Genomic DNA, 72,089 nt, shown 5'->3' with positions numbered 1-72,089 from the left:
TGAAAGAGAAAAGCAGAGAGATCTCCCAGACACACCCAGTTGCCTGGTGGTTAGAGCACACATTGCAATGCAAGAGCTTTGTTCTAGTCCCAAATGATCTTTTGACAAACTTGTGTTTGTCAAATGAGAGGTGACAGCCTCAGCTCTAGAGGATGTCACTGTTTTGGGATGTAGTGAGTTCTCCTATTGTTCTTTAGCATAAGGAGAAAATATATGAAGTCTTGAGGCCATTATAAAACCTCAAGAAATGCAGCTCCACTGAGTTGTATTTCTGAGATTGCAAATTTTGAAATACAGAAAGTAAATTGACTTACAGAAAGTACTTTTGAAAGAAAGAAAGAAAATGGCAACATTTTGAACATGTTATTTTCATGAAAACAGAGAAAACGTCAAAATCCCAGTGTGTTGCCATTAATGACAACAATCAAAGGCTGCAATTTCTATAAAGTTTAGGATGGTTTGGGACATTTTTAAAATGTCTTAAGATGAAGCAAAGGCCAATACCAGAGCAGGCTTCAGGATTCTGGAAGAGTATTTGACAGATGAATCTATCTTCATTACAGTGAGTACCATAAAGCATAAGCTTGAAATAGGAATTAAATACTGTGTTCTCATATTCTGGAAAGTTGTAAGAACAAACATGCCATGGACTTTCACTTTCTGAAGATATGCAAGTATAAACTAACTTCACAGAAAAATGTTTCTGAAGCAGTAGCCTCACACTATCCCCTAAGTAAAAGTACTAATTCAGTTAATGTCCTTACCCCAGCTATACTGTATAGCCCAGCTATATATATATGTAAGGGATGGAAATCCTGGACAGGTGAGTGGTATAATTACTGCCTTCCTTTCATAAGGAAGGCCTGGTTCTTGTCACTGGATGGGTACAGCATGTGGAAAAACCAGCATGTGAATGGGAGGGAGACCTGGATGCAAGGTATTGATGCTAAAATAGTGACTATTGCTCATAGTTTAAAACTGCCATGGTGGAAGGGATGCCAAGATGGTGGAAAGGACAGATTTTAAAGGGTTTCCAGTATTTTAGGGATGTGGTTTATGCGTCTTAGATATCCAACCTCAGCTATCCCTCTAGGCTTCTTCTGTGGCCTGTGGAAAGAAATTGCACAGCAACATGGTCATTGAATCATCTTAATATAGTTCTGATGGTGATGTAGGGTGAATCACTTCCCATGACAGCCTAACCCTCTCCATGCTCTAGAAATCTTGCACACATATCTGATTTCTTTGGATGTTTCACCTATAGATAAAGGAAGTTAGATGAAATGAAAGTCCTTTCCCCTTAGCACTGTGACTTGTAATTGTGTGACTTGTGAGCAAGGTCTCTCGGCCTTTGTGAAAAGCAATGATGCATGTGACACGATTTTCAAACTCCCCACATGAAGTTTCTTGTTCTGTTTTGAGGCAACTCAGGTGTTAAAAAGGAATGAATGCAAGAATGAGTAGAAATGGGTTTTTGCTGGGAGAGTTCCCCAGTCATATTCCGCACTCTTTGATGGCAGTCAGGTTTTTCTCAGTCCTTGTGAAATGGTGTCTCGTGTTTGATTCACAGAGAAGTATCTTTTTATTAATAGTTTACCTCTGCTTTAAATGAGATGGATTGGCTGTTAATAAGCAGCACATCACAACCTTAGAACGAATGAACTTTACTGAAGTTTGTGGATATTTCACCTTGGTTACTAAGTGACCATTACTAAAATTCTAAGCAATTTAAAAGCAAGTAAGAAGAGGAACTGAATTAAACCTCCTTGAATTTCTACATATGTCTTTAGTGAGTAAAATGATCCTAGATCTTGGATTGACAGCTGATCTTTTACAATACAATTATAATATTTGAATGAACTTTCAATTTCCCTTCCCTTCCCTTCCCTTCCCTTCCCTTCCCTTCCCTTCCCTTCCCTTCCCTTCCCTTCCCTTTCCTATTCATTTTAACAAGTATGTGGAAGCTCTGTGAACTTTGTCCAGCAGTTTTGGGCACATTCTGCCTTAAAACACTCACAGAGCATGGGAGTTAACAAATCAGAGCCCTGCATGCTCAGTGTTGCACTGCAAGCAATACAACTGTTGTGAGAGGAAATGCACCTTTTCATCTTGAAGGTCATAGGAGGTACTGTGTCAAATAAATCACCCAGTGTTCTGTATCTCTGGTTATTACATATATCCTCCTGGAGAGGTGAAATTCAAGTCCTCTGGTGGTTTGCTGTGTGCTTGGGGGATTCACAGTGCTGGGGCCCAACTGCATGCTAAAATTGGATGGTTTAAAGTCAATTCCTCCTTGACATACCTTTCAAGTCTGAACAGATTGGAAGCCCTCAGGGCTCTGAATGTGACCTTCTCTGGAAGCAGTTTATGAGATTAACTCTCAAAGCACAGCTGGTCTCTGTCTCCTGTTATGCTACACATTAGTGATGCCATCAAACTCTATTTGGAAAAGCACAAAAATCTGCAAGTCTAAACTCAAATATGACTGAGTAAAACTTGCCCCAAGTTCTTTATGTTTCCTTTCTCTTTGTTCAGAATCCTTCATAGAAACTGCTGCCAGAAAGAATTCCATGGGTTAATATCATTGTAAATGGTTTTGCAGAGCTCCTTATAGCTTTGGAGAGATTTTAGGTTTTCTCTTATGTACAGTGAGTCTCTCAATATCATGGTGAGGAAAAGAAGAGCATTTCCCCCAGATTTGCAGAGACATTTTTGTCAGAGATCTGCTTTATAGCACTGGCAGTAGTGAATTAACAGTTTTTAGGAAATAGGAGTCAGCAACTAAAGAAATGCGAAGTAGAAGCTTCCTTCTTGCTCACATCCTGTGATTAACTGCCAAGATCAATCCATGGGACTTTATTTTAAATTGAATTTATTCAAAAGTCCTCTATATAAACAGTGTGGAAAGAATGAAAACTCAGACTTTATTAGTTACATCATAGTTCCTGTTTGGCATTTACAGAGAGAGTCTGTGGCTGTCAGAACCACAAAAAGAAGAAAATTGAGTACTAACATTGGCCAGTGCCTGGACCAAAATGGAGAGAAGTAGAACCAAGTATTTGTCAAGACTCTTCCCTCTCAGTCATGGTTTTAAAAATGGAAGTTCGTGTATGTTTGCTCTCCCTTGTGCCCTTTCATCTTGTTACAGCTCTGGGGCAGAGCTGCCCTGAGTGTTGTGCAGCTGATCCAACCACTGCAGTAGGCCTAGTGAAACTACATGTTATTTATTCCCCTGTTACACCTTAAAAACATAACATTTCCTTCTTCCTTTGCTTATTTGAAAATTTGTATCTGAATGTGAGATTACATGACACCAAGGATCATCACTCAAAAGACCCACTTCATGAGAGTCTTCAGGCCAATAGCTTTAATCCTGAAAAGATCATGCCTTATTGAAGGGTGAGAGCTATCACAGAAATGACAGCAGAGGAATAAATAAGAACTAAAATTTGGACAGAGGATTGTAAAAGGTTTTATAGAACAACTGGGTCTTCCAAACGAAAAAAAATCAAGTTCTTTGGATTTTTATCCAGCTCATTCCTAGTATGAGAACAAAGCCCGTATGACTTTATTTTAAAAGTTGGGGGTTTTTTAAATAATTTTTAAAATTTAAAATATACTGACTGGTGGAAGCATCATGCATCTGTTACTCTGTTTTTAGAGCAAGCTGACTTCTGTCTCACCTGGGCTAAAGGGTATGGATTAAATTTCTTGGAACTTCTGAAACTAAAACAGGATACCTTCTGATCTGTAGTGGAAGCTTTACAGGAAAAAAAATTACTAATAAATCATACTTATAAAGTGGGTGGAGTAGAGGAACTGCCTGAGCCCTATCCCATTCAAAGCCTCAAATACAAGTTTGTGTTTTCCAAATCTGTGGAAAATCAGGTGGCTCCTATTTAGATTTACTAGCCAGTTAAAGTCACCCCTGACCAATAAAAAACCCCAAATATTCTAGGTTGTTCTGCATAAGCAGAAAAATGAAGCATGAGTGACACAGTAGTAATCTCTGCAATTAGAGGAATAACAGTTCAGTTCCTTTTTGAAAATAGATATAGGCAATGTGTTTTGGAATAGAGAAGATAAAAAATTATGGAAACTTCCAGAGAAGCCCAAATAGTCATTGACAGTCACAGGCCAGAAGTGTTCTGATAAATGTAATTTATACTGTTCTTACAATTTGGAACATGTGATGGAGCAAATTAATGACTGCACTGGGGAAAGAGGACAATCAGCAAGGATGTGAAATTACACTTGGCACAGTTTGCTGTGCCTCAGGGATTTCTAGAGAATCAGTCTTTCATTTTAGCATGAGCCCAAACCTAGGGGTTTTTTTGACTTTTTATAACTTTTGTGGCTGGTTGCTAGAAATATAGGTTAAAAAAGGAACTTGGACATACAGTACACATCTTCACTTCCAGAACTGCATCACAATCTGGATTGTTCACTTTCCTGAGGCAGAGGAAAGGAACAGAGAAAATTAATTAAAATGAATATTTTCTTCCTTGCATTTATTCTCTGCAGTAATAAAAGATTCTAGATCAAAGAGGTTCTTTGTTAGCAGAATCCAAGTCAAGCCCCAACTAAAGACAAATCCAAACGGTGTCCTTTTGATCTTTTGCAGTTTCATTCTTGAAACCACTCCCTTAATGCTCTTCATGCCTTTCATCATATGAGCTTGGATGGTGGAAGATTTTCCCCACTGGTAAACAGGGGCTAATCAACACCTCTCAGGACAAAAATCAGTGGGATTGTCTTGGAAGGAGGGTCTGCATTTTAAGTAACCTTCATCACTATCCCCTGTGTAAAACCAGCACTCTGGAGAAACAATAAGCACCAGCATTTATGATGTGAACTATAGACAGGTACTAGGCAGACAGGCTGATCAAGCATTTGTTTTCAGCGTTTTTGTGGATTACTGGTAGCCTTTCTTTATCTGCATCTGTAGTTCTGTGATTTGGCTGCTTAAAGGGAGTCAAATAGCATCAGTGATCAGGGTCTTTTTCTTCTTTGAACTTTATTTAAGGTATGTATAATTGGCTGTGGAATATTTGCTGTTTTCATATTTTGTTTTCGTTTTGTTTTTCAAAAACAAAATCAAACCAAAGTCAGTGCTATGTGAGAAATTTAACTGCAGAAGTCTTTAATGTTTACTGCAGTTGTAATTAGAGTTTCAGCAGACATTTTCAAATATCCAACAACAATCAAGGAAACCAGATAGAAGGCAGTGGAGGAACCCTACAAACAGGGGTTTTGATTCTTATGTAGGACCTCTGAAAAAAGCCACCACAGCAGTGTGGGAGCTTGATATTTCTGAAAAAAAACTCTCAGACTATAGCCCTGAAAAAGTTATGTGGTGAAAATTTTGGGGTTTTGATTTTATTTCTGGATTGCCATTTAACAGGAAATATTCAAGAATACTGTATATAGTACTGGAGTTGACTTTCTGAAAGTAGTAGAGGTGCCACATATTCTGTGAAATAAGAATATCAGGATTTGCTATTTTGCAGCAAGGTTTTCCTGGCACTTTTAGAAAGGAGATCACATCTGTTGTGCAAAGATGGCTGGGTATGTTGTCCTTGATATGGATGTCTGAATGAACTATAGAGCATAAGGGAATGAGGCCGCAGAATATATATATATGTGTGTGTGTGTGTGTGTGTGTGTGTGTGTATGTACAAACACACAAGCAGAACCACTGCTTGCAGATATCACTGTAAAATGTGACAAAGTACAACTGGCAAACAGGCTGCAACCAGCTGAAGAGCTGTTTTTAATTAACTTCAGTGCAATATGATAATGGAAGTGCGTTTCTCTTTTCCTGTTGAATGAAGATGCACTGATTCAGCAATAATTGAACCCTAAACACTTTGTAAACTTCTTCTGGGAGGAACTGCAGGAAATGCCAGCAAAGTCATCTGTGAATCATTAAGAAGAAGGGGAGAGGACTCTCTTGAAGCCAGTCTTCCCAGGCCCAGGTCACAAAGGGAAGGCAGTGATAGTGGCAGATCATCCTACAGTGTCCTATTGGCATAACCATTCCATGTTGTGAGTTTTCTGAAAGTAGTTGTTATGAGACAATGGGGTAGTCTGATGTGGTCTAGGACTTCTTAATCAAAGTGGCTCTCATCTAACAGCTCTTTTACCCATTACAGTAGAACTGTTTTTATAGTGCTTATGTTAGAAGAGCAGAACTGCATTTATGTTTCTGCTTTGTGACTGCCAGAGCCCTCAAGCGCTTTATTATAGTACATTGCCAGTTGTAACTGAGGTGGAGAACTCCTTACGTCTGCAAGTTGGTGTTTTTTTTAATGTGAAACCATAAACTCTTTCTTGTCTTGTCTAGAATTTCTCATGATGCAAGATCAGTTTTGTGGTCCAGACCTGGTTCAATAAGCAAAAGTTTATTAAGATACAACTTTCTGAATAAAACACCATGAAAACTGTTGCTGTGTTTTCATGTGAATCTCTATGTAACTGCCTCTAGAGAAAAGCCTGGCTCCTATCCCAGGATCTCTTATATGCTCACTGCAAAGATGCTGCTTCCATGAAAAACAAGACCAGGAAAGCCATTTTTTTTAAATTTGAAAAAGAAAAGAAAAAAAAAAGTGGAGGGAAAAAAAACCAAAAAAAAAGGGAAAGAGATTAGTCTTTGCAGAGAGTTATGCTTAGCTGTAAGGCACCAGATGAATCAAAGCGAGCACTGGCAGGCAGAATATCCCAGCAAGTATCTGCCCATGAGCCAGGGGTTATATGAACTTAATTGCTCAAGGGAACATACTTTGGTTGCTGATTCCATGTCACACCCAAGCAATGTAAATCTGAACCTTGCTCTTGACTGAAATTTGAGAAACCTCTGCAGGCATTTTACTTAAATGCAGCTCTGCTGGAGGGGGGTATATGTGCATGGAAGAAATGTAATCAGAGTATTCCAGCTAACTAGAAGCTGGTTGTGAAAAGAAAAAGTGCAAGATGTGCGTGCTGGATGGGAAGTGTTGGATGAATATCCAGCAGCAACTTTGGGAAAGAAGGAGGAACTGCACAGAGACAGAGAATAAGGAAAGGAATTAAAAGTCAGGGAGCAGCTAAAGGAGGGGGCTGGGAATTCAGGGCAGCAGAAGGAGGAAGGAAGCAAGTGAGGGAGGTAGGGGAATGTCAGATGGGGCTGGACCAGAGATCACTCTGCCCTTCCTTCCCAGATGTGTTCTGGGTTACAGAAACTGGTCAAGGGTCAACAGTGCCCTCCTCCTCCTGTCTCCAGTTTTGTCAGAAATTGGACTAGGTAAGAAACAAAGAAAGATCATATGGATTTAATCATTAGAAAAGGAGGTCATTTAAAGGTAAGGCATGGACAACTGGAAGAGTGCTGGTGGCCTAGATGATGTGTTGTGAGCAGAGAAAGTTCTTGGAGGTGCATGGATCAGATAAACCAAGCAAAAAAGAAAACTGACTGAAAAAGCTGCAGTGATGTCCCAGACGTGACCTGCTTGAATAATAGCTCCACAATCCAAGAAAACTTCAAAGCCTGTGTTATTTCTAGCATCTTCTGCAACAGAGGATGCTGAACACAACCATCTCCTGTTATGTGCTAGCTGGCTTTGGCAGAGTAATTGTTCAAGGAGAGATAGAGCAAAGGAAGCAGAGGGGGAAATGGAGGAAACAACTGAAAAAATATAGAAAAATTGCAGGTAACTTGTTGGGAGGGAAGGAAAGATGAAGAAGGAGAGAGACCATGTATTTGTATTTTCCCTACAATATGAATTTTTCAAAAATGAAATTTTTCTGCAAGTGTTTGTATGGGTTGTACAGATATTCTATCAGGTAAACAGCTGTTTGACAGTGCTAGCAGATGAGATGTGGTTGCTCTCAGTCAGAAACTCCATCCAGGCTGCCATACATCCAAATGTCTCGGATGTGTTTCTAAGCAACTGAGCAATACACATACATGGATCTGAAGAGCTGTGGGCCCTCTTTGTATCTGCTTCCTAGGTGAGCAGCTGTGCTCATTATCACTGTACTGAAATCACCAGATTTACTCTGCAAAAGCTAATATTGTAAAATGGGCACAGTAAGTGGATCCAGCACATCTTGAGTATATCACTTAGCACAGACACCTGTATATCAAGACTGAAGAGAAATGTGGCAGCCCCAAATTACTCTTCTCTCCCGAGTTTTTTAATTTGCTATAGCTACTATTTATTCTATACTTCTATCTACATATTTGTGATTTATCTCAAACACCTTGTTAGAAATTAAGAAATGTAGGCATTTCCCTATTACCTTAGCCCCTTGTCACAACGAAAGGTACACTGGAAGGAGTAGAAGTAATTAGGTCTCCCAAGAACAACCATGTTGCCTTAGAAAGAGAAACATTAGATTAGCACTCAGACCCCCGAAAAAGAACAAAATTAATGGTGGTGGGAGGTGCTGACAGCCTGGGAGAAGCTACTCCTGCCAAAATGGGCACACTCGCTGTTTGCTGCTCATGGTTCCTAGGCAAGATCAAGATCAAAAAATGGGTGAAAGGTGATCTCCAATGGGTAAAATTACACATCCTGCTTGAAACTATGACACAGTAAATGCTCTACAATGCCAGTACAACTAACTGCTGACAGTAGTTGCAGGATCAATGACAAACACCACCCTTGGTGAAGCAACAAGAGCAGTTGTGCCATAAAATGTGAAGTATCTCTTGTAAATGCTGAGCAAGAGACTTCCTGTAATATGTGAAAAATTGGTACAGATTGAGTAGGAACCTATGAGATCATGCATCTTTTCAGCTTTCAGACATAAGTTTCCCTTACTTCATGCAGTTGAAATTGTCTGGAGAGCTCTAGAGAGGGAAAGGAATCTGGGAGGAGAGATTATTTTTCACAATTGTAAACATGGTGGTTCCAAAGTTCCCTGGTATCTTCACCATTTACCAGTTTGAAACTATTCAGAGCACTAAATCCCTTTGCACATAGCTTTTTAGATACTATCAAGATATGAAATTCCCTTCTGAAATTTCTTTCACTTGTCTTGCAATGTTTTGTATTGCCTTGTTATTTCTAGCATGTAGATAATAGAAGCTTAGTCCTGCATTTCAAATTTAAGCCTCTAAGCTGGTCTGTGATCTTCTATTAAACAGACAGTCAGAAAATAAGACTTATGTGGAAAAGCTGAGATTTGTTTAGTCTGGAAATAGGAAGTTGAAAAAGCAAATGATAACAGGTATGCCAAGACAGCTACATGGAAAGCAGTGACTGATTGTGTTCCTGGATCACAGGGAATAGATGTGCAGAAACTGCCTTATTTTGAAACAAGACAGATTTAGATTAGTCATTGGTTGAGAACGTGTATGGTTACTTAGAGAAATTGCAGAATCCCTTTAAACAGCTAAGATATGTTCATTCAAACGCACAGATATCCCACAGTGCAGGTATGCTTGAAGCTGCCCCCAAACACAAGGATGAGCTGAACCTCTGCCCTCCTGAGGCACCTTCCAACCACCTGATTCTATGGTGTTGTCTCAAGAAAGTAGTGCAGGGCCAGCCCTGAACCCTGCCAGTGCTGGGAGATGTCATACTGCCTGACACAAGGAAGGGAAAGGGAGGAAGCCACGGAGGCCACGATACTCAGAGCACCCTGGATGGCAATCAGAGGGAGCACCAGCAGCACTCAGAAGCTCAGCTGTCCACGGTACATGGTGTGGGTGAAGCTTGCTGGGGCTGTGCCAAGAGCAGGGAGCAGCTCCCTGCAGTCCTGTGGTGCTCACACAGACCATTGCTTCCTCTGGACTGTCCACGCACCATAGGAGCTGGGTAAAGCCAACCAAATGGGAAGAAGCAAGCAAGAGGAGAATACCTCTCTCCCTCCTGTGCCTGTCTGAGAAGTCTGACCAAAGCTGCCAGCAGTAGCTCTGATGCCAGACAAAACACCTTTCATCTGTTCCTGCTCCATCACAGTAGCTGTCCCTTCTTTCTCACATGCTGTCCTCTGCTCCCCACACAGACCACAGACTCTACTTTGATCACTCCACCATCACTTCACTTTCTGAGGTCCTGTGGGACCTCTGTGGAACAGCCCCAGACACTTTCTTTTCATGAATGCTCCAGATCCTATGTGGATTGAAGTCCTCAGGTTTGTCCCGTTATGGATGGTGCTGTGCTCTTGTATTCACAATAACAAGTTAAGGAGTGCCATAGGAGACACACACGGTGTGAAAACAAAATAAAGTCTGAAACAAATTTGTGGTGCAAGAGTTTGGTAGAGGTTCCTTGATACTCCATTTTTTTTCCTCCTGTGCTAATGATGACTGCATTTCCCAATTTTTGTGCAGAAGTGGAAATTCCAAAATGTTCATGGAAAATTTTACTTGTGGTCTATGACCAAGACATAGGCATAAAATACTGGAAACTTTGTGAGAGCGTTCTACCCACCAGCTTGGAAAAGAGTAGCAATATTTATTTATTTACTGCCTAGACCAGCTCAAGCATTGAAGCAGTAAGCACCAGGGCTTCTCAGACATTTATTTATAGCATATTTTTCTATTTCATAAACAAGAGAGTTCATACTTGTGATTGCCAGCATATCCTTCTGTACTCTGTACTGGTTCAGCATGCTCTTAAAAACCACTAAATAACACACCTTCCAAATTTCTGAACTATTTCTGCATTCATCAGGGTGCTGTAAGCAGCCTCAGGACAGTGTTAGCTCAACCAGCTAGTCTACATCATGAGATGAAACTTAAAAGTTTGCCTTCTGTCCCTCAGGTTGCTTTTTTCTGCTTCCTCTGGACCTCACTGACAAGCTCCAGAACTGCCACAGTGGTGACATTGTCCTGTCTACTTCCCTGGTTTTAAGTGTCCCTGATTCTTTGCTTAATGGGAAGCTGTTAAAATACTGCTTTGGTCGATTCTGAATTTGATCTCAATTTGCTGAAACCATTAACTAATTTTTCTGGTTGTTATCTCTTGGTACTTGCCTTACCACTGCTACCCTATTTTTATCTTTTGATAGGTACTTTTATCAAACATAAGGGCAATATCTTTCTGTACTAAAAGTAGTTCAGAATTTTGCTCTTTGCTACAGAGGAACAAAGGTTTCATATTTACCTTGAAAGTTCATGAAATTAAACTGATTTTTGCAAAGAGCAGAGCCTGTATTTTGAATTTCTTTCTCCTTCTGACAAAGTAGGCAACTTCAATCCAAAAACCACCCAGTTCTGTACTCTCATCAGTTTGTGGAGATGATTTCCCCAATGTTGCTCAACCTCTGCACACATCTGGAGCTCTAGCTTTGAGGATGGCAGTCAGCTTTTTCTAGGAAGGAGCTCAAGGGTTTCTTCCATTTGGCCAGAATGAAGAACAATTCAAATATTCAAGGCTTATAAACTAGCTAGACTACCAGCACCTCTCAGAACATCTTTGTGATTGCTGAATGAAAGATGTAGACTGACGGGTATAAAGCCAACATTTAATTTAGCTCTGAGAGAGATGTTCATGGTGTTTTATTTCCCAATAAAAAACTTAATTTCAGTTCCTGAACTGTTGATGAATGAATACCACCTCTGACCCTTGAAAGCAAACACTCCTCCACAGGCAGTTGTTTTAAAAAAAACAGCAAAAACACACAAAGGGCTGCTTAGGGCCTGATTTTTGTTCAGATTTCATTGTGTGAATTAAAAAATTGCACACATATTTCACAGATGAAAAGAGAAAAAATCTGACAATTAGGCATTCTAGTTTGGCAAAGTTCGTAAAACCATGCTGACTGTCAACAATTACAGGTTCTGTTCAAATGATATTACAGCCTCTGTCCCAGTGGAAACAGCTCTCATTATAGGCATTGTATTGAATCATGCAAAGAAGAAAAGAGCTCAGGGGAAAAATTGATTGTCTCTCTGGAAAATCGCATACATTTCCTTTTGTCTCAAGAAATTACACTAGCACACCCACAGCTAGCTCAAAAGAACACCCTTTTGGAAGCAAATTTTGCATTTCATGTAACATCAGACTGACACCTCACCACGAGGTTTTCCAAGCAGAAAGAGAATGCACTTCCAAGCGAATTTTTATCTCCTTTCCACAACATGCAACATATGTTCTTGCCTTAAGAACATCAAACAAAACTGCTATAAAAACTTATTAAGAACATCAAACAAAACTGCTATACTGATGGGAAGCTCTTATGCAGGCCTCACATCCCAAACATTTTTATAGTTAGCCCATTTTTGAGGGTGAACATAAGATACATTATTCTTCTTTCCAACATTAAGTCTCTACATATGTAAAACATCACCAGTGGTTCCTTCTTTTCTTCGAGCAGACTTTCCCTGCCTCTCTACATTAGTTTGGCTCTTACAGCACTTTTAAGGCACTCCACATGTTGATGAGTAAACCATCATTTCCCACTTGTAATAAGATTACTCAGTCCTTGGGAGCAGATTTATTATCTACAGTTATTTCATGTCTAATCACAGCCTTACTCTCTGTCAAGAAAACGAGCAGGCATGGATTGCATTTGAGAGCTTGGGGTCCTAAATATTTGGGTTATATGTATGTAGACTTTGCTGTATGGAAGGATATCAAAAGGAAACAATAAAAGAGGGAGGGAGGGCTTTTTACAAACCTAGGCTAATAATGGACTTTCTGCACATGTTTTAGAGCTTTTACAAAGGCTGGAAACACCTTCAGCATACATTGGTCCTGCAACGATGTCATCTGTTATGAATAAATGGGTGGGAACAGAAAAATGCAAAGGAGGGAATATGCTCCAACAGTGGAATAAACAGGCCTTGTAGTGACTGTGTGGTGAGAGAGACTTTGTGTGAGGTATAAACCCCATTTCTACCAGATGGCATGGGCAGCTGTCCTGGAGGAGAAGGGATATGACAGGGCCCAGCTGTTAACTCTTGAATTCCCAAGTATCATTCTGACCCTGGAGCCATGCAAAAGGGAATTTTGGGAAATGTAAAACTCAGATAATCTTCTTTCTTTCCTAGGCATCTTCCAGGGTGAAATTCAGAGATAAGATCTAGCCAGAGACTTCAGCTACCAGGGCAGCTCCAGATGTAGCCCAAGGAGGGTCCTGTGAGGATTGGAGACATTCCAGCCTAGGGGATATGTGGACCTGTAACTACCATTAACTCACCTCCATCTAAGCCACAGCCGTCTCTCCTCTGGCACTGTTTCATTATCCCCTGCTCCTTTCAATGTCCCTTTTCTTCTTATCTTTGCTTTTACTTAGTGTTTTTCCCCCAACTATTGCCACTCTCTCTGACACTATCACCAGTCTGAGATCCGCTGCCACTCCAGGGGTAATGTTTGTGTTTCCAAACCATTCAGGAGTCTATCTTGTCTGTTTAGAGTAGATGCTTTTAGCAGCAAGCTGCAGCTGTGGTTCTTCCAGAGTTGCCTCCTAGGTCAGTGTTAATGTGTAGTCATTCTCCATTGTTAACACATAGGAATCAATAAACAAGAAATCCATCTTTTTTATTTTTATCAGTTCCAGAATCACCTTGGATGTTTTATTGGATGGCCAGTGCAGTTAGATGTGATGAAATAACAGAAAATACTATTTTCCAAGTATATTTCTTAATGTGGATGTTCACTTTCCACCATTTCTCTTCTCTTAATAGATGTGGTTTTGCAGTTTCTGGGAGTTAGTACAAAGAGTTATAAATTACTTCAGAATCTCTTACTGGTTGGGAAGAAGTTTACATATATATTTGAATATAGGCAAATGAACTGCAAATATTTTTTAACCATGGAAACCTAGGTTTAGTGATGACTTCACTCCTACAGAACACTCTAGTGATCTTCTCAGTTTTCAAGGGAGGGTTATATTCACCAGAAGATCCAGGAAATGCTGTTGGGATTTATAGGGCTCATTGGCTGGCACATCTGTCACACAGTGCCTGTGTTGCCAAGTTACATGGGAAAAGCAGTGCAGTGCTCCACTGCTGTAATGGCATATACAGTTGGGGTGCCTGCTATATTTGAGAGAATCATGCAGTCATAGATATCTGAGTTGGGACCCACCAGGGTCTTCCAGCTCCTGGCCCTGTGCAGGAACACCCCAAGATCAGTGGTGCTATCATATTGATTTAATACCATATTATTGAGATTAGAAGTAGGAATTGAAATGGCATTTTTTTCCTCTACTGTACTGCTTGCAAAGATAGTTTGCAGTACATTTTAAAATGTGATTGCTAGAATGTGATTTAATGATGTAAGCAGTGTGCTGTTACTTGTGTCTCTGTAGCCACACAGCTACACAAGTGGAAAAAATGATACCATGGTAAAAATGTACTCAGAAATAGTTCAAATGGGAATAATTAGTTTAGGATGCAAGAGCAGTGTAGAAATTATGCAGTTTATATCATTCAACTTTGCCCAAATCTCTTCAGATATGTGTGGCTACTATCCTTATGAGTGGCAAAATGCTTCAAAGAAACAAAATAAAAAAGGAAAAAAGAAAAAAAGAGAGAGGAATTCTGGTACTTTATTAGTTGTGTGTCCTTATATTTTCTTTACTCAATTCTTATGAAAAAGTTCATTTTTGGATACTTGGAAATATATTTCAAAATTCCCCATTTGGTCGAAAGACAGTACAAGTAGACTGGAAAGTTTTTTCAAACATTTGCATTTTAAAGTAATATTAGAACCTAAAACTGGTGATTTTAGAGAACTATTTTTGATAGAACATGTTAAGAAAGTAATCAAGTTGGTTAGTAAATGCAAGAAGGCTGGATACTGTAGAGCAAACTGATACCCCTCTCCTGCAATCCATGTAGCAAGAATGGCACTTCTAGCTGACAGGACAGGAAAATGGTATTTAGTAGTAAAAAAAGTTTTGATTTGTTAAAAATTCAAGAAGTCAAATAATATGTACTGGTGTCTGTTTGGGAATATTTTCCTCATTTTCTCTCCTCTGTTATTCCTCTACACTCTTCTGCACCATTGTTTGGAAATATTTTCATGGGGTTTTAAAGACAGAGTAAAGATCTCTGGCACTGAAATGCAAAATTATTTTTGTGGCAAATGTTCTTCAAGCACATCTCTTGTAATCATTTCCATACTGGTATGTGTGAAAGTAGACAGCATTTTTAGAGGGAATTTTAAATTTTATTTTTTTTTAAACATAACTGATTTTTTCTTAGTGTGGTGCAACTTCTCACTTAACCATCCACAAGCCTTGTGAAGTCAACTGGTAGCAGTAAGAGCTTAGCACCTTGGAAATTCTTGTCTTTTACCATCTGACTATCCACATTTAATACAATTTTTGCGTATGGGTCTGTGAGGCTTAGCATAATGCAGCAGAGGGCTTCTTGTGCCTTTAGAGGACCACTTCTCCACTAACACCTCTCATAATTTCTTCACACTCCTGGAGGGTGACACAGCTACTTCATCTTACCCCTTCTGCTCTTCTTCCTCCTCCACTTCATGTCACAGTAACAGGTTCCAACAGGATTGGTTGGAGGTTGGAGGTTAAACAATCTGTTTCTGTGTCAGTGATTTGATCCCTTCTACCACCATTGTCCCTTCTTTGAACAAGCTCTACAGTATAGTGAGCTCAAATTCAGGATTAAGGAGAATAAATTTTGCTAGCTTGAGACCAACTGAATAGAAATTCTTAATTTATCTTTTTTTTTTTTTTTTTTACCAAGTTTAGGTTGTTTTTTTGGTTTTTTTTGGTTTTTTTTTTTTTTTGTATTTTCACTTGATATATTAACCATGGCTTTCAATGGGTTTCTATCGAAAATCTCATTCCTTTGGAGAGCTTGCAGTTTAGCAACTATGCACAGGCAAACAGCAGAAAAGAGGGAGCTCCTAAAAACAAGCAGCAGATACTTCCCTCTTTATCTCCAGTGTAAAAAACCCTGCAAACCCAGCTGTTTGATGATAGTGCAGCATTTAAACCACAGTACTATTTTGCTTTTTTAAGAGTTGAAATGATGCATAAGTAGTGAGAGCAGTATACTTTTCCTTTGGCTTCGGATAATACTGGGTTTACAAAAAACTTGTCTATTCTGCTGTTTTTATTGGACTTTCTGCTGTCATATCTACTGATTCTCTTGAGATCTGACTACTACTAATATGCAGCAATTACCTGAAAGTTTCATTGTAAGCGACCTTTTTGCCTAAAGATATGATATTACTCCTTAGAGAAGGTTTTCACGTATGCTCTTCCAATTAAAGATGCTCAGACAATCCTCTGATATCTAAGTCATTCAAAACAATGTATATATTACTCATGGTTTTGAGGTACAGATGTCTTTATATTTCATCAAGAAGTATTTCAAACCAAAAAACAGGCAGAACATTCATAATTAAAGCTTCCATTTTGTCTTAAGTTCAGATAGTTGGGTTTTTTTTAAATACTGGGGTTTTTTTATGAAAATAAAAAAAGGAAGAGTTTTGAAATTAGATGTGAAATCTGAAACATCGGGGAAGGAAACCAAAGCTGTCTCTTCAAAATGATGCATTAGGGGGCTTGAAGAGTGGCTCTCACTGCTGCTGGCATTCCCTTTCTCCTACAGGCTCAAAATGCCCTTGGCCTTACTCTGAAAGAGGCACTTTGGCTGTGACAGAAGTATTTTTAATAAGGTTGATGGGTTGTTTTTTTCCCACAGGAATGCAGCTTCAGTTTCCTTTTGAGGCCCAAACTTAGCCTCTTGTGTTTGGATAGTGCTATCATCTTTACTCCTTTATTATCTTAACTCCTTTCTGGAAGGAAGGATTTGAACCTCTGATCACAATACTCATTTGGAACTCAGCACAACACCAAGAACTGTTTCACCACATTAACTACTATAAATGTTTCACCTTACCTGAAGCAAGGAAAAGTGTTGTTCTTAAAGAGGCAGTATTCATTTGTAGTCTTCTCAGCTTCCAGAAAGTGATTCAAGACAGCCAGCACAGCTTCACCAAGGGCAAGTCCTGTCTGACCAACCCAGTGATATTCTGTGATTGAGTGACTCCAACAGTGGACAAATAAAAGGATGAGGATGCCCTTTATCTGGATTTCTCTAAAGCCTTTGACATCATCCCCCTGAGCATCCCTCCCTCTAAACTGGTGGGCAATGGATTTTATAAGCAGCCTCTTAGATGGATAAGAAAGCAGATGGATAGTGGTATCCAGAGGGTGGTGATCAGTGGCTCAGAGAGATGGACATCAGTGACAAGTGCTGTCCCTCAGAGATCTGTACTGGGACCAGTGTAATTTAATATCTTCATTACTGACATAGCTGAAGAGGTCGAGTGCACCCTCAGCAGATTTGCTGCTGACACCAAGCTGAGTGGTGTGACTGACACACCTGAAGGATGGAATGCCATCCAGAGGGACCTGGACAGGCTCAAGAAATGGGTCCATGGAATCTCATAAGGTTTAATAAGACTGAGTGCAAGGTGCTGCACCTGGGGCAGCCCCCAGTATCAATCCAGGCTGAGGGATGGACAGATGGACAGCAGCCCTGCTGAGAAGGACTTGGGGGTGCAGGTGGATGAGAGGCTGGACATGACCCAGCAATGGCACTCACAGCCCAGAGAGCCAAAGATGTCCTGGGCTGCATCCAAAGCAGCGTGGGCAGCAGGGGAGGGAGGGGATTCTGCCCCTCTGCTCCTGTGGGACCCCACCTGCAGGGCTGCATCAGCTCTGGGCTCCCAGCACTGGGACATTGATGTGTGGGAACAAGTCCAGAGGAGGCCACCAAGATGATGAGAGGGATGGAGCACCTCTCCTATGAGGAGAAGATGAGAGAATTGTGATTTTTCAGCCAGGACAAGAGAAGGCTTAGGATGACCTAATTGTGGTCTCCCAGTACTTGAAGGGTGTACAAGAGATGTGGAGAGGGACTATTTACAAGAGTGTGTAGTGACACAGCAAGAAGGAATGGCTTCATACTGGAAAAGACTAGCTTCCCAGATACTAGGAAGAAATTCTTTGCTGTGAGGGTGATGAGACAATGAAACAGGTGAACAGAGGAGCTGTGCCTGCCCCATTCCTGGAAGTCTTCAAGGCCAGGTTAGATGAGACTTTGAGCAACCCAGTCAAGTGGAAGGTGTCCCTGCCCATGGCAGGGAGCTTGAAGTGAGATCCTGTTAAAGGTCTCTTCCAGCACAACCCCCTTGTGATTATATGAAACTGAAGTAACTTTCAGTCCTCTTCCTATTTTGATTTGAATTTTTTCATGTTTAATTTCTGTTTTCCTTTTGTCAATTGTAGTTGACAATTCAAGTTTTCCGATTTCCCATAGCAACACAAAACAATGGAAAGCTGTTTGAGTGCACATTGGAGGCAGAATCAGAAAATTTTTTATTAGTGACAGAGCTCAAAATCACTAATCAGTAGCAAAATTGTTTGTCATTAATGATGAAAAGCACACTTTCTTTGGCAACCTGCCTAAAACTGTCAAGTTGGGGCAGACTCCCACACCCATGGAGAGGCCAAGATTCCCTGCTGACATTCACATATGAAAAAACAGTCCCCCACTGGAAAAAAAGGACAATAGGACATCTCCATGCTTCTGGCTTCAATTTAAATTAATTTTTTCTAGTTATACAGCTTCCTGATTGCAGTTATATTTGTAGTCATATTCTCTTATGCATAATTTGCTTTATTCTACTAAATATTTAAGCAACTGTCATAGCACAAGTAGTATTTTATGACTCTCTGTAGCCAAGATGCATAAAACTGCATTTCATTTGGTTTCTGTTAATCATTCCCAATTTTTTGTCTTTACTCTTTGCTTTTCAGCTATCTGTTCATTAATTAATTTTAAGGAAGAATATAGAATGCTAATATGATTTTATTTATCAAGCCCTAACACTTTTTAGTAACTCAAACACTTTGCTTTTTTGTCTGTTTACAAATGATATTCATTGAGGTCCAGTAGAATTAGCAGCAAAACCCTTCCAAAGGATGTTTATAAAGGTAGCATATTTGCAGTGCTAAAGGTGTTAAAACAGGCATCTTACTGTCTCTAACATTTATCAGCAGAAAAACCATATATTTCATGAAATCATTAATAGTTTGCAGCCATCTATTTTTTTAAACTTACACTGATGTGGTCACAGCAATCAATGAAGAATGATTCAATGGCTTTTAAGTAAAATAAAGAGAAACCATCCATTCAACTGAATGCTCAGCTGCTAGGAAATCATTAGCAAGCCCCAGAAAAATGCTCTAATTTTCAGATATGGACAGATATGGTTCAGCAAGCTTGTTCAGTAATGAGCAAACCAGTACTGGGCTAAGATTTCAGACAATATATGTAATAATATGTGGGTTATGTTTTAGTGTTTAGAGGAAGAAAATTAGTCCCTGCTAATAATTTCAATTTCATTTTGTGTCCACACTTGGGCATATCTACAAGGTGAATCAAGAAATATAAATGTGCATGTCAAAACCAGTGTGTTACCTAATATTTACAGTGCGTGGATTGACTAATATTTATGACCATCTTATAAAGTATAATTTTAACTCAGACTAATGCAAGCAATAATTTATCTGTGGGATCCTAGGGGTTGCCTGTCTCCATGAATCATATCCAAAATCTCAAACAGCTGTAAGCATATTTATAAAATGTGAAGTTGTTCCTAAGATTCAGCACCTGTCTATAGAAATCTCTGTCTGAAAAAAAATGAGCTGGAAATTGCACACACCTATGGGAATTAAAAGGTATTTAACCAAGACTGAATTCTGAGTTATCACTACATTTAGGCGTATATAGGGGCAAAATATTTTCAAATATTCAAATATGTTGTAAATTATTTTCCTTTTTTTTCTGTGCTTGTTTTTACTGAACTTATATACTTGTGGAAGTTGGTTCAAATCAACATCTGAATGCTTCTTACCTTCTGCAGAAATTGCAACAACTGTCAATATATTTTAAAATCACTGAGAGAGAACAGTTCAAAGGCAGAAATTATCCATCTTTGAAAGGCAAATCATATGCCAAGAATGTTGCTCAAGTTTAGTGACTTTTGCTGTTTTCTGGTTGCTGCCCTTGTCAATATCCCTGTATTTCCATGGGTGCTGCTAAATGCAAAGTACATATTCTTAAAAGATCGCAAGGATGGAACACAAAAACCAGACTTCCTTAAGCCTCATTTAAATATATATCATTCTAATATTATTATTTGTACCATAGGTCCTAGAGTACTGATAAACTTTGTTTTCATGTAACTGGATAAATAGCTGAAAAAAAAAATGCTTCTAGTCAAAACCCAACAAAGTCTACAGCCCTAAATTTTCTATTGTTTCAATTTTTAGGTGGCAGAAATATGTTTTCTGGCATAAAAACTTTTCCTACTTGATATTTAGAAGTACTCCTAGTACACTGAAAAGCAATAAGCAAAAGAGTATGCTGCCAAGAAGCCTGTGCATTCTCTCTGGATAATTTACTAAACGTGTTTCCACCATAAGTGCCTGGTACTCTGCCCATGGTAATAACATAAAATTCAGCATCATGAACACACAGCAGTATATTCCATGCTATTTCAAAGATATTCCCTACATGAAGGATGTCAGGCCAAGGAAGACTAATCTGTTAGATACTGGAGCTGGGAGATGTGAAATGGCGGCTTAATTATTAGTGGAGAAAAATGCAATCTGGGCTAAATCCATTATTAGTGAAATTAATAGTCCTTCTAAACATGTCCTGCAGAAATAAAAATAAAAATCTTTATTAAAGTTTATGCAAGCCAACACTTTTTCAGTACATGAAATATCTGCTCGCTCCTCCGCTAACGTTTTATTCATGCATGATTTCATAGTAGCTTAAATTTTCTAATACAATTCCCAAAATATATGCTTATATCCAGATGTGTGGTCTCATTTCAGGACAGAATTTTCCCACATGTCCCACTAAACAATCACAACTGAGCTGATGTGCATAATTGACCTTTTTATTTATGATCTTATTCAAAACTAACTGAAATAAAGGAAGAAAATATCTTGTGCGCAATAAGATGAAGGAATTTGCTATATCCTTTAAATTTAAGCACTCACACAAAAGTTTGTCAAAATAATCTTTAAAATACAAGAACAAGAATGTGGTTAAGGAGTTTGGGTTTGGAGGGAAATTATTATTTCTGATCATTGACACCTATTTTGGGAAATGTGTTTCTAAGTCTTTCCTATTGTAATTTATCTTTAACAAAAAGAAGTTGCAAAAAAACCTCTATATTACTGTATTTCTTACTCAGAATATCACACTCACAAAAAAATTTTCCTTCCAAACTATTTGTGAGAAAAAAAGTGCTTCAGTGTTCTGCCATAGGGCAAAAGACATGTATCTGGAGAGTAATGAAAATAGCCTTGAGCAAATGCACTATAATAATATGAACAAATGGCCTATTATAATGCTATTCAAACTATTTTAATTTCTCAGCCTATTAATGCAGTGTGTTTTCTCCCAGCCTCTCCTATATCTGTTCTGTGTCTGTCTGAGCAGTACGTGACTGAGAATGGTATTTATTTTACTTTTACATCATACTGGGAAGCGTTCATTGCCCTCTTTTAAATAAGCATTTTGAACTTCCTGTGGCTTGTGGAAAAAAATGTTTTCTTTTAAATTATGTGCAAAACTGGATGAGTTTGGAGAAAAAAAAATCACTTAGTGACTAACTTACTCCAAAGAGCAGAATTGTTTGTTAAATAAACCAAATTAAAGTTGTTAAATATGTGAAATAAATATTTGAGGAGAAATCCTTATTAAAAAAATCCAAAAAACCATGCAATGTCTATCTAGTAAACAGATTTGCCTGCTAATTTATGAATGTCTCTGAGACTTCTGCTTCTGTTGGGGCCCATCCTACATAAGCTACAAAAGCTTTCCAACATGCTTCTGACAGCTTCTTCCTCTTCCATTCTTATTACTTATTACTCTGAGAAACCCAAAAACTACAACAAGGCAGCCCACTGAAATGTCCAGTCAAGGTCAGAGAGCTGACAGGCTGCTTTTAGTGCCCTCTGTACCACATGCAGGCTTGAAAGGAGTCTAGCACTTAATTATGTTATTCCAATGTTCATTCCACTCTGTCAGTTATCTGCCATTTAGAGATTTTTGGGAAGTCCACTTTTTAATTTAGAAACTTGGAACACAGAATTTGCCTTGTAACAATATGGGTTACTTTTTCTAGGAGTTACCCGAGAAATTTCTCAGTGTGAGAGAAAGTAGAAAGAAGTATTACCCTGTGGAAATGTTTAAGTTGTACATATTATTAAAGTCTCATTGGTGAATAATGGGAGAAGATATCAGAAAAATATATGTTTCAGGGGAGGAAAACTTTGGGTGATTCAGTCTGGTAAGCAATAGGTTTTTAATCTGTCTCCATCTAGTACTCTCCTTCCCCCTTTTCTGTCTTATCTTCTGATTTCCTCCTGTAATTTAGTTAATATTTTAATTTATTCCCATTCAATTATCTGCATGATATATTTTTTTCAAAAGATATGCTTATTCCTAGGTACCACTCATTATTTATAGCACTATGTGCTAAAGCATAAACTTTTCAAGGCATACATATTTTTGCTTACTGGACTGCCTTACATTTAGTGACATTTACTACAAAATATAATAAACACAACTACTTTGCCTTTTCCAAATCCACCCTCCAAGAAGGGCTTTCACAAGTAAATATCTGGATTTGCAAACAGTCCCCTCAATGGCAGAAAAAAACCTGTGATGTCTTTCTATGATTCTACAGTCCTGTTGAGTTGAAACCTTTAAGTTGCCTGCCTATTCTTTCATGCCTAAAAGTCACATAATTGTGTGTCTCAGCATTAATATGTTCCCTCAGTAACTGGTTCACGTAAAATGGATTGCTAAAAAATCCACATCCATGTTTTCATTGTACCAATGAAAAGGAAAACAATATTTACTCCTGAATTTTTAACTTCACATGCATTTACAGATAGGAATATATTTTCTTTACCAAATTAAACAAACTACAAGATTTATCTGAAATAATATGTGTTTCCCATTAAACATTTACAAATAACCTATGCAAAGCTAAAAAGAACTGAATCAGTCCAATTTAAATTACTGCTGTAAACCCTGTTATAGTAGGTTGGACATAGCCTTATATTAAATTTTATTCTGCAATATTTACACCAGAGAAACTGAAGAAATCCAAGCCTGCAATCCCTCAAGGAGAACAGCAGTCTTTGTGCACGTCTTAATTGTTGTGAAGTCTCAGAAAACTCTCTTACTCCAGACATTTGAAGTGGATGTCCAGTGTCATCCATTTGCTGTTAAATGCAGAAGTGCTCAGAAATAACCTCCCCACCATATGTATATTTTTGCTGCTGCCTCCAAGACACACACAATGGAGCTTGGCTCAAATCTGATCAGAACTGATTTGCTGGGTTCTGCTAGTGCTTACTGAAGAGAAGTGCCTGTGGAGTCTTTGGAACAGTCTTCCAGTACCCCACTTTAAGATTTAAATAAGAGAATCCATGGGAGAATCACAAATGGTTTAGATTGGACGAGACCTTAAAAATCATAAATAAAAGAATAATAGAAGAATCAGAACATTTGGATGAAAAGTGTAGCAAGCAAAATAGTTAGAGAATTAGCAGTTTGGAGAACAAGAAGGAAGTGATGACACTTCAAGTACACAAAATGTTGCTATGAAGAAGACTGTCATGAGATGTCTCACAGAAAGTAGAACAAAGTATAATTGGCTTAATTTGCAGCAGACACTCATGTTTGGGAAATATTGGGAAACCTTTGCTAACCATCTGTAGAGATGAGTAACTGAGTTAGACGGGAATAAAATAAATGTGCTTGTATAGGAGTTACTTAGAATCCAGGAGAACCAAGTATTGAATGAAATTCTTTCCATTGAATTTTTACATGGAACAGGATGTAGAAAAGTGGTCTGTAGTAAGAATGGAATTTTTCATTGATTTTACATTTGATTGTGTTGGTTGTTTTAAAATCTTATACAACATTAATTTTGATTCTATTAAATATTATTGTACTTTTTCAACACACAATTTGGAAAATCAGATTTCCTCTCTGTTGATTTTGTGTCTTTTTGCCTTCAAAGTGATAGATAACTATAAAGACAAAGAAAATTATATGCAGATAAAAAAGGTTAATTCTACAGTTTCTAAAGCAAAATACACGTTGATATAAAACCATTTTCATGGTGATAGAAAATATCCTTTTGCCCAGTTACTGCCTATATGGAATATGTTGTTCTCCAAGAGCTGAGAGATGGAAAGAAGAAAAGGATGCACAGAGTTCTGTATCTTATGTAATCAAGCATTTATGGGTCTTGGACTTCTGAAAAACTAACACAAAAATCCAAAATTTAGTAAGCAGTAGATCTAAACTAAAATCAAGCTTTTACACTTAAGATAAGCCTGGAAAGTCTGGGACAATAGCACACTGCAGGTCAGAGATTGGTAAAGCTGTTGCACTTCTGTTCACCAGCTTTATACAAAAAAAAAATGAAACCAGGGAAAAAAAGAGGGTAAGGTACTCCGAATGTCTAGAAATTCCATATTTAATTAAGTCACATTTTGTACTAATTTATTATTAAATTGCCAGCTGCCCTAAGTCAAAAGTTCATAGTCACAGGAGTCATAGGGTCAGCACAGTATTTTTTATGGTCCCCCTTAGCACCCAACACAAGGCTTATCTATCCTCACCACCAAAACACAATTCCTTCTCATTTAGTCTATGAACTGGCAAATCCCTAAATGCACATCACATCTTAACCAGACAAGATGAAAATATACCCTTGTGTCTTGGTTAAAAGCTAGAGTATGTAAAAGGTGAAATTCACATTTTTCAGAATAGGCCCAGGAATTCTCAGACTGGTAAATGTTGTACAAACTTCTGTAACAAAGCTGTAATTTGACTCTCTTTTTAATTCATGAAAGATATCTAGTATTATTTTTAAAAGGTTCTGACCTGAAATACAACAATATGAATTTTCATCATCTACATTTGCTGATCTTTTATTACAAAGAGAAGGTCATATTATGGCTTTGGTTTTTAGAAATAAAATATACTGAGATATACCTTTTAAGAAAAGCTATAAAAAAATTGTAATCTAAAACAGGCTGAAACTTCTTTCAAGATTCAGATACTTTTAAGAACTACAAAAGCCATTTTGCTGTCTCCAGTTTATTTGACAATTACATTTCATACTTTTTTGGCATCACTAATACTGTTCTCCTTTAATCTGAAACATACCATAATAAATTACAAGGTCACTATTTGAAAAAGAAACCATACAAATAATGCTTGATTTGGAAAGTAGCACCAAACTGTTTCAATGAACACAAGAATGGAGAGGCCGTGGGGAAACTTGCAGGAAAAAAGGGAGAATTTCAGTAGATGGTGCCAGCTCCATAACTCTATTAATTCATATAAAATGACTGACCAGCAACATTTGTGGATGGGAGTCAACATATTCAGAGATGAGGCTATGGGCCATGGGGACAAGGGGTGACATTGAGATCTACACACAGAGCAATGTTTTGTTGTCATTGCAGGTTGGTACCTGGGCCCAACAGATAAATCAGGTCTTTGAGCCTCTCGGGCTGGCAATGCTGCCTCCTGTGTGTCCTGGGAACAGTAATAACAAAGTGGAGAAGAGATCCCAGTCACCTCAGGTTTAGCACTTCAAAGTCACAAAACAAAATAAAGATGGATTAAAGTAATCCTAAACCTGAGTAACCCTAGCTGGTCCCTGCCAGCCTGCTGTAGTCCAAAATACAGATGTTGATTCTGTTAAAGCTGGGGGAGTGCAACATCTTTGGGACACAAGAAAAAAGAGAGGATTGCAAAATGGAGGCATTCTAAACCATATTTTCTTCTATCCTGGATATTCACCTAACAAATAGATGATGGTTCTTAGTTAGGCATCTCACAATAAATATCAGGTGCCCCTCAGGCTAAAATTGACCTGACCTATAGCCATAATGAGACTTCTGGAGAAAAACAAACAAACAAACAAAAAAAATAAAGCCACAAAAATAAGGGTTTTGTGAGGCCAAAAAGGTTCAACAGAGTTTATGAGCTACTAGCCTTGTCTTGGATGTATTTTTAAAACCTCCTTTTCTCACTCCTAATAATTTGTACAATAATTTTTTATTTTCTCTGACTTAATTCCATTGTTTCTTTTGTCAACTCTTTCTCATTTTAAATTGACACAAGAATGAATGACATTGCAGGCTAAAAGTAGGTTAGATACAGCCTGAACTCCTCAGAGAGAGGAATTTTCTAATTATGCCTGAAAGATAGGCATTTCCTCTTGTGAAGCTGATTCAAATTTTTTGAAGGAGATGCAGTGCGCAGGAGCACACTGAACAACATTTTCAGAAAAAACTGTTCTAACCTATCCAAGTCTCAAAATACAGTTTGGAGTGGGTTTTGTGTTATAAGTGAACAGTATCTGAATAGATTTTTCCTTGCAGGCACAAGTGGCTTCTTCAGAGGCAAGCTTTCCATCTTCCAATAAAAAGCTGATACACTCATTTTGAAACATCCTATGTAATTTTTACAATTAAAGCACAATATGTTGATCCTTTAATTTAGCATTTGATACAATACACTGATCTTTTCAAAAGCTGTTAGATAGCATGGATGCCTAGCTGTTTTCTGTGTCCATCCTCCAGGGCACTATGCAACACCTGATTTTCAGAAACTGCACTTTGAAAATCAAAATTTATCAGAGGTATTTTAAAAAGATGTTAGTCACTTTTACTTCAGCCTTTAAGGGTTTGTGTTCCTCATATATTTTGACAGATGAAGATGAGTCAAGACAATCAGTGGCTAGGTTCTGAAATGGCATAAAACACAGGATGTTGCAATTTCAATAAGAATAGTATGCTTTGTGTCTTCCCAGAATGCTCATAAATTCATCTATTACATATGCAGATCTAAAAAACAAACCAACCAAAAGACCAAAAGTGAGACAAATAAATGCAAAACAAGAATATTCATAATAAGAGTAGTTTAACTTTTATTCAACAGGAACACAGCGGATGTGTGCTACCCTCTAAATTAAAATTTTTGGAACATAATATTCCCAAAGGTAACTGAGAAACAAATTGTAAAGAAGGAAATAAAACAATGAGTAATGTAGAAAAGATCTAGAAAAAAGGATAACCTTCTTTTTTTTTCTGATTACCAATTAACATTCAGCTCTAATTCAGTAACTGGAGGAATTGCCATCACATTTAAAGTTTTTTCTTGTAGAATGAAACTCTGTTTCATGTAGTAAATCTCACTTTGTTTTATCCAGGTTGGCTATGGAAAATTTCTGTTGAGGAACATCAGTGCAATTTCTTAGTCAGCACAATGCTTTGAAGAGCTCATTTACAAGAATAAAAGTGAAATATATATATACACTTAAAATAGTAGTCAAAGAAAAGCTCATATGTGGTTAAGGCAAGTTAAAGTGAATGACTCTTTAATTGCTAAAGGTAGTACAATGGATAGTTTAAAGACTCTTCCCAAAATACCCAAGACTTTCATTTTTAAGTCTTTATGTTGTGAATATCAATTTGAAAACTTCTACTGCATTATTTTTAAACTTCCATTTCACCTATCTTTCCTCTTTAATGACAAATCACAGTCCATACTGGTAAGTTTTGTGATGACATTGCTTATATTTTCAAAGTCACCATTTTATATGTTTAGTTGAAGTTAGAATTTTCTTCCTCAACAGATTGTCAAAAATGAGCATTTTAACACTGAGAAAAAGCCTCAATGCCTTATGTAATGTTGGTTTTCTTCCTGTACCACTCCTTTTTCTGGACTTTCCTCAGTAAAGGAGTCACTAGCTCCCCTGAACAAGTTTACTCTGTGATGTAAAATCCAGGCTGACCCTTGTATTCACATGTTTTTCATAATCTGGGAATAGGCTGTTCAGAGCTGCACAGGATGTGCCTCATTTCGAATGCTGGTTCATAACCCATGACTAAAGGAGTACATGCAAGGAATACAGTTACCACATTTGCATGAATTACTGTCATCCTTTTCTAGGGCATTGTGTAATTCAGCTGGGATGACGAAGCTTATCCAGAGCATGATCTAAGGGCCGTCAAAATGAGAATTAAGGTTTGTATTTTTCATCTGAACCTTGGAAAAAGTTGGACTGCAACTCAAGATACTGCAAAATATAGAGAAAGGCCAAAATCTGATGAAAAAACTTCTAAAACTTCTCACTGGAAAGAAAATTAATCTCCTCTTACCTAAAGTAATCCTCTCTCCTCTTCAGTCATCACTTCCTTTTTCACAGCCCACACTCCCAAAATTATACTCTTTTCTGGGAAAGCATCTTTCTCAGGGACTTGTAGACTCCTGGAACCTTTGCTTATGTCAGCACACCCTTTCTTTCATACAAGAAATTTTATGGAGGACAGAAGGTTGCTGATGCTCTCCTAGAAATCAGGCAGGAACAAAATTTAATGCTGCCTGTCACTGAAGTACAGCAAATAGAGTACCTGAGTACTGATATCGTGTCTATCAGTGTGAGAGCAAATGTTTTTGCCTGCATTTTCAATTTCTTTAATTAAAGGTGAAGAAGCAAAGTGAAGTTCTGAGATCTTTGGTTGACAATCACTTTTATTTTTCCCCTCATTTTTTGCTTGTAGCATGGCTAGGAGCTGGTAGGACTCATACAAAGTCTAGTTTTACCTATTTCCTGCATTTTTGAAGGAGAGAGGTAAGATCAATCTGAAAATGTACATCTACACTACAAAAACATGAGGATTAGGCAGAAATGTTTCCTCCTCAGGGGTAGAAGTTAAGTTCAGAGTGTTTGAAATCATAGTGATCAGTAAGGCTATGTCAATATGTGGTTAACTTCGACAGTTGCTAGAAAGACCTGGACAACATTATTTGATTCAGGAGAGAATAGAAAAGCCAGTGAAAATGAAAGCCAGTGTCCAATTTAAGAGCAGAGAGGCCTTTCCAAAGAAAAGAGACCAAAGTGAAGGATATGATCACACTAGTCCTCCAAAGAGAGAGCTCTGTCTTTTGAAGTTTGACGGCATTTTGTTCCAACAGTTGTACAAGTACTGCTTTTCGTGGAAGCATAAATAAAATGCTACTGGTAGCGCACATCCAAAGTCTGATACATTAGCCCTTTTGATCTGTAGAAACGTGAAGGAGTCCAGGCTGATAATTTCTGAGGTCACGGAGCACTGAAGGAAACTTTCATACTCAGAATATCCAGAAATTATATTTCTTCTCTTTAACTACCTTGTTAGGCTGTGCCTGGGTCAATATTTACCTGGATCAGTGTTTACTAAGCTGGGGTGCATATTTACTCACATTTTTAGTAAAGGGGCTCCACTGCTAACTGTGAAGAACAGTTTATTACACTTAATGGGAAGAAATTATTATGCCTAGTGTAGGAAGAAGAGACAGTCTGTAGTACCTAGTGAATGTGGAAGATGAAATTCTAGGAAGCTGTTCATAAAAGGCCAGGTGTGGGATACCAAGGAGGTGGAAAGAGTTCCCATGAGGCAGCCAAGCAGGATTAGCTGTTTTCATCCCTTCCTGATGGGGATTGGCACTTACCTGATGGGGACTGGCACTTAACTCTCTGTTTTATGAGAGCTTTGAGGCAGACTTGCCTGCCCTTCTTTACCACACCAACCACAACAATGCTAACCAGTCTTTGATCATCAAAGCATGGATTTATTAGAAGGCAGCCCGAGAAAATGCCTTCTTCTCTAGTGACAACTTAGAATTAGTAAGAATCTGTATCTCTGGGACACAGGACACCATGTTCCTGCAGAAGAGATCCTGTCTTCCTGCTTTGGTTTCATTCCAGGAGCTTTCTGGATTGCAATAAATGTTACCCATTTTTTCCCAGACTCCCTTAAGAAAGCCTTTCTTTCCACACCCAGGGACAGATTATGCCAGCTCCTCTGAGGAGTCTTCAACCTGTTCTGGCAGCACTGAGTGCCTGCTGGACATGCCTCTCTTCCAGCTCAGCCACATGCTCCAGGAGCAATTTCCCCAGGAAATGCTTTCTCCTTACAGGGCAGTGTTCATCTCTTTCCTGCAGAGATTTCCACTGGTCCCAGGTAAAGCACTCACCAGCAGGCAGGCCTCCTGCCTTCTTTCCCACCACTGCCCTTTGAAAGGTCCACAAAATAAGCTAAGAGCAAGTGAAGCAGATGCTATCCATCAAAATTTAATAAAAATATTGTTATATAAATAACATTAACATGCAGTTGCCTGTAACTTTCTGGGAATCGGTATTTGGAGCAGCATGTAGCTCTAAAAGTTTGTTAAATTGGAGTAATAAAATCACATAGAAACCAAGACTGTTCTAATGATGATTTTTTATATTGACTAAGCAGTAGTCAAAGTAGGTCAGACTGGGAAGGATAGCTGAGTGACACTGGGCCCTGTGTATGACCAAGGGCCATAAAATTACATCATCACTTAATATCGTTCTTTGGTTGGCAGTTTTTTCTGTGGTTGTTTATTTTCTGTGTGACACAGCAGGGGGCAAAGAGTGGGATTCAAGGAATGCTTGTATCAGAAAGGATCCACATTCCCATGGAAGCATGAAAATATTGTGTGTGCAGAGAAGGGCAACAAAGCTGGTGAGGGGTCTAGAGAGTAAATCCTAAGAGGAGAGCTGAGGGAGCTGGGATTGTTTAACCTGGAGAAAAGGAGGCTCAGGGGTGACCCTTATCACTCTCTACAACAAACTGATGGGAGGACCTAGCCAGGTGGGGGTTGGTCCCTTCTCCCAGGCATCCTGCGGTGGGATAAGAGGAAATAGCCTCAAGCTGCAACAGGGTATGTTCAGATTCGACATCAGGAAGAATTTATTCATGGAAAGGGTGGTTTGGCACGGGAATGGGCTGCCCAGCAAGGTCATGGAGTCACTATCCCTGGAGATGTTCAACAAAAGACTGGAGTTGTCACTGAGGGCCATGGTCTAGTTGACAAGGCAGTGATCAGTCAAAGTTTAGTCTCAATGACCTTGGAGTTCTTCTCCAGCTTAAACAATTCTGCGATTTCTTGATTCAAAACAATTATTAGGATATTTCATCAATAGTCAATGTCAAAAATCCTCTCCCATTCAGTTGCTCTGTTCCACCTAACTCCACTTTGCATTTCAGTAAGGGCTGGCCACCTAACAAACTAACTCTTCTACTTCTGGGTATCAACAGGTAGAATAAATGTTTTCATTGTTCCTAAAGCTCATAGCATCTTTTCCCCTCTGAACTTCTTCGAATGGACTTCGTGAAAGAAAACAGAACCCTCAGTCCATCCAGCAGACACCCTGTGCTCCACCTGTTCCCACCTATATCTACATATTTTGGTTTGAATCCTAATAATGCCTAAGACAAGGAGAAGGAGAGATGGCTGTTCATCCCCACCCTGCCTCCAAAGAAATTACTGAGGCATTCAATTACAACACCCTTCAACCCCATGACAGATATCAGAACAAATGTATTAAGGCTGTGCTGTGAAAGGATATGAATGGGTTTTGTGAAGCAAACTGACAACAAGTTTACCCTGACCTGTTCCTCATCAAAATCTTGCTTTGAAATGTTTTTAAACACCAGATGCAGCTGGTGACCAAGGTTCAAATAACTGACATTACTAAGATGCAGCCAAGATTTCAGCAAGCCTCATGGCGACACTTCTGGACAAAGATAAGGCTTTGTTGTAAGCATGAAAGCTTGGAACACCACTAATCATATGTAGGAAAATGTCACAACAAAAACCATTAGCAGTCTTGAATCCAGTGGAGAGGCAGGGAAAAGAAGTTAGCTTCAGGACTAGGGGTGAATAACTGATCCTTAAGTTTTAGAGTGAGCTATATAAGGAATCTGTAATGTAAGATGCCTGATTACACCTTTGTTCTACAGAGACCAAAACTAACAGACAATTACTCTACCATGCTTTCTTCCACCAAAGGAGAACAATTTAAAGATCTGCTATAAGGGCTCTTCTTGAATTTAAATGAGAAGGACAGCTAAACTTTCAAGAGTCTATTATGTTTCTAAAAAATCCTGACTTCTTTTAAGCATCATTTTACAGGCTTTAATTTCAGATTTGCACCTGGTCTTTGCCTAGGGGCAGAAATAAAAAGGATGCAAGTCAAAACACAGAGACACAAGCCTTCAGTATCTAGATAGTACAGCTAACAGCACAGTGAAGTTACACATGTTCACAATGTGTTCAGTTTACTAAATAAATAGCGATTATTGTATTTTCTCTCATTTCAGTTCAGACTTTCAAAATTATGTAGGAATAAAGATATTGCATTTTGTCTTCCAGTTACATTTGCATAAAACCAGAAATTACTAAAATAAAATATAAATCTAAACAATAAGTCAGATGCCTCTTTCATCCCATATTTTTAAAAAAATCTCTTCTGTCTCTTAAAAAACCCTAACTAACCAAAAAAAACCCACTAAAAAATTAAAATATACAAAAAACCACCAACACAAAACCCAAACAGTTAAAGCTAATTTCCCCTCTGTTTTGCTGTCCTGGTGAGAAGGCAGCGAAGGAAAAAAAAAAAAAAAAGCAAAGTTTATATAAAGCAGCTCTAACCACAAATGTTAGAATCATTTTACTAATGAAAACATGATTTTCCTATATATCAAAATCATGCTGTCATTTGAAAAAATACATGCAAACTCTATTATTAGACAAGAGAATAATGTATTAAACTAAATACTACTTAGTTTGACAATGATTATAGCATAAGCAAAGGCAGGTTGATATCTGTTTAAATAGTTTTAGTCAAAGCTAACCCTTTTCTTCTGATACTAATCTCTAGATTGCCTAACTCAAAGATTAATTTTATATAATTTCCTTGATTTCCAAAATCTATAAACAAGAGGGAGAGTTAAAAATTTTTTTCATTAATGAATCGTAATCCCCCCTGTAGTTAAAACCAAGAAAACTTTCCTAAATATATGTTGTGGGGACATAAATAAAGTAAGTAAGATGAATTACAGCTAAGAATCTGTCTTATAATGTGCAAGTAGTTTGGGATTGTAAACAGATGAAAGAGAAATAAAGCAAATGAAAAGGAAAAAGGAGGAAAAGAAAGCAAAAGAGCTGATAAAGTTTCTGGCTGCAATACAGGAGACATATCATTACCATATGATCTAATGTGGGTGTCAGCCTGGATTGTGTTCATTGAGAGAAACATTTTTTAACTGTGCTATGGAATAGAAGCAGGAGGGTTTTCCACCAAGTGACAGTCACTGAGCTGAATTTACCCCCTCCTCCTTTCCACACCTGCAAAGCCTTCTGCCTGGGTTGAATATTTAGTTTAATTACATCTCAGCTTTGAGAGCTCCTGTTGCAAATCCCTGGATTAAAAGGTACGGTTTTTAGTAATTCTCTTGAACTATGCTGCACTAATAGAACTTCGGGCAAATCTATGGCAAGAACTATTTGAATTTTAAAAGAAGCAAGTTAAAAATCCTCCTAAATGTTTAGTAATGTTAAGTTTTCTATGCAGCACTTTTGTTTCTTGGAAACATGAGAATACATTCTCAAAGACTGTGCAGATTTCCTACTGTTTATTTGACTGTTCTGTCTCTTGTTTTGATTTGTATAAGCACTGCTGTAGTCCTTTCTTTTTCTTTGCTGTAAACTTTTACAGCAGTATATTCTCTGCAATCCAGTGTTTAGAATCGGTGATATAGAGAGTGTAAAAAATGTGTGTATGCTTACATTTCTGCTTTAAACTGCGCTCTGTGATTCCTTTCTCCTGTGTTTCTTCATATACTTTTCAGACACTGATGAATATAATTTCAATTTCAGAGAAAAAAAAAGCGTAGTAGTAAGTTAAACGGGCTCTGTGTATGCCTTTGTAATGTTAGAAAGTGCTGTGTTACAGGCTACAAACAAGGGAATCATGATTAAAGAAAGTTCTTATGAATGAAATAGTGGAAAAGAAAATTCATGCAGTTGAAACTCCTGTTAACAGAGTTTTATTCTCTAAAACTTTTAACTCCTGTGTTTGCATATATAGATTTTATTGCACAAAATGGGCAAAACATAAAATGGAGGGGAATTTTTTGAATCTGGAACGTATTGTTTAGCTTGTCTTTGTGGAATTTTGAGAGATTTCTGACAGTAGGTGAACTAATAATTTACCCTTAGTATTAAGGTAAACTGACAAGAAGACCACCAGTAGAGTGGTGACGTGAACTGATGGAGCATATTTTCAGGGGTATTTTAAAATGAAATGTGGCCAAGCTACATTTCAATCTATGGTATAGACTCCTATGCTTGTGGAAAGCTCTTCTTCATTGTAAACACATAATTAAAGGAATTTTAAACAGTTATATCCTGCAGACATAAATATTGTGTCACAGAATTCAGATTTTTTTTGTTCTCCCTACTCTTTTTTTTGTAAGTGAAGTGTAAACATTTCTTGGTCATACAGCTTTGTATATATCTTTCCTTTTTTTTATGTTCAATTACACATGCAAACAATAGGAACAGATACATGTGTCTGCAGAATGGATGCGTATATGCCTGAAGATATCTGCTCCTATATCCTGATTAATATGTGTCTGCTGTTTTCTCTGTTGTATCCTCAGATTATATACTTGATATCCTTTGTTGTCCTACAGTTTTCCTTTATAGCCAGCTCTTTCTGATTTCATTAAAGTTTTTACAAAACAGGGACCAAAGGAAAGGCCTGCTACAGGGTTTAACTGAGATAAATGAAGTCATCAATATTAATGTGAATAAGAAGCAAAGTGTGAAGACACTTCCAAAGTGCCTTTGCATTTGTTTTTCTTTTTTGGCTTTTTTGAATGGTAGCAATTAAACTGCAGGATAAGATCCTGATTGTGCATTCTTGGGATGGGTGGTACTTCAGCAGTGACCCTGAGAGGGAATAAAGAAGTTTTAAATATTTTTAAATGTTTTAAAAATGTATTAATACATAAAAAAAAGACTGAGGATGATCTTTAAAGGCCCTGACTGCCACTGCCATTCAAGGACTAGTGTGCAGCATTCCCAATTTTTATTGTTGTTAATATATATTCTGAAAATTAATTTGCACTGGGGAAATGTTTTATTGGTCATTTTCACAAAGCAGTTTTTGTGATGAATGGTGATGGTTTAGCAAATTTTTCTTCTCGTCTGAGATTATTAATAAATTGCATTGTTATTTTACAATAATTTGCACATGATGATTACTGTTTCAAAAATCATGTTTTAGATGAAACCCTGGTAACAGCTCACTGCCATGCATCAACAGCACTTTGCAGTGGCACCCTGACACGTCCCTGTGCACTCTGCCTGCCTGGCACGGGTGTTGGAGGGAAAGGGACACAGTCCCAGTGCCAGTGGGGAGCCAGGGCAGGAGGAAGCACAGGAGGATGATCCACGTGGGGACACAGCCTGCCCCTGCTACGTGTCATGAGTTTACACAGCTCTGGCTGACAGGACCTACTAAAAGTCTCCAGCTGATGTTGGGGTCTGTGATCCCCCTCTGCACATGCTGTCAGTAAGGTGTCTGTTCCAGGAACAGAAGTACTTTCCTGTCCAACTAAGAAAACAAATATGTCCCTGAAAGAGACAATATAAACAGTGTTTTACTCCATGTGGTTTCACTTTGAAGTCTTTGGGATGTCTGAAGATAGTAGGCACATGTCTTCCTGTCAGGTAGATCACAGCAATATAGGCTATGATTTTAAGACACCAGCATATTTTATTAGGCAACCTAATCATCTTCTCAAGAAACAGACCTAAAGGTTTCTGGAGAAATCTACTCTTGGCACCTGTAGGTAGAAATTCATAAAGGAAAATGAACTCAGACACAACATAAATTGTATCTAAATCCAGTCTCATGGCTTTTTTATATATTTAGCTTTTTTCTTAGCACTAACCATTCCTTTTAGAGTACCTGGTGGTAGTATGTTAGAAAGGCAGGCTTCAGTAAACTACTCTCACCTAATATCATCTGTCCATTCTTGTCATCTACCTGGTAGGGTCCATATGTCAAAGCAGAGAGGGAGACAGTCCTCCCCTTCTGCCTCTCCCAGTTTTTTATCCAACAATGAATATGGAGGTGAAAAATGCTCTACCACACCCCAAGCTGTTAGATAACTTCTTCTAGAAAAAGAAATAATCCCAGCTAGCACCCAGCCAAGGTGTTTCTAAGATATTGACCTGAAGATGCAAGTGGACATTTTTGCTTTCATTACAAAGAGCAGCATCTGTATTTAGGACTATACCACCCATTTTAAGAAAAAGCTTATATATAAATGCCAAGTTTCCCTTTGTGTCACTTGGCAATTTGAAGGCAGATTTGGTTTAGGTGTTTTTGGTTGCTTATTTTTTTGTTTATTTTGTTTTTTGGGTTTTTTTGGTGGGCTTTTCAAATCAATTAAAATCAGTAAAGTATGAACTTCATTTTATAAAATACGCAGTAAAAGAAAATAATATTCAGAAAATTAGCTATTCTTTACAGCTTTGGTACAAAACCTGCAAACAGCTGTGCAATTTCTCCTTAATGGACAACAAGACAGCTAGCACAAGCTAGAGTGTGTTGAAATGCATCTAGGCCTAAGTCCTGAGAACATGTATTTCAGCAGCTTTTCTTGTTAATATCTATGGCAATACTTACTTGTAAAAGTTGCTCCTGACCATGAAAGTCTGCAGAATGAAGCCCTAAAGTCCCATTAGAAAGTGTGCACACAACACTTCAAGTATCAATTCAAATGCTTATGCAGTGCAAAGCAGAGGATTCTCAGGGTGTATATCAAAATTTAGAAAGAAAGCCAAGAATATTCAATATTGTATTGAAACACAATACAAACAAACACAAACACAACATTGTATTCCATTTTATTGTGTTGTTTGAACTAGGAAATAAGTATAGTGCATTTAAAAAACTAAAGACCTTCCCCTCTCTTTCCACCCTGTCACTAAATCCTAATCTTTCTCAGTCAGTTTTACTAGGCTATAATTTAAAACACACAGCAAGTCGACACTTAAAAACATTTCTCAAGACATGAAATACTGAACTACAGTGAGTTTGGGAACCTCAGGTTTGTCCCCAGGGTCAAACCCATTGCTATGAAATAAATGCTAATGAAATCAAATAGACTGTTACCTTGGCAGAAAAGAGGCACATGGAAAATGTGGCTTATTGCTTTGACTCTTTTGCATAACAAAGTTGACAGCACTGCCTATTCCTAAAAAATATTACTCTAAATATGCAAACAGATGTGTTTACTGTTGCCTTCAAACTGCTCTGCAAAAAAAAAAAAAAGGCCTATTGACAAGCAGCTACCAGACTCCTATCACATAACTGTCCTATTTTTACAACTCAGTTTTCTTTTATTGAGAGGAACAGTTATGCAATTGGTGGATGTGCTGGACCTCCTTCAGGAGGAACTTTGGGAAGCTTTGGGAAACCGCTACTTTTGTTGTTAATCCGCTGCTTTGAATCCTAGGTCCTGCCGGGCGTCCATGAACTGAGCCATGAGGAGGCTGGCTCTGCTCCTTGTACTCCTGCTGCCAGCATGCTTGGCCAAGCCATTCCACCAGCAGGGCCTCTTTGACTTTATGCTGGAGGACGAGGGCTCGGCCGACATGGCTCCGACGGATGATCCCGTCATCTCCGGCTTCGGGCCCGTGTGCCCCTTCCGCTGCCAGTGCCACCTTCGCGTGGTGCAGTGCTCGGACCTAGGTAAGTCCAAGAGCACCTGCAGAGGCTCTGTGCTCACACTCCAGTCACGGGCCAGCAGCTGGGATGGTGGGGCTGCCATGGACTGACACTTCCTCACTGGCTTTTTGCTAAGAAATGTGCTACAACTACTCTTAACCAGAATTTACAAAGTAGGCCACAAAGCCCTGGCAAGATGGGTGGGCATTGTTGTGACCATGGAGGATGTTTGATTTTTTTAAATTTATATTTTGAATGTGTACATTTCATTTGTTCTTTGAAGTGCCACGGATTTCTCTTGAGGAGAAAATAACTTTTCAAAGTATTCCTTCAGATTAATATTAAATAAATGCAGTGAGGTCAGATGTGGGGATGGAAATATTTTAGAAGATTCTAAATTGTGTGCTCTAAGGTCCAACACCTTTACTCATACTGTCTAGTACCTCAACATAGAAGTCATCCAATTTCCATAGGAATATATAAGCATGAAATAAGCAACGGAATCATATATCCTGGAACCAGCTTTTTGGAGTAAAGAGCTTGGAAACCCACCAAAATAATGAACACAGCATGGAATTCCTTATTAAATATCTTCCTGAGCCACTATACGAGCTGAAACCATGAGAACATTTCTCACAAACTCTCCTTACTCCCTTATGTAAGGGAGGGACTTGTGTGCACAGTCAGAGTAGCAGGATATGAAGCCATGTCTGCCATCATTTGGCTTTTCCATGCAGAAAAGTCTCAAGTAATGAAGTTGACTTCACTGAGACTGTTCTTAGTTTAAACCAGTATAATTCAGTCTTAGTGTACAGTGCAGAAAATCAATTAGAGTTGGTTTTGCTAACAAGAAAACAGACAAATAGCTTCTCATGATTTTATAGAGCTTTTTTTTTTTTGTTTGTTTGTTTTAGTCATCCTAGCTCTTTAAATGTATAGCTGGGTGTTTCTTTTTTCTTGTTATGACGTTGGCTTTGATAATTACTGTAAATCATGGCACAACTCCACCAATTAGAACCTGTGTCTCATTGTGTTAGGGGTTGTATAATTACAGAGAGGAGGGGAAACTTTAGCTACACCCCTAGAAACTTCTGTGAATTTATTAAACTGAGCCACATAATTATGCAACGGATATGTTTGGCAAAGACCCAGTGAACAATGCAAGCTAAGCTGCACGAAACAGAGTGGGCTAACCTAGCCATAATTTCAGAAAGTTTCCACAGTACTGTCCCCCTTGAAAGATGGGGGTTTTTTTGCCATTTAGGTGCCAGAGACAGCAAACATGGAGTGGGGAGTGGGGAGGAGGTTGCCCCACATGCCATGAAAGCCTTAGGTTTTATTGTTGTTACACTTAGTAATGCTGATGGAATTTAAGTTATTTAGAGAACTTGTTCTCAGTCTGCTTCAGTTCTGCAGAATGTAATGAGCTTTCACTTGGTGAAAAAGTAGAGACATTCACACAGGGAACCTTTGCTCCTGTACTTGTTCCTGTGGTCATGCACTTCTTCACACACACATTGCATAAGATACTTCTGGGTTAGTAGAGTCCCATACTGACAAGGAGACTCAGAAATACAGCAATTAGTGCCCCAGGTCAGTGTTTCCCAGATAATTTCAAGTAGGGTGAAAAGAAAGAGATATATTTTGAGCTTTCTTTATACCCACATGCTGCACATCATGCAATGAAAAGATTGTGCTTTTGGATCAACTAGGCTGATAACATCCAGCCATCGGGTACAAAGGAAAAGAGATCTCCCTGGGCTCAAAATATGCAGCCCTGAAAAATAATAAATAATATTTCCCTGGCAGAGCTCAAGGAAGTATTTATCAAGCAGTGCCAGCCTTGGCATTAAGTTTCAGCCATCTTCATCCCAGCCCCTGATGGGACACGGTCCAGCTGGGAGTCTCATGGAGACACAGTTGTTCTGGCTGCCCTGCAAGCAGGGACAGGAGAGCTGTGTGCCACCTGCTTACAGGCAAACCTGCCCTCTACTCTTCTGAATTCACTTCTGTGTGACACACCCAGGCAAAGCCATATTTACCTACTGACCTGAGACAAGGCAGTTATTGGCCTTTTGCTGCAAACTGTGGAGGTGACCTCCCGCGCTCCTGAGCTGTGGGATGAAGGACGCTCGTGTTTCAGGGATCAGGAGCACAATTTGCACACAGAGGCATGAAACTAGCAGTGACAGTTCTACCTCTCTGTTAACCTGGCCTGCTTCTCCCTTCAGCTCTGGGCTTTTCCAACCCAACCAAATTAGCTACATCCGTCCTCCAAAATTGTCAAATTTAGTCATCTAGTCCCATGGGTACTAGTTGAAGAAAAATTTCAGGCACAGTAACAAGGGTCCTCACAAGGACATATTAAGACTTCCTAAATAAATTCTCACAAAGGAAAGTTGAAACCTGAATCAGGATCCTTTCCCCTACATACTCTCTGGCATGGAAGGAGTGTTTACAGCCATGAGGACATGGGTGCAGGGGACATGCCAAGCAAGGCAAATGGAGGACCCTAACATGGGCAACATATGGAGACATTTCCTATTCCTCAGCCTGTTTCTTTTGTGCCTAAATGGGCATTTGCTATTTGTAGATTCTTACTTCATAAGGAAAAAACCAACCATCTGACACAGGATTATGTGACTAAACCACAGGAGAACTATGGAATCCAGAGTCCAGAGATCAGGTTTGTCCCTTTGATCATGAGCACTGGATGGGAATAGCAAAAAAAATAATAAAATCCAAGTTCAATAAAAATAGTGAACAAAAATGCTCAGTAGTCCAATTACACTCTTGTCAGCTGAATTTTTGCATTCCTATAGTCTTAAACTTCAGTCACATCTTCCTAAACACATACCTACAAATTAATTTGTTTTGCTTCCCAGCCAAGAGCTGAGTTGACAAGGAGGATAATGCTGCCTTCCTTCTCACATTCTGAAAAAGAATTCTTTCTAAGTTTTGGTTACTGATGGATCAAAAGCAGAACCCCATTGCCTACATTTCATGAGATGTATTACCTTTGCGAACAGGCTCAAGGATCCTATCAAGGAAGGCCACTGTGCTATCTTTATAAGAGTGCTACCTTTTATTAATCTACCTCCTGTTGTTAAAAGGGAGCCACAGGTACACTTTTTGATCATGCTTCAGTATGAGGCATTGCTATGCTGTACCCAGGCTTTCCATAGGAATCACAGGCATCCTCCTTATTAGAGCACAGTACAGGTGGGGAGTAACTGATGTAGCTGCTCAGAGGCCACTTTTCTTGCTCTAAAGTAATATATACAGGGAAGATGTACAGTCAGCTGGGCAGGCAAACACGCCTCAGAAACCCCAGGAAGGATTAACAGTTCCGTTTAAAGTCTCATCCTCCCAAAGGGAGTCTCAAGCAAAGTTCATCCCAGAGTGTCCTGGTTGGCAGGAGGATGCATGTGTGATTACTCATCCCTGCAGCAGATGCAGGATGCTTCATAAGCACACTCAGAGGTGGTGGTCAGAGCTTTCTTTCATCTTCAGATAAGTCTGGCAGCCCCTTCTAAAGGAGCTGTGTCTCTATACAGGATGCAAGGAGATTGCCCTCCTTGGAGAGTTACAGGGCATAGTTGGGGTCTCTCCATCTGTGTCATTTGGAGTATCCGTGAAGGTTTTGGGGTTTCCTAAGGGTATGTGAGAGAGACATGCCAGCAAACAAAGATCAATTGGTATTACTTCTAAAATTCAAGTCTTAACCACAGCTCAGAAATGCAGGGTTTCTCCAGCTTATATAAAGAAGAGTACATTAGAGCTCAGCATGGATGCTGGAGGGTGTGTTTGAAAAGCACTTTGAGATCAGGAGATGAAAGGTTCACAGATATGTAAAATATTATCAGTAATTATTATTTGGTAACATTAGGCAGTTTATCTGAACAAATAGAGTGTCTCAATATATCAACTGATGGCTCTTCTACACTTGAACCATCGTAACATGGCAATTTATTTGTTGGCAAAAGATAATTTATCTCATTGTAAGAAATCTTCCAGAAATATCTGAACAACCATTTTCTGATTTTGACTTCATGTGAGAACCTCATTTTTCACTATAAAGGAAATTATCTCCTTTACCATATACCATGTTTTGAAACATAATCTTTAAGGCTAAATGCTCAGCTCAAAATCCTGTAGGTAAATAAACATGTAAAAGAAAGCATGGATTCTTAAGTGGCCAGGCATTAACAAATACAATTTTTAAATAAAAAAGTTTTTGTGAATTTACGTCATCACTGATGGGCCTTTAGGACGAGTTATTCCATTTTTATGTGGTTTTTTTTTTAATTTTCTTTTTTTTTTTTCTTACAATAAAGATTAAAGTCTTACTCCTTTTATGTTTAATAGAAGCTGATACTCTCGTGAAATCCCCTGGCTTCATAGAACTGAATCATTTACCAAGTTACTGTTATTAAAAAAGGAGCCATGAAATCTGGGAAAGTATTCTGTAACTTATACTGAGAATAGCATCTACACCACAAGACCCTGGCCTTTAAACTGACATTCTTCAGCCCAACATAACTTAGGCTGTCAGCAAGCACAGGCCATTGGGCATTCCACATGCTGACTGGGTGAACTCTTAAAGTGTTGGAGGTCAGACTGGAGGATATATAGGAATTATCGTGTGATATTAAGGATCTGAGAGCAGTCTGCTTCCCTTTCATAGTCAGTGGGTGAGTTAGGCTGTCCATGCAGGGGTTCATCCTGTCTGAGGTGGATGTCAGTGACAGAAACATTCCTCTTGGAGAACCAAACTGCCAAGACAGGGCAATCACCACGGGAGGTTATAAAACTTACTTTCAGATTAATGAAGTTATATTTTTAAAAAAAATTAAGGCAAGGAAAAATAGACCCACATTGCTGTCTTTGTTTAGTTATAAATTTGGCATGGATTATTAATTTTTTTGTATATACTCTGGTTCAATACAATTTTGGGGATGCCCTGGAAGTTAAAAAACATTAATACTGTGCCCAGTACATTCTGAAAATGTATTAAATGAAGAACCCAATGATTAGAAAACACTCTTGAAAAATTGTCAAGAAAAAAAATATTGGCCTGGATGTAGACTACTTTGTATTAACAAGAAGCCATTATCTTTGCCAGTAGGGCAGTAAAAGACAGGCCTTCTTGCACCACCGCCTGAATTACTGATGTTCCAGTTTCAGCTGATAAACATGATCCTAGATGAAAATTAAACCTCTCTAAGTACATCCCTTCCTTATTTACTGCTTACTCCAAGGTAACAGTGACCAGCTTTGTATGTTTTCTTTTTTGGTCTAAGTTTTTTTAGATTTGTTTGCTTGCTTCAGACTTGGAAATGCCATTTATGAAATCCTGGTGGCAGGAATGGAAATGCAGACTGCCAAGTCTAAGTGATACAAGAAGTGACTGTTTTCTGGCTTGCTCTGTCACAAAATTGTTCATTTCTAAAATCTCCCAATGCAATAATAAATAGCTAATAGATAGCTAGTAAAATGCGAGTAAATGAAAAGTGATTATAGGTGATTATAATGTTTAAAACATGCTAAATAAGCATTCCTTACATGACCTAGTGTTATGGACTAACAGGTGTGACTGATATGTGTGTTATGTTCTTAACACATTTGTAGGGAGTGTTACTTGGTAAGTGATATAGCTATTTTAAAAATGCCTGTGTTTTCACAACAAAAAGCCTCAGACATTTAATTGGGGGGGGTTCTCAGCCATAGAAGAGATAAAGAGTCCAAAAACCCCTTCCCAGTGTTCACTGAGAACCCATAGCAACAGGGAGGAGATCTAGGAAATCAGATCCTGTGTGAAAGATAACCAATAATAACAGCCAGAAACTTCTGATATCAGCACCCAGCTCTCCAGAAAAACTCTGTTCACACAGTCCAGTTACCATGGTATTTTGTAAATCTAATTTTAAGCAGATTTTCAAAACACCATTTTCAAACCCAAATTGGATTGTCCCAGCCTTATCAAATTTGGATTTGGTGGTCTATAATTTGCTTTACACATGCCCTGAATCTTTGATTAAAAGGAAGTGGTCCAAAAGAAGGTAATCAGGTTACAGGAAAGTAAAATATTTTTCTGAATATATTTTATTCTTTTCCTAAAGTTCAAATGAAAAACTATCTTCTTCAAACTATATTGTCGTTTTTTAAAATTTATTCATCCTGTTTTCCAAGTCTGCCCTGACAAAAAAAATATTGATAAATGCTGGAATTATATGTCTCTTTGGCTGTATTGTATTTAATATGCTTACATAGAGCACTGTTGTCCTTTACATTATGAAAGCAAAGTAGATAGATAATCACAGAATCACAGAATATTCTGAGTTGGAAGGGACTCGTCAGGATCATCCAAGTCCAGCTCCTGGCCCTGCAGAGAACAGCCCCAAGATTCATACCCTGTGCCTGAGAGTGTTGCCAAGTTATTCTTGAGCTCTGCCAGGCTGGTGCTGTGACCCCTTCCTTCCCTGTGGAGCTGTTCCAGTGCCCAAACACCTTCTGTGTCAAGAACCTTTTTAAATATCCAATCTAAACTTCCCCTGACGCAGCTTCAGGCCATTCCCTTGGGTCCTGTCACTGATCATCACAGAGAAGAGATCAGTGCCTTCCTCTCCTCTTCCCATCCTGAGGAAGTTGTAAATTGCAATGAGGTCTCCTCTTCTCCAGGCTGAATAAAAGAGTAGAACTTGCCATTGGGCCGCTCTGCAAAGACAGAGGTGGAAAAAATAAGCGCTGAAACACAGGGATCTCAAAACCAAGGACCATGCCTGCATGGGATTTTTGGGAGGAAAAAAAAATATATTTGTGTTGCAGTTTTCAACTTATGGAGCCAATTAAGAGATTCAAACAGCTCTCTGCAAATGACCCTGATTTTAGTAAGATTTCATTTGCTATGTAGGGAATTCTACTGCAAACCTCATATGCAGTCAATAGGAATTGAAAAAGGGGAAAAGCAGTATTTAAAGAATGTATGTACTCTCTGCATGCATACTCACGTGAGGGAGCATCCAAGAGGGAACCCCATACCACCTCTGTGTTTGTTACCGGTGACATACTGGGAGTGTTTTTAGTTTCTGCAAAAATCTGTTAAAGACAGACTGCTTACAGTTTTAATTTTAATGAGAAACAGAATGTAATAATTATATTTTACAAATAGCAGTGAAAGTGAGAGACCACTTCTGCCCACCTAATGGCAACTTTAAGGACTTAATGGCAAAAAACCCAAATGGATAAATTATTATAGAAATGTCGCAGCTTTTAAAACATTTGCAAGTGCAAATGGGGCTACAGTATGGTCTTGTAATACAACATTAGCACAACAAAAATGTGCAATAAAACATCTCAGAACCAGTTTCTACACCTCCTCTACCACTTAAAATGTGAAAGCCTAGAATGATTTCAGTTTCTATGCTAGAGTACATATTTTCCCTTCTACTGCTCCAGAGTGGACCTCAGAAACTAAAGAGTTTGTGAATTAATTAATACTTTAGGGCAACATGGAAGAAAAGTGCCTGTAGTGGTGCAATAATCAAACCCATTGCTGAATATCTCTACCTAAGAGATATAGGAGCAAAGGCAAATAATTGAATTATAATCTTAGTGTTTTCAGGATTAGGGGATAAAATTTTCTTTCTACTCTTTATTCTTTCACTCTGTGGCAGAGTTTACATCTTCTGGGCTGGAGATGACTGGTAGAGTTGCAGAAGACCTGGGGAAGCTCTATCACTAAATGTCTCACAAAATAAAAGGAGTGACAAAGCATATATGCCTAAGAGTTACAAGGGTATATAAAACACCCTCTAGTAGACAGAAGGAACTAGCAGGTCTGTAGATTTCCTGATTCAGTCAGGGAATTCTCTTCCAAAATTTGTTTGTTATTCACTGTGTCCAGACATGACCACAGCAGTTTCTTCCATTTTATGATTGCATGACAACAATTCTAAAACATTTATGAAAAATGGCTGTGTTATGTTTAGAAGTACCTGAAATAACCAGGAACATATCTCTGCCCTCAGGTTATAAACTAGGGCTGTGTAATGACCATGTGGTCAAAACAGGAAGGGGTAAGTTTACTTGAAACCAGAGAAGACCTTCCCCAAATGATTCTTTATGACACTATGGTAGAGCCAATTCTGGTAAATCCCAAGGTAAAAACTGAGGGAACTATCCTCAAATTGCAATGTGTTGCCTGTTGCTAACTTAAACTGCCACAGAGGTAAACATCAAATTGCATTACTCCAGAGGGTCATTCAAAACATAATTTGCTATATAATGCTCGCTTTTCTGAGTCACTGAAATGCTCTCTTATGTCTGCTGAAGGAATAAATGTTTCACCTTACTGCGTGGGCACTCGTAGATAGCACATCTGCCTTGCATCCCCTTTGAGTAAAACCATTACACACATGGTGCTGGCAGATTGCATGAATCACACGGGTCACTTGCTGCTCTCTGATGGGATGTTTTATGTCTGCAACCACAGCAGTGGGAAATGTAACACTGATGATTCTAGGAGTTAACTAGAAAACTCATAATACTTGATTTTTGTTTCACTTAATGTCCTAATCCCTGAAGTTTTAAGATTATTTCAGAATATTTTTCTGCCTATCTAAAGTGATAGGATTCTTCAGAAGGCATATACATTTGAGACCATTGTAATTAAAAGTCAGAAGTAGAAGTTACATGAATTTTAGCTTCGAAAATGTATCATTACTCTTAGGTATTAACTTTTGGAGCCAGAAGAATAACTCTATCTGTACCAAAAATGTGACTAGCACTGAAAAATAATTCATAACAGCTGTGCCTTGCAATATTCGTTATGCTTTGAAATATGTGTTCACTACTCAGAGTGGGTGGAGGTGGAAAAGAGCAGAGAAAGCCATGCATTCACTTTTATACCTTTGCTAGGGCTTTTATCATTATTAGCACTACCATAGTGGAGAACTATGCATTTGATCTCAGTGTGTGTGAACTCATTTCCAATTTTCTGTGTTTCTCACCCTGTTCTGGGAAGCAAAGTTATAAGTATTTGGGGGGGGAAAATACTCCATGTAGTAATAGGTCAGTAGGTCTACCCTTGTGAGGGGCCATCTCAGCAGGAATGGGGTTTTTTTTCTTGTTCTTTCCCATGGGAAGGGCCAGACATATACAAAACAATAATCTGTGATAAAAATAACCCTAAAACTGATCTTATGAGACTTTCAGACTGCCGAACAGGAAAAGTATCTAAAAAACGGTTGTGAATCATCCTCAAGAAGATGTATTTTAAGAACCTTATTCATTCCATAGTGGTTTTTATATCTAATTTATTAGCAAGAGTGGAGAAAGTAGAGAAGAAACTTTTAGTTTGAAAGTGGGAGAGAGAAGGAGGCCATGGATACTTGTCTGTAGAAAAAGACAATTGTTTCTTATTTCATGGATGCAAATAATGAAATCACTCCTATTTGCAAATCCCACACAATAGAGAACAAATTTCCAGTAAATACTGTAGCACATTGCCTGAGAAAGTATCAGCAAACTTTTCTTAGTCAAAGCATTCAAGGCAGTTCCTTGCCACCCTTCCAGCAAGCAGTGCTTGGATCCAGTTATTTTTCCGTGACTAAGTGTCCTGACCCTGTAACCTTGCCTGTTTCCTCATGTGCCCCAGAGTCCACTCAGGGCATGGCTGAGGTCGTTCACCCTGGGAGGATTGCTGCCTGTCAGTGGGATGCAGCAGAGCTGGGCTCGGGGCAGGAGAGCACACAGCAGAGAGCAGAGACAGCAGCTGGAGAGGCTGCCTGCACTGGGAGAGCCGCCACTGATGATCATGGCTGGGAATTACACACAGCTCAGCCCAAATTCCTCAGCTGGCAGCAGCTGCCTGCGGAAACTGAGAGAGCCTTGAAACGAGCCCCATTTTATGGCCCCTGTGATAATAATCGTAAGTGTTGCAGTGTAGTAACACATGTATCCGAGCTAGAGCCTTCAGATGTCTCTCTGCCTTTTGGCCCGTGCTCTCCAGCTGGGAAAGCAAAGGTTTATTCAGAGGAATAAGCCCCATCCCTGCTGCTTGTAAAATGGATAGGTGAAGGAAAAATCTACCAAAATACCCTCAAGACAGCAAAAAAATCAAACCACAAAATTGTAAAAGTTGTTTATCACTGTCACTGTTCACATGTTTGTGACTTAGACTTTGTGATCTCAGTGTGGGAAAGATGCAATTGTCAGGAAAGCGTCCTCATCTCTGGGCTGCAGACTCAGACTTTGACTTGCTTGGTCTCCCTCGCTGGCCCCATAAATCTTGCATTCCTTTTTTGCACAGTCGTATGGCTTCAGCAGAAACGTGGCTCCATGCCAAGACACAGACTAACTTGTGGCTCTGGCTGCCGAGAAGCTGGAGCAGCGGGCTGAAACCTCTGCACAGCCAGGAGGGCTCACAATTCTCCCTTCTCCTTTATGGTTTGAAAGATTCCATGGCCACTTGATCTCAGCTCCTGTAGCTGAGCAGGTTATTCCTTCAGCTGCAGAAATAATAAAGCCTGCTGTGTACACCAAAAACCGTAACATCCTCACTCTATTCCCAAATTCCTGCTGCATCTCCCACACCTGTTTGGCCAGCTGAAGAGCAGCATGTGCTAGCTGGGCTGGTTCAGTGCTACACAGGAGAGGGCCAGCCATTGATTGATTCTCTCTCAGGGGCCAAACAAGGGGTGAATTATACCAGTCTTGGCCCTTCTCTGCCTAATTTCCCATCTCATAACAGCTCCAGGCCCACCAGCCTTCTGTCCTCTCCAGGAGGGGAGGCTATCACAGCAGAGCAGCCAGACACTGCCATTTGCTTAAGAAATGATGACAAAAGGCTACACCTCACAAGGATGAGATCCCACAGAGACAAGCTTGATTTCTGCAAAGTTACCTTCTCCAACCTCCCACTAAGCAGGGATGCCTGGTCCATGTAACATCTCCCCACCAAAGGTGACTGTGGATGAATCTTTCTTGTGTGAGAAAGAAATTGGTTAACAATCCAATTATTCTGGATTTTATTGAATAAATTTTGATGGTGCATGTTATCTCAAAAATCTGTTGGGTAGAAAGGATGTGTACAAAAAAGTTAGGAAAACTTCTGTCATGAATAATAAAAGCTCATCTTATCCTAAGAAAAGGAAATACTCAAACTTCCCTACACTTTTTTTTTTTTTTTGCCACTTTGTAGCTCTGCGGCTTATTCTGTTCTTCATGTGTTTTCATGTGCATACATTTTTACACAAGTAAATGTATACTGGTGGGAATAATTATTTGCTCCAGATTGACAATGCAGAACAGTAGGATGTTTCTGCTATAAAATTCATAAGGGATATTAGAGATCTGAGCTGGGCTACAGGAACTGATGGCTGTTAAGCTTCTATAAGGAAGTAGTGATTTCTCCCAAGAAATATTTTAGTGCTAATCAAAAGGGTATTTTGACTAAAATACATGAACTGGTTAATTAAACATCTTTTTTTTTCCAGAAGCTTTAACCTCTTAATCTCAGTGTAAACAAGAATTTTGAAGGGTGGAGCTATACCATTTCCTCTTGTTTGTGAATAAATTTATTTTTAAAAAATTTATTTATCAACTTTAATTTTATCCAGTCAAAATTTAAAATAAAATATATGTATTGTATACATATAAAATATGTATAAAATACATAGATATATGTATACATGTATTTTCAATTTAACGTTAGAAAGGCAGATGGATCTAAATTTTTAATAAGTTATCAGTTAATTTTAGGAACTAGAAACCTGAAATTCTTCTGGGGAGTTAAATACTCAACTGTGTAGCACTGATTATTGACATAAAAGCTCAGACTGCTATGAGAGATTTTCATATGGCTTTTCAAGAAGCAAGTTTTAATGTACGGAAACATCACAGGTAAGAGCTGGAATATCTGAGTATACTGTTCTTAAAATGATGGAGAGGAAACTCAATTGATGTTTTCTGACACCAGTTTTCCTTTTGGTTGGCATTACATAAATTTCACCAGAAGTTATCAGTGGGTGGATGTGTGATCACACTGTGCAGCATGGCTTCAGAAGTACACGGGCATCTCCTGAGTCCCTCAGAAATGAGTAGTAAGGACAGCCCACAATTCCCCTCTAAACTCTCTCCCAGACAGAAGAACCAAAAAAATATCTCTGGGACATGATAATTCTATCCCAGGAGCCATCTGAGCTTCCAGTGGGATTACAATTTTCTCCATTTGATTTAAACTCTGCCTCACTGTCACGTCAGTTGAGGCTCCCCCACTCATCTGAACTGGCTGCTGTTGGCCAGGAAGGTTTGGAGCTTTCCTCCCCAGGCTGGGAGCCTGCAGCACAGGGGTGAGTTTGCACTGCACCAGTGCTCCTCCCACATGGATCTCTCTGGAGGTGCAGCAGCTCATACAGAGACCTGGAGCTGCAGGCTGAAGCACAAGCCAAGGTAGATATGGGTCTGGTTTACACCTCAAATGCAGTTTAGTACTGAATTATTAAATGATGATTTTGCAGGTCAGTGTCCAGGTTCACACATTTATACACTCTTCCTCCACTGAAGAGCTTTAGATGATGTAGGTTTCAGCGGAAGGAGGTGTTCAATTGCTTTCACTGATAATGCAAGATCTCCACAGCACCTAGTATGCATCCTGTACTCATCTACACTTTGCTCTTCAAAGACCACACAAATCAATTAAAAAAAAAAAAAAGAAATATAATGTCTATAGCTGGTTTTGAAAACATTTTAAAAAGCAGCTTAAGGAAATGCATTACAATATAGGTGGGTTAGGTAATAGAAAAAGCTCCACTCTTCAAGGGATGGCAATTATACTCTGCATGCAGAGCTACTATTGCATTGTACATCCATCTAGTTTCTAGTACAAGACAGGAAAATGATGTTATAAATAATTTTCAGAAATGGATTTCTGATTATCAAATTTGTCTTATCTTTATAATAAGAAACATTAAAAGTCTAACTTTATTGCTCTGAGAAATTATCAGTTCTACTATGTTAATGAATAACACTTAAGCTTTTAGAAACTGAAAATTACAGCTGGAAGTTGTGGGGGAAGTTTAGTCTCTGGCAAATTGTCCCTTCAGTGGCAAGCCAAGTGTTCCCTAAGTGCTTTTACAAGGTGTGTTCCAAGGGCATCCCATAAAGCATGGCTGCATAGCTCTTGCACCCTCTTGTCTGCCATAACCCTTATTAGAGGTATCAGCCTACTAATACAAACATGCTGACAACCAGGGCACACTAATGCTACTTTGAGTCTTTGAATATAAACAATTAAACCCTTCAGGTTGTTTTGGTATTTTTTTTAATATGTGAAGATTGCTAGAAAAGTTGCTAGAATGTAGGAAGTTATAACAAAGTTATGGTCTTGAAAAAGCAGGGGTTTTGGGAAAGAATTTTATAGTTGCTGACATCAGTCCTGTTCACTGAAGACAGAAACTGTCCGAAGACAACCAACATGCAAATTATACAGTATCATATTCTTATATATTTGGAACTCTGGTACTACACTTCTGGAAGTAATGAGGGTTTTGCAACTGTTGAAGTAAGAACAAAGTCCATGCCTAAATGAGGAAAAGTTATTTTAGTAATATGAACAATCTTAATCTGTATCAAATATTTGTGCACTGAACATCAGTAAGGTAAACAGGATGGGATGCGAGTTTTGGCTGGTGTCAGTTTATGAAGCTTTTATTAGTTCATCCCAGGCCACATGATTCTGCTTTTTAAAACCTTTGAATTCTGTTGTAATTAAAACTCAGATAAATTTTTATTGCACTCAGTTTTAATAAAAATCTGGTCCAAATATTTTAATGTTTTTTATCTTACCATGCTTTTCTCTTTACATATATACACATATATTCTAAGAAAGGATTGAAAGATAATGAGTTTTGCTACACACAGCAAGATTTTGACAGATAAACCAACATTCTGTGTTTGAGAATACATTTTTGATGAGCAATAAGTATCACAGAATCACAGAATTGTTGAATTTGGGCATCAGCTCTTGAGACCATCCAGGCCACTCCCGTGCTTAGGGGGGTGCTTGGGGCTGTATCCAGACAACTTTGGAGCATCTCCAGGCATGGAATCCCAACAGCCATGGCGGACAAAGCAGCTTTTCCCTGGGAAGCATTTCCCACTGTGTTTGCAATGCCATGCTTTACTATGCAGGTTTAAAAAATAACATATATAGGTATATATCTTTCCTCTGAGAAGAACATTTTGCAGTTCACCATCATTCTGGGGAGACACTGGAAATACTTGCAGAGAGATCTTTCCCAGAAGTGTTCAAATAGAGCTTCAGGAATACTAGTTAAAACCTTTACTGGTAAAAAGAGAATTTTACCCAGAGAAGTTCACTTCTGATACATGCCCATATAGAGACTTTATTAGTGTCTAAAAAATTTTTCCTAACAACTATTCATTTACCATTTCACATTCTGTTAAAAAAAAAAAAAAAAGCTAGTTAGGAAAGAACAGTTTAATTTTGTGGTAAATCAGAATGACTGTAAAAGATTTGTTTTATTCCAAGTCACAGTATGAAAGGAAAGCTGGGTAAAGCAAGTGTTATTTAACACTAAATAATTTCATTTCCATGACTTCATCAGACTTACATATCAGCTATTCAGAAAATAGTCCCAAAGAGAGTCTTTAATTTAAACTGTCTGATGTTCTTTTGGCAGTTGTAGTGAAACCAAGAGATTTGTTCTCCAGAAAACTTGGACATAGTTTCAGTTCAGAGAAAAGGGGGAAGGTGGATTGGTAGTTTGGGGTTTTTTTTAAGGTGGACTTTACTGCAATTTACTCAGTTACTGTCAAACAAACTGTATTTTTTCTGGAAATTATTATAATTAAATATCATACTTCCTTCAAAAAGCCTTGTACCTTTTAAAAGCAGGAAAGGTTCTCTGTCTACAAAAGCTAACACCCAGTGAAAATAATAAATACTATATCTCTGTCCAAAAGGATTTTTTATTCACGCAATTCAGTGGAATAAAACATATTAGAAATTATTTCCCCAAACTAAATCCTTTGCTTCAAGCCATACCTCAGACTCAGATATTTTCTCAGAAAAGGCATAATGGAAATGTGAATAAATAAATGTTGGTTCAACTTAGCAAAATAAAACACTCTTTGACTGGCTGGAGACAGAAACACTTTCAAATAAGTCTTCATAAGCTGCTTCAGGAAATTAGTTCTAGAAATGGTGTTTACTGAAAGAAAAATGCTACTAAGAAAGGCACTGTCCCTTATTTAAAGTTTCTTCCAAAGTTAATTGTTCTTTTCACTATCACTAGGTCTGGAAAAGGTGCCAAAAGACCTTCCCCCAGACACAACCCTGTTGGACTTACAGAACAACAAAATCACTGAAATTAAAGAAGGAGATTTCAAGAACCTGAAGAATCTTCATGTAAGTCTAAAAATGAACTGGTATTTACCAACAAAAATGGGGAGAAAATGTGACTTTGGCCTGGCAACGCATTTTTTATGGAAAACAGATTAAATAATTTGCGATCCTCCTCCACCAGCCCAGCCTAATTATTTCTCTCCCCATTTCTCTCCTGCAAGCTTTCTTGCCAAACTCCAGAAGTTTCTCAGCTCTTTTCAGCTCTTCATGCCTGTCTCCTGTCCATTCAGTCCCCTGATCTCCCATCATAGCTCCTCTCACATATTTATTTATGTTCTCGGTCTCTTTGGCACAGTTACTTGGTAATTTCCATCTCAGCCCTGCCACCTCACTCCCTTCTTACTGTACTCTTTCCCCTCCTGCCTCTGAGCTCACAGAGATTTCTCTGTGCCACGTGTGTTAGCAGACATTCTGCACTAATATTAATTCAAGAATCTTTCCAAATTACTCTTCTGCCCCCTGGACTACAATGAAATTATGTTTTTGCAATAACCTTCTCCCTGCAAAGCTCCATCCTCATCCTTTACCTGCCAGTCTCTTCTAACACTTCTGTCTGGTTTCCTCTTTGCTGAAATATTTTCCTTCCTGGTTTCTGTGACTATTTTTTTTTTCTGGTTCACCTCTTCTTTTCCAAGTTTCCATCAGACAGCTACCTTCCTCTCTGTTTCTATTTTTTTTTTTTCTCTGTCTGAGGTCCTCCTCCCTGTCTATAGTTTTTATCAACATTTTTAAATACACACCTCATACTTCTGCCTGAATTTTGTTGAAATAATTTTCCTTACAGAGTAGAAAAAGGCTATTTTCTCTCTTTGAAAGTAATATCCTAACTCAGGCATACACCTGAAAATATTACTTTCTAGGCTTTCAAAAACTCATTTTATTCTGTGCATTCCTCCATTTGATCCTTTATTATTATAAACAATATCTTCTTTGGCTTTTCTTGCCTGGCTCTTTACAGCCTATTTTAATTCTATTCTATTCTATTTTATTCTATTCTATTCTATTCTATTCTATTCCATTTCTTTCACAAACAAGAAGCCAACTCCCAATTTTTTATCCTTAACTGGTGCCAATATCATCACCCAAAGAATTACTGTTTAAAACAAGAATCCGCATTTAGCTACTCATATTTGGAAAAAAACTATAAAATTTTACCTCTTTTAATTTCTTCCAAAGTCCATCTTAAATATTTGTTCAAATGCAACATCAAGAAGATAATTTTAAAAAATTGTGAATGCCAGACAGTCCATAGTGAAGGGATCTGCATGAGTGAATCATGATGAGGTTCATGTCATCTAATTTTAGCATAGGTGTCTATAGTTGATATAGTTCCACAGATAACCTCTAAAGACAACAAAACATGTTCTTCCACATCACATTTCAGCAGTCTAGCTTTAAGAATGAGATAGTTTGTTCCCCAGATTTTTTTTTCAGTTCCCTTCTTTGGCTACAGGACAGATTTGACACTGTAATTCCTGCCCATTTTCTTTGGTTTTCTTCCTCCTTGGAAAGAAGTCCTGTGTTTTCAGTGAAGCTTATCTGTGAGGTGCTAAAAGAGACAAAATTCTTATCAGTGAAATTAATCTTTTGGCAGTCGTTCTTCATGACACTGTATTAAATGAGTCAGAGCATGGCATTGAAGATGAAAATCACTGCTCCCAGTGACTTCTACCCACTTGGCATTTGGTTCAGGTCTCAATTACACATCCTGCTGTGAGCTATGCTGTTGTGAACTTATTTTATGTCATTGAAGTTAACTCTAAGGGGTTTTCTTTATTTTGTTTTTTTTCAGTTTTCCTGTTTTCTTTTTCTTTTTTTTACAGCAAATACAATTTAATAGTAAATTAAACACGTAACTCCTCAGGGAAGAAATTATTTGTTTGACTTACTCACAAAAGTACCCAGGAGATGCTTAAGGACCACTGGAAATCATGCATTAGCAAAAATTTTAACATGTAACCTTCAAAACTGCAATTTTCCTGGATTTACTCAAGAACAAATAATGATTCTCTCAAGGTCCCCTTCCAACCCAAACCATTCTATGATTCTATGATCTCCTCCCCAAAAAAATAATTTAGTCATGCAGTATATTTATGTAACTAGGCACCATCTTTGCTCTCAGCAGGAATATTCCTGTGTAATATCTGGGAACGATTCCCATTCCCCAACTTTCAATTAAATATTTTTCAGAGGGAGTATTGTTTTTAGAAAGTAAAACTCAAAAGCATTGTTACTGACAGAGCTCTATTATCTCATTTATTTTAAAGATATATGAGTGTGTGAGGCACATATAAAAAATGCATGTGCTTTTTAATCTTATTTCCAGAGAATCATGGCTTGGGTTAATGCCACAGTTGACAGTGTGATGTTCAAAAATTTCTTACACTTTACTAAACTTTCTTGTACTCTACAAGAAAGATTTACTAAAATTTCTGTGACAAAATCTAAAATTGGAAATTGGACTTAACTGCTTGCATGAATGATCACTTAAGGGAAAAACTCCTTAAACCCCAATTTTCATAGCTCTTGAAAAAAATGAGCAGCTTATACAGTTTGTAACTTTTAAATAATCCATTAAAATACCTTCCTAATACCTACAGATGTTACCAACCAGAAGTGAATCAGTTTTAGATGTGATTTTCATGAACAAGTTGGATTGAACCTAAGATTTGGCTGGTTCTAAAATCCAGAATAAGTAGCAAGAAAATAAAGGTTTTACCCCTAACTTGTTCATGGTTTCTCTTTCAGTACAAACGTAACTGCTTATGCTACACATCACTGTGTAGTGACACAGCACTGGAGATGAAAGAGAACTTAGAACCTACCAAAATATTCTTAGTATTGAAAATTTTCCTGAGTAGATTTCCCAAGCACAGCTAAAATTTGCAGCTGTGGAAATATGTCAAGCAATTAGAAGAGGGCACAGCTAAAGGAATATTTACCTGCAAATAATAGATTTCTGCCAAGAAACATCACAGTCAACAGTTACAGTGCACTTGATATTTTCATAGCTTTAAATTATCCAGGAAAAAGGGGCTAAACTATTAATGTTGTAATGTTGTACTATTAAAACTCAGTGAGACTTCACTCTATTTGAAAATGAAAGATTGTTTGTTTGTGTGGTTTTGGTTTTGTTTTTTTTAGCACAGGGATTGAGAAAACAGAGGAAAATGCGAAGACTTTTTAATGGGCTGAGGATTGAGTTTCACATTTTCAGAAAACTGTCTGATATTATTATATAAAAAAAGCTGCTTATGACTTAGACCTGTGGCAAAAAAGTCAGACAGGAAATCTATTGGAAAAGCCAGGAAAAAAAGTCTCTATTTCTATGAAACAGTAAGAATTTTCCAGGCAGACTGACATTTCTGGATGGAGTTCAGCACTTTGACCCCATGGACACAATAAAGAATCCAAAATACTGCATGAGCAAGCTCCCATGCAGAGTAAAGGAGGAGTCTGCACAAACAGCACATGGAGTTGCAGGCTGTGTGGCAAAGCCAGAGCAAACCAGAAGAATGCCTGCACCTGGAAAAAGAGGTGAAAGAAACTGCTCTGTGTTAGATCACTACAAGAACAGCACAAACAGCAGAATAGTGACTGCATGCTTCTCCAACAAGAATTTTTCAATTGGCAGAGTGCTAGAATAGTGAAAGAAGATGAGTGCACTATTGGCCTGAAATCAAATGAAACATTACCTAATTGAAGCTAGCAGAACTGTTTAAAGCCATGGCTGTGCATACAAAAATGCTAAACTAAACTTTGTTTAAACTGAAGGAAAAGATCTAAGAGATAAAAGATTTAAACTTGGAACTTAAAGTTATGACCATATCCACACTAAATGTGCAGGCAGAGAAACTGAAACTCTTTTAGTAGTAACAGCAAGTGGAAAATTAATGTATGGCACTAGAAAATTTAATGCCATCCTTTTTTAAAACAAACAAAGAAACAAACAAACAAAATAAAAATCCCAAAACACCCAAACAAAGCAAACCAAACCTAAAGAAGATCTTTCAGAGATACAGAAAACCCCTGAGATCAAAAGAATCAATTAAATAATCCAGTCTTCTGATGACTCATTACATTTTCAGTTCCCTTTTCCCAGGCATTAAAAGAAGTTAACACCTTGTCTCTGTAAATCACAGAAAGAAGAATCAGTAATCACCATCCTACTGTGGAAAAATAAAGACAGATATCTCTGTCCAGCTTCTATCTCTGAACCCAGTTCCTATTATCATGAGTGGCATGACTGAGGTGCAGCTTTAGGTTCCTAAAAAATATTCAGAGAGGGGAACAAAAAGTTAATCTTTCTGAAATACAGCACTCCCTTAGAGAATTTTCACTTCCTCATACTCACCTTTGCATTATGCTTAAGAAACAGTGAGATTTTCCACAGAAACAAGTATATAACAGACCACATGAACAGAAAACATTTTTCTTGTACAATGGCTAAAGATTTTTTCATGTGAGGAAAAAAAACAGGACTAAATATTTGAAGTCCTTAAAATTCTGGAGAGAGCCAGCATTCTAGGCTAATAAAAAAAGGAAATTTTTATAGAATATAACAATTAAAAAATCAGATCAATTGTAATAAATTTAATGAATGACCAAAATTTCTTGCCACAGTAGACAAGGACAGGGTTGAATGAAAAAGGAAAATGCAGAACCACCTGTTTCCTCATCGTCTGTGCAAGTCATGTTGCATGAGAGGTACCAGTGAGAACTCAAAGGCCAGGCAAACTAGGTCTGCAGCAGGCTCCTTTGCTTGGTGAGATTATTCAACAAGGTCCTGTGCACATGATTAAAGTGTTTTCCACAGGCTTCTGTTGTTTGTACTGACAGGCTGCTTCTTCTTCCTTCACAGTTCATTCTTCTCTATTGCTTCCATCTCATCCTTTGTTTCCTTGCTTTCCTTAGCTATGTCCTCTTGATCCTAGCTTTGGATGATTAGAGAAAAATAATAACAGCATTTCTGTCAAGTTCTGGTTTTGGGGGGTTTTGTTTGTTTGTTTGTTTTGTTCTTGAGTTGTTTGGTTTTTTAGTTTTTTTCCATAAATGTACATACATCCTTAATAATTTTGAATAAAGTCTTCCCTCTCTGTTCAGGTTGTAAGCATGACTTAACTTAAAATGTAAGGTAAACAAAAGGGATGAATTTTATTATTATTTTTATTGGGATGCCTGGCTCCTGAGGTTAAAGTTCTTAAGATATAACTGTTCCTAGCAGAACTGTAATAAAAAACAGGTAATAATGTAATACATAACCCAGGAAATTAAAGAAATTCCATTGGGTCAGGGATTGACTTTTCAGTTTGAACCCTGAAGGATGCATGCATCAGTAAAGAATTGATGTTAGATAAGAGTTCCATCCCCAGCTGGCAAAACAGGTGTATCACTATGTAATATGGCTGATGAAAGTCTGCTGGTAATTTTCCATTTTAATTCTGGTTTTGGCAAGGCTCTCACTTCTAACTGTACTAAATTAAGATGAATGGGGATTGAAACGCCTCAGAACAGTCTCCTGAGATTCTCATATAATGAAATTACACCAGAAACTTTAATTCCCCACCCCTAGACAGGACAAAAGTTGGAAGTTTTAGTAACCACAACAAGAACAACCCTATGCTAATTCCAGCCTGCCTGCCACACGCTGCCTCTGCAGCTTGTCAGGCTGTATTTTGACAAAAGCCTGCCAACAAGGATTCCAAAATTTTCCCGAATTGTGAATCCTCCTTTTTGTGTTGGGAATAAATATTTGATGTAGAAACCAGGTCAGAGGGAGCTAAATGGCCAGACTCCCACTGACTTCAACGTAGCCAGGGTCTATTCCTGTCATACAGTGGTTTTTATTTTTCTCCTGACTACAGAAATACCAGAGGTGTTTCACTAAAAGAGAAAGTCATCTTTGGAGCAAAGTTTAATTTTTTTTCCTCTCTGAACGCTACTTAAACTGCTGGTCATGATAAGGTGGTGCAATATTACAACTGAGTCAATGTTTACTGTGCATTTTACATGCTATATTATGACAAAGGAAAAAAGCTTTATCTCAGGAAAATGAGGATGGAAGTTGAGTTTTATCCATGGGAAATTGCTATGAAACCTCTAAGCCTAACAAACTGATGTATTAGTACCTAATGTATTTTTGCCTCTTTCTTTCTTTCTTTCTTTCTTTCTTTCTTTCTTTCTTTCTTTCTTTCTTTCTTTCTTTCTTTCTTTCTTTCTTTCTTTCTTTCTTTCTTTCTTTCTTTCTTTCTTTCTTTCTTTCTTTCTTTCTTTCTTTCTTTCTTTCTTTCTTTCTTTCTTTCTTTCTTTCTTTCTTTCTTTCTTTCTTTCTTTCTTTCTTTCTTTCTTTCTTTCTTTCTTTCTTTCTTTCTTTCTTTCTTTCTTTCTTTCCTCTTCCATATATTTTTGTATCCATACCAGGTCATGTTGAAAGCTGTGCATTTGTTTTCTCAGTCACTTTTATTGTCAATTCATGATGTGCTTCAATTTTTTGGACAGGGGAAGTTAGGATTAAGGGAATATATTTATTCTAAATGAAAAATCCTTTTTCCTCCATTAAAAGTGAAAGTGTAGAAGAAGATAGATTTTCAAATAAGGGCATCAGTTCATGAAACTTTTGTTCTAGGATGTCATTTCTGCCAAATTATCTCACACCAGCAGCATTGCAAGTGGTATCTGTAACCAAGGGCTCCAGCATTCTTGAGCACTTTCAGGATGACCGTTATTTTTCTCTCCAAGTGCTTCTTGCCCTGTACAAAATTTTCATGTCCTTTAACACACTGAATGTAATGTCCCATTGTGCCATCTGGGCTTTATTCTGGATAGCTGGTCCTGTGACCTGCTTTTGCCTAAGACCCATTCCTCTGTAACACTGCCTGCAGATGTTCTCCCTAGGTTTTTGTCCCCTAGTTCCTGTTTTCATTGACCTCTAAATCCCCTGAGTTTTTAATTTCATTTTATTTTGGTTTGGTTTAGCTTTTGTTACATGCAAACCATGCGGGACACATTCTGAGGAAAGTAAACAGCCTTGCTGCAAGGCTAATAACTTAGTTCTTCAAGTAAGGGATATAATAGAGGCATTGTGAAGTGGGAAAGGAATCCAGGGCTATGGCTTGCCAGGTGCTATACGGGTGTGTTATCCTCATTATTTGTTGTTGCTCTGGGAGACAGCAAAATGTCTCTTACAAACTGTGGTGTGTGGGTTTATTTTTCCTTCTTTACAGCTGCACAACAATGGAAAAATAATGCAGGTTTAAAATACTGGCAGCAGGGACTTGCACAGAGGGCTCTAAGTGGGAAATACTATTCTGGTACAGAAAAAGTTGTAAATTCTGGCTTGTGTTACTTTCCCACCTTATACCACCAAACACGTGTTCTCACTGTGAAATTAGTGGCTTTATACATATCTTTGATAGAATACCGTCATTTCTAAGTGAGACTCCTTGAGTGTTTGAATAATAAAAAAATCTGTTTCCCCAAGAAAACATTAACATATTCATGAGAAAGCATTGGAAAAGCATAATTCTAGGTACCTAGATAACTTCTGGGTTTGGTCAGGGGTATCAGTTACATTCTGAAGAGATATAACAATCCGCTACTCTGAGAATATTTACAGTGCCTAGCTGAATGTATGCCTGCCTATTTCCCTCAAGAAATATTTGACACCAAGTCATCCGCTGTGATTACTGTTGCACTTTTTTTTTTTTAATTTAAAAGATAAAATAGTTAAGAGAAATCCAAAAAAGGGAGACTTTTAGCTGAAACAAATGGTTAATCAGTAAAAAAAAAGATACAGGATAAAACTTTCAAATATTCATAACATGAGCCCAAACTCATTGAGTGTTGACTTAGAGATCTATGAAAAAAATACATGGTGAAATTAATAAAAATAAAGACCAATGTAATTAGCAGTAGCACATTTGATTATCGAAATAAAAGCAATGTAATACACTAATCTGCATAATTCCAAATGTATCACCTTTAAATAACCCGATTGCCATGTCCTAATACTCTACAGGTAGCTGAATTTCACAGTGGGCAGAAGCTACATCTGTATCACAGTTCTGGCAATCATGAATCAGAAAACCACTCCCAATGTGTATCCATGTGTTCTCATGTCAGATTTTATCATACAGGCCCAAATAAAAGGGAGTTGGTGCCAGGGCCTGCACTGACCAACATATTTATTTTGGGATGGGCTTATTGTTAGGGAAAAGCTCTGCTGAACTGTGGGTGACCTCTTCTCCCTCCTCTTGCATGTGAGTTATTTCTAGCTAGCACACCAAATTGAAACCAGCTCTGTTCAGCTTTACGTGCACTCAATGAAACCATGTCCAGGACACACTGCTGGCTTTGCTCAGGGTGATCTGCTAGAGGAGTCCATCAGGGGAAAAACTCATCGCCATTTTCATCTTTCACTCCTCTTTCCAGTTTCCATGACGGAGAGCTGCTCTCACAGAGGCTGATAGTCTTGTCACTGCTTTAATACTTAACTGATTGTGGAATGTCAGACACTCCATTTTCCTCCAAGAAACAGACTAAAGTGTAATTCTGAAAATATTGAAAATATGAAAACAGTCTGAAGTTCACTATAGTATTTACAACAATTTTTGTCTTCTGTTTCTAAAACTAGCACAATGGAGGTGGTGAAAAAGATGCCCTATTAATGAATATAAGTAGGTATTATATCAATACTTAAATGGCACATTCTACATAATCCACTGCAAAAAACATGCAGCGCTGTAAATCTGATAAGTAGATAGCAAACAGATGGAATGATAAGAATCATTCAAGTGTCTATTATACCTGAAATAATCTCCATTACTGTGTTATGTCCTGATAGTAATGAAACCTACTCCCTTTTTGTGTCATGGTTAATTAATCTATGAGATTTAGAAGTAATGTAAAATTTCAGAGGCATGCAGAGAACACCTGTTACAGATAAGAGTGCTTTCATGAAGGTCTTTCTCTGCTGACTGTATAGAGAGATAATCTTAGAGTTACCCTGAGTCTAGATATCACAGTTGTGAGAACTGAATTAGGCACTTACAAGTAAGGCAAAGTACGTGTGGTCCATGATTCCCAACAGCAGGGCCTGGAGCCTGATGCTTCAGATTGTTCCCCTTCCAAACAAAATTTTTCTTACCGAAAAGATAGCTTATATCTCTGAGAAAAAAAAAAAAAAAGTTGTTATTTGTCCAAAATCTAGTAAGTGCTGTTTTATAAGAATAAGAGGAATGAGGTGAAGTTATGCATATTTTTATTAAGCTGGGCTGTGCCTTCACTCTATTGGGTAATAGAATTTCCTGTTCAGGAGACACTGGTTAGAAGGGTTGTGTGATGATGGATAAGGTATAACAGTATCCTTAGGATAAACAAAACCAGAAAAAAAATACCCAAATAAAAATTGTATTTTTTGCGACTGTCCTGTTCTTCCCAGCTTTCAAATGGAATGATTGTACTTATTCTTAAACATAAACTATGGATGCTAACAGAAGCTGCACTGCAGTCCCAGCAATGAAGAAACACTTGCATTTGTTCTATAGGACTTATGTTTCACTGTTTCAGAAGTTTATAATCTTTTTTTTAGTACTGCATTATATTTACTTCAGCTCACCAAATTTGCCATCAGAAGACCTCAAAAGGCAGTAGAGAATAATAGTAATAGTAATAGTAATAGTAATATAATAATAATTTTAAAATGTTTCACCACAAAAATAACTTCCCTTGTGGTCATCTGAGATCTCCTTGATTATTACTCCACAGGCATTGATCCTTGTCAACAACAAAATCAGCAAAATAAGCCCATTAGCTTTTGCTCCTCTGAAGAAACTGGAAAGACTTTACCTGTCCAAGAACAACCTGAAGGAACTCCCAGAAAACATGCCGAAGTCTCTCCAGGAGATACGGGCTCATGAGAATGAGATCTCCAAATTGAGGAAAGCCGTCTTTAATGGACTGAATCAAGTGATTGTCTTAGGTATGAGCATGAGAAATTATAACAAACACAACTGAGTGTTTTTTAAGATGCTATTTGTAGTTTGATCAGTGATTATAGTAGAAAGGCAACAAGTGCCCCAATAAATTGTGCCTCCAAATTAGCTATGACCTGAAGAATATAAATGCCTACATTGCAGCCCAGCTCACAACCATGTTTTGTTGACAGAGCTCGGCACCAATCCAATCAAGAGCTCAGGCATTGAGAATGGAGCTTTCCAGGGCATGAAGAGGCTCTCCTACATCCGTATCGCTGACACCAACATCACAAGCATCCCAAAGGGTAAGAAATTCCATTAGTATTTCAGGGAATTGCACAGATAGAACGTGGTAACTTCTACTCAGTTGGGAAAAAAATATTATGAAAGCTTTGTAAATCTGTCCCTAAAGTATCTGGTTTTAAACCAGATTACTTTTATTAGTTTAGAAAATTTTGGCATTCGGTTACAAGAAGCTTCATGAGAGGTACACTGTGAAATGTCATTTTATGTTATTTTGCTTTTGTTGTCTCATAGCTGAAATATAAAATGGAAGAACTTTTTCAGCCCCCAAGCCTGATTAACACTACACAACTGTAAACTCATGTAGAATTAGCTGAAGTTGTACAAGCATAAAATCAGCCCTCCACAAGTCTGTGGGTTTGAAGCCAAAAATAGTGTCCCTATAACAAAACAGAAATCTTTGCTATTTTTCAAAGTCCTTAATTGCAAATTCCTAGAAAATAAGAAAAATTTCATTGTAATTTATTAAAAACAAAACAAACAAACAGGAATTATTCTAATACAGATGAAATGATATTCAATTTATTCATACTTCAGTCAACAGATTGTTTGGAAATGGCTGAAAACTTTTTGAGACATAATACTGATTTTTGTTTTTTTCTTCCCATATTTCCTGTTCTGGATATTCTTTTGAGGGACCTCAGTTAGGTAAAATGTGTTTCCTCTTTTGTTTTCCCTGATAAACAGAATTTGTAAACTAGTATGCACCCTAACTAAAATGACATTAAAATTATTTCGCCTCATACTTACAGCTGCATTTTCTACTGCTGTTTCTTGTTAAATATCTAGGTGATACATATTTGCACATTTATGTATATGGATAGTCTGGCTAAAATGAGAGATCTTTATAGGTCTCATTTACATAATCATGAAGGGTAGAATTAATAAATGAGAAGAATTTAATTTTTCAAGAGTTAACTGTTTTATAAGGACACTAGGGTTGTGAAAGCTCTTTATTTCATTTAGTGAACATTCATGGGCAAGTTTAGAAATATTATTTTGTCAACCGTGAAAGAACCTTGTTATGGTACAATTTTTTTTTTAAATATAAGTATCCAGTTTAATCAAAATTAATTTGATGGTGTTCTCTCTTTCAGGCCTTCCTCCATCCCTTACTGAGCTTCACCTTGATGGCAACAAAATCAGCAAAATTGATGCTGAAAGTCTCTCTGGACTCACTAACTTGGCAAAGTAAGAATAAATTTCTTCTTTTCACCTAACATATTAGTTGAAATTGCAATGACCACACACACAATTATAAAGCATAAATCTGTCCTTCATGAATACTAGAATCATTGAAATATTCATAACTTAGCAGGAAAGGCTTCTAAGGATTTGTGTGGTGATTGAAGAGAAGAAACACTTTTTTTTTATTTTCCTGACAAAACTTTTCATCTGTTTTCAATTATGAGTGCTATATGCTCGGGACAACTGTTTATTTGATTTACAAAAAACAAAAAACAAAAAGAAAACAAAAGAGAAAAACACACACATGCACAAAGCTGAACAAAAAACCCCATAAAACCCAAACAAACAAACAAGAACAATTAGACTTTTTAAATTGTATCATGCCTCTTTCATTTCATGTCCATCTTTGGTTTATGCAGTTTTCTTGGAACACAGCAATGCTCATGCAGTTTGCCTGGAAAATGAGGAAAAAAGTACATGGGAACCAAAACTTCTTTCAACAGTGGTTCCTTTGTTTCTCAAGAAGGGCAAGTCTGCAATGAGTCCAGGAACATGATTAAGAAAAAAATAATAAAATTTAATTGAAAAATTGTTACTGTCAGAGTGACTTTACTCTGCTAATCTGTGGTTATGTTGATGAATAAGTTTCTCTAAGTGTAGGAAAATAAAAAGGGAAATTCCCAAAAATCCCTTAAACAGAGTGATTTGTGAATTAATTCACATCAAAAAACATGTAGCAGAGAAAAATGGTCCTTTACTACAAATAATTTTTATAATTTAATATTCAAAAAATTACCATGAAAATGGGTTTTAAAAAGACTGATAATCAGACTTCTAACCAGATTACTGGATTAATGGATTTTCATGATTCTGCTTGTCATAACGAGGGTTGAAAATAGAAATCAGAGAGAGATTACTGAGTAAGGGGAGTTTAGTTTACAACTATTTATAGTTGATTGAACAGTAGTTCAATGCAATGAAGTATATAGTAACCTAATATTTATTTTGAATCTGAAAATTCCAAGATATAAGTTTAGAACTGCTTTCCAGATCTTATAAGTTAAGACATTTCATCTTATGTTTTATGTTAATATTTCATCACAGACTCAAAAAGAAATCTGTCCTAGATTTTGATGAAAAAATAAAAATATTACAAATATGGACTAAAGGACTATGAAACAGTTATTGTTTGTTACAGTAGCTTAGAATAGATTATAAGATTCTTCAGAGAAATTATGAAGAAAACTTCCAAAATCGAAACAAGATGATAACTACTCAGGTAGAGAGTATTTACATTACTGGAGGTGGGGGCTGTGGGCATGTGAGCTGCCCTGCAGATGACACGGTTTTTCTGTTTTTCTCATTCACACTTGGAAAACACCACAGGCAGCATCACATGGACAACACTGTTGGAAGTCTGCCTTAAGACATAAAGTTTGAAACAGCAGGTGCCAGTGGAGTCCTAAAAATATCTAAGCTTGGGCTGCTCCCATTGTGGCTGTACTGTATGGCACAACAAGATACTCTGCTGACCAGGGTGTGGAAATGTGGAGCTACTCAGAGCAGGCTCCAGGTTTTAAAGCACTCTCTGCCCTGTGCTTAAGCAGGAAACATAAGCATAGTCAGAGATGCTCTTTTGCAAAGGTGAGAGGTAAGGAAGAGCATGAACAAGGAGCACATTGCACAAAACAGACAGATGGGGAAAGGAGGGAGCCATGGAAGAGCTCTAGCCCACCATAGAGAACCCCAGCTTTTTTTTAATATGACTAAATTTTCAGAGATATTAGGACAAGGTCAACCTTGTTAAGGCCTACTCAAGACTGACAGTCTTATAGCTGCCCTAAAGCACAAATAAACTTTGAGAAACAGGTAATTTTTCTGGCTGTGTTAAGGAATTTTAAATTGTAAAATGCAAGAGCTTGGTGTATGTCTGTTCATTCTCTTTTGAGTTTTCTTGCATTCTAGTAGATGCACAAAATTTATCATTTTTGTTTGTTTTCCTTGTAAAATTATTCCAGTCTTTCAAAAGCCTTCATTGAGTGATTCAGTAAAAAACCAATAATCTTCTGAAAATAAATCCAAAAAATACTTTGCTGATTACATGCAGGAATGAGTTCCAAGAGAACATTCACATTACACATCCTTACACATGTTGATATCACCATGTTGATATTACACATGTTGATGTTACGCATGTTGATATTACCATGTTGATATTACACATGTTGATGTTACCAACATCTATATTCTAATGAAACTTACTGAAATGGTCTAGCTTTAAACAGTGGAAATTGAACCAAACAAAGTGAGTTTTCGCTTAGATGTCAGGAAAAATTTCTTTACTGAAAGGGGGGTCAGGCACTTCAACAAGCTGCCCAGGGAAGTGATAGAATCAGCTTCCCTGGAAATGTTCAAAAGGCACAGGATGTGGATGTGGCTCCTGGGGACATGGCTTAGGGGTGAATGTGGTGGACTGCATTAACGTTTGGACTTGCTGGTCTCAGAGGTCTTTTCCATCCCTAATGATTCTATGATTCTAAACCCATAACAATAATAACAGTGCTGAGTATCATGAAGTTTCTTTCAAAAACACAGTGGAAATGATTCAGCGGGGATGTTGGAGAAAAATGGTGAAAAATTATTTGAGAGTTTCTTCAATTTTGAGATATGTTTATGATGATGCTCTTCAATGATTTAGAACACTTGGATGAGATTTACTGAAACACTGGGAAAATGTTACTTATTCACTAATGAGAAAGGAAGTAATATATCAAATGTATGAAGCAAGAATGATTTGTGAAATTCTTCCTTTCTTTTCCTATGGGAAGGGCAATGGAGACCATATTCTTTCCAAATCACCCTCTGTTTTATACAATAATATTGACGTACTTCATCTGCAAGCATAGCCCCAAGTGACTGAGAGTTTTTGTAAGACATTTAGAGGAGATGTAATTGCATATAATTTCATTCCTTATGGGATTTAGGTCCACTTCACTACAGACTCCCATAATTTCATTCTTTCCCTAAAAGACTGTGCAAAGGGACTATTTTTCTTCAATAGATTTATATGAAAGTCAGAACTGGTTTTCTTGGTACTGGTCTCCCAGGTTTGACACATCTGCTTGTCAACCTGCGTATGTAGAGAGCACATATTTAGATATGTGTCAAACAAGAATTTATAGCCCTCTGAAAAAACATGGAGGTTTTTTTTCCAATCTTTTCAAAGACATTCACTATGAGTACCCATCACTGAAGTCCATTGTAAGCATTCTGTAGAACTTCAGAGAGAATTGCTATGTAGGATTCAATTCCCCAAGCGATGCTAAATCTTGGTATACCCTATTCAAAAGAAAGTTCATTCTAATAACTTTTAATGAAAATTCTTTATTATCAAATTCTAGCTAGGAGAACTGTGAATTGATTTCTGAGCAAAGTAAATTCATGTTATGTAAGTGGGAGCTCACATTAAACTCTCCATTGTCAGTTAATAGTTTGAAAGCATTGCCATATCCAAATTAGTGGCATAAGACTATTTGCATTATATGTAATACTAATTAATACTAGGAAACTTCTCATCCATAAAGATCAAGCAAGAATTTTCAGTCCTGTGATTTTGTTCTAGTTTCAGGCCCTGACTTCTGAAACTGCTACTAGCTACAAGATTGCAGGCTATTAGATAACTGTGAAGAAGGCTTTCTTTAAAAGTACTCCTCCATAGCAAATTATTTTAACATGAGGTCTCTTATTACCTGTATTAAATTCTCTTATCAATTAAGCTGTTAAGAAGTCTCAGAGTATTTTCCCCCTCAATATTAATTTTTTTTTTCAAACATTTCAGACTGGGTCTCAGTTTCAACAGTATTTCTTCAGTTGAGAATGGCTCTCTTAACAATGTACCTCACCTGAGGGAGCTCCACTTGAACAACAATGAACTTGTCAGAGTACCCAGTGGACTGGGTGATCACAAATACATACAGGTAAAGTTTATCATACTGTATCAGAGAGCAATAGATGGAAGATTCCTAATGGTATTTGTGTGTTTATTCAGTCTTGAACAGAAATGTGCACAGGATTTTTAACTTGATGCAAGTTTCATAAGCACTTGAATTTTGAAGGAAATGTTGAATACAACAGGAAGACTCTTATTGCAATTTTTTGGTGAAAATGGTTATGGAGATGTATAGATCTGGAGGTGTACATTTGTTGTGTCTGTATGTCTGAAAGGCCACAAAAAATATGGTATTATTTTTGAACTTTGGTTTCCTCATTACTCAAAAAATAATTTCTAAGACAATTTCTTCTGTTGATTTTTTTTTTCATTTCTACTGAGTGACGTTTTGCAACCTTTCCCAATAACCTTTCCTTTGTTATCTCACAAAACAGTGCCATCAGGAGGACAAACAGACAAAATAGGCATTTCACATCACCAGAATTTCTGATGTCGTTTTGACCAGATATCTAGAAATATTTCCTCTTGGAAGCAATTCAAATCTGTCTTCACCCAGACTAAGATTTTACAGGAAAGAAAGCTCTCAAAGAATGAAGACTCCTAAATGTAAATTGCCCCCTTCTTGTTGCTTGGAAAAATGCTCCAAAAGTGATGAATCTGGAGCTGAATAATATTCATCAGCTACTTTAAATTGTCATTAGTGTTACTTTGGCTCTGAGTCCTGTATAGTTGCACTCATGAGAATGAAAATATTAGAGTTGGAGAGAAACCAATTGGCATCAAATATGGTCTCTGTATGATGTCGTTATAGCGCACGATACAACACAAAGTACCATGACTCCAATAGAAGGGTGCAAGAGAGATTTATTATAGCAATATGTTGCTTTTCTACCTTTTCCAGATATTTACATTCACTTAACATACACATTCACTGCCCATTGGTTATAGGAAAGAATCAAAATTCTCAGTAGGTGACCAAGGAGCCATGTCATTGTGAGCCAGCTACAGTCCACATCTCTTAACTTTCTCTCCTTCATCACATCGCCGTGGTGACAACCTTGGTGTCTTCCTCAGGAGAGATATGGGGCTTCCCTTTACCTTCAGGAAGCCTTTTCTGGCTCACAAGAACAGCACAGAATGTCTTTCCTGCAGTATACAGTGCATGCTCCAGAGCCACAGTGTTGTATTCGTAACTTCACATCTTTGGCTCCTCTTTTAGTTACAGTTCCACCAGCTGACAGCAACATTATTGTGATGGTGTTCACAGGGGTCCCAGGATGAGGGAAGAGATGAGAATGTTGACTCCATGTTTCAGAAGGCTTGATTTTTTATTTTATGATATATATTATATTAAATCTATACTAAAAGAATAGAAGAAAGAATTTAATCAGAGGGCTAGCTAAGAATAGAAAAGGAATGATAACAAAGGCTTGTGACTGACCAAGACAGCCTGGACAGCTGGACTTTGATTGGCCATTAATTAGAAACAGCCAACATGGACCAATCAAAGATCTACCTGTTGCCTTCCACAGCAGCAGATAATCATTGTTTACATTTTGTTCCTGAGGCCTCACAGCTTCTCAGGAGAAAAAATCCAAAGGAAAGGATTTTTCATAAAATGTGTCTGTGACACATTATTAGATTCCTTGCACAGTTTGTGCACTTTCTGTAGAAATTATGTCAATTGGGTATATGCTAGGTATTTCAAAAGGTAAATAGAGTCAAAGATTTGTTTGGAAAGAAGACATATTTGCATAATGTTGCCAAAACACATCTGAAGCATTTAATATGAAACATTTTCTCTTATTTGCCGTGATAGCTCAATTTCTCACTTCAGTACTTGTATGCTTTTCAGGTGGTCTACCTTCATAACAACAAAATTGCTTCCATTGGCATCAACGACTTCTGCCCCCTTGGCTACAACACCAAGAAGGCCAGCTACTCCGGCGTGAGCCTCTTCAGCAACCCCGTGCAGTACTGGGAGATCCAGCCCTCTGCCTTCCGGTGTATCCACGAGCGCTCCGCAGTACAGATTGGGAATTACAAATAGATCTCTAGGGATGGGGGTCGGTTGTGTTCCAGCTAAAGTGTCTGTCCTCATAGGCCTGTTCCAAAAGCCGTTGCTAACAATTAACGCCAAATGCCAGAAACTTCACTTTTAAGTGGAGGTGATCCATTGATGTAGAATTAATGAGACATAACAGATGTACAAGAGCGAGCATACCACCAATAAGAATTGCCCACTGTGCTTTAAACTGACTTATTTCAGCCTTCTTTTCCAGCATGCTTTCTGTGGCATTTTTCAGTTTGCTGAATGCTGCAGGTTTTCAGATTCCACTGTATATGAAATTCGGAGTAAATATTTGTCAAGTTATGATTTATTAAAAAAAAAAGACAGTGATTGAGGTTATTTTTATAGCCACACACAGAGAAAAATAGCAGAGGGGAAAAAAGACTCTCAAATCATCTTGAGACTTGAGAAGGTAAGAGTTACCTCCTTTAAATTTATTTCAAGCCCTGGAGGTTTAAAAATATCCACTATAAGATAATTCTGAATGTATCTATTTAGCAGAGGCAAATAAAGTTGTTGCTAATGTCATTATTTTTGAAAAAAATAAATAAATTTGTATTTTACACATAGTTCTTTAAAGTTTGCCATTCTTCTAGAGCAATGCTATTCAGAATTAGCCTAACATCATCCTAATGAATAAAATATTGAGTAGTCTGCAGTAAAAAACTTGTAACCTATATCTGGAGCTCGATGACTAAATTTCTCTAGAGCGAATCCTTCGTACCTTAGTCACAAGAGCAGTTTTTATGACTGTACTGCCTTGCAGAGTATGGTATAAGGGTTTAGTAATTGTTATCAGTCCATGTATTTGTCTAAAAAAAACCCATAGCAGTTCACTTTTCACTTGTTCTTCATTGTACATTTATCAACATCCTTTACTGGTTTTGGTTTTTAAAAAATGGAATTAATTGTGAAGTAGAGATATGCAGGCTCCTCTGTCCGACAAATTTGTGGAATTTTAACTATAGAAGCAAAACCATAAGTATAGGAATATATGAAGTGAAACAACTGCTATTGTGGACATTGTTGAGACATCATTTGTAGATGCATCTATTTAGAGTGATTTGGAGCCCTCTGTAAATTGGGATTCTTCAACCCATACCTGTGGGTAGCAAGCACATCAAAGGTAGGCTGCACATATCTACTGTCAATCTTCAAAGCTAAACATATACTCAATAAAAACATCACCTGAAAAAAATCTTCTGCAGACTCTTAATACTCCAAAGTCAATCTCTCTAATTTGTAAAACTTATATGTCATTTATATTAAAGAATAATGTAATACAGGCAAACTCCAAAGTGTTTGTCTTTCTTCTTTTGTTTTGATAGAACAACATACATGTGTCAGAACTTTAAATAAGTCTTGAAAATTGAACATCTTTGGCATAGTGATAGCTAAAGTAAGAATAAGTTCTGTGAAATTCTTTTGCCTCAAGGAGCATTTTCATGCCTGACTTTCATAGGTATATTTTCAGGAGCAAACAAATATAGTCTTTTTATAGCTGTCATTTATTCAGTAGTAAATGATT

At 37.8% G+C, this 72,089-nt stretch overlaps 1 protein-coding gene across 1 annotated transcript; it reads left to right on the top strand.

Moving 5' to 3' along the window:
- Positions 1-33,205: 33,205 nt before the first annotated feature.
- On the top strand, positions 33,206-71,852 carry DCN (decorin). The gene is made up of 8 exons (XM_054275110.1): positions 33,206-33,333; positions 37,435-37,670; positions 52,967-53,079; positions 62,842-63,055; positions 63,242-63,355; positions 64,451-64,544; positions 68,380-68,518; positions 70,346-71,852. The coding sequence occupies exons 2-8, from the start codon at positions 37,463-37,465 to the stop codon at positions 70,538-70,540; spliced, it is 1,077 nt and encodes a 358-aa protein (XP_054131085.1). The 5' UTR covers positions 33,206-33,333; positions 37,435-37,462; the 3' UTR covers positions 70,541-71,852.
- Positions 71,853-72,089: the final 237 nt, after the last annotated feature.

The sequence above is a fragment of the Melozone crissalis genome, unplaced genomic scaffold (assembly GCF_028551555.1).
Source record: "Melozone crissalis strain CALT ecotype California unplaced genomic scaffold, PUWL_Pcris_2 ptg000004l_1, whole genome shotgun sequence".
NCBI classification, from domain to species: Eukaryota; Metazoa; Chordata; class Aves; order Passeriformes; family Passerellidae; genus Melozone; species Melozone crissalis.
Note: the sequence above shows the minus strand (reverse complement) of the source record. Positions and strands in the feature narration are given on the sequence as shown.

Excerpts from the sequence above, each read along its gene's own strand:
- DCN (XM_054275110.1), top strand. The coding sequence starts at position 37,463 with ATGAGGAGGCTGGCTCTGCTCCTTGTACTCCTGCTGCCAGCATGCTTG. Across the intron at positions 37,671-52,966 it reads GGTGCAGTGCTCGGACCTAG|GTCTGGAAAAGGTGCCAAAA; the intron begins GTAAGTCCAAGA and ends CACTATCACTAG. Across the intron at positions 64,545-68,379 it reads GGACTCACTAACTTGGCAAA|ACTGGGTCTCAGTTTCAACA; the intron begins GTAAGAATAAAT and ends CAAACATTTCAG.